The sequence below is a fragment of the Pinus tabuliformis genome, chromosome 4_2, assembly GCF_031772625.1.
Source record: "Pinus tabuliformis cultivar Carrire ecotype Pingquan chromosome 4_2, CPIR1, whole genome shotgun sequence".
Taxonomy (NCBI): domain Eukaryota; kingdom Viridiplantae; phylum Streptophyta; class Pinopsida; order Pinales; family Pinaceae; genus Pinus; species Pinus tabuliformis.
This window is the reverse complement of record NC_142304.1, coordinates 919,156,366-919,228,454: the sequence shown is the minus strand read 5'-3', so window position 1 is coordinate 919,228,454 and position 72,089 is coordinate 919,156,366.

Genomic DNA, 72,089 nt, shown 5'->3' with positions numbered 1-72,089 from the left:
TGTTGGAATGGTTAACATTTCAAATTATGGATATGCAGCATAAGGAATGGTTTAATGTAAGATCGTTGCCTCATATATGCATCCCACTAACACAAAAAAGGATCACGTCGCAATCTGAGGCCTTAGAAATTTACATGAAGTTGGAAGCATCTCCTGTAGGAAGTGAAAAAAATGTAGGGATGGCACCAATCCAGTCATAGTTATCCTCCTTGAAAATATAATTGCATGATTTAGCAAAAGGTGAGTAAAAGCACAAAGAATTTTTGTGCACCATATGTAGGAAAGTAGGACATCATTGGAACACATTCCCAACCATGACATAATACATGGCCACAGGGGCTGCAAATCCTTTGATAAGGGACAAGGGCTATAGTGTGATGTGTGTAGAGTATGGGGGTATATATCGACAACCTATCATATGATGCAAAAGTAACAAAAATTAGTTATAACTCTATTATGCAACTTTTGCAAGTCCGTAGGACACAATATCCAAATATGTAACACATTCAATCTAATGAGATAACACACTATTGATGCATACCAAGTATATGAGGTAGAGGGATACGAATTAGGAACATTGACCTACAACAAACCTAGAGCTTATAATCAAGGTAGAGGAGAAGAGATGCAAGAAATAGGACAAGGATTCTACGGAAAAGGTACAGGGGGATTTGGAAGAGGGATAGGATTGACAATATGTTATAACTATGGAAATCCATGACACATTGTGTGAGACTAACCTAACCCCTACATGATATGCACATACTATAGCCAATTGGATCATGCTATAGAAGGTTGTCCTCAACTTATTGCAAAATGACAGGAAAAGAGAGCTCAAAATATATAAATGATAGTTTTTGAAGTGTGCACAAATTGTCGCTAAATAGAAGCAGTTACATATATAGGGATTATGACGAGAGTAGATGCAACCAAATAAGGTCCCAATCACACTAGTCGGTAAGAAAAGTAGTAGAGCCAACACCCAAGTTTGATCTAGTGAAAGAAAAAGAAACACACAAGGATGCTAAGAGATAATTGGTTGCAAGAGAATGGGATCTATCAAGCTCTGCCAAGTAGCAAGAACATCCTATATTTGACATGCCATGGCTCTATGACAAGTCCGTACATGGAGAAACTATTGAGGAGGTAAGACCCCCTAAAATTTTCTTGAAGAATTATTTAGAATTAATCAAGGATGAAGTGTCCCTTTATCAGCTACATGGAATGATCAATATATGCACATGTGAGTGGGAATTTACTATTGTGTAGACCCGTTGATGCATAATTAAGCAAGTTATGAACATGAAAATGATGAATTGAGAATCCAGGTTTAGCAGACAAATTGGAATTTATGATCTGGACAACATTATTTTGGATTTAGGGTCAAATGTAAATATTCTTCTAAACAAACTTGGGAAATGATTGGGAGGCCAAAGTTGAATTTTTCACCTATCCAAATGATGACCCTCAGTATTACAACATAATGTTGAAACTCCTAAGGTCTCAACTTTAACTATAAACTTGGGGTTTGTACAAACTTAAGAGGGGCTGACACTGTATGTGCAACAAACACCTTCCTCTTCGTAGTCTAACTCCCTTTGGTGTAGGTGAAAGATGACAAGGAAACAACTTAAAAAGATAAAATATATAGATAAGCCACCAGTACTAAGTTGTAGAAGGTAAATAACAATAAGAAAACCTATTCTACTTTTGCTACAAAGTAAATGACAAAAAGGAAATCTATTCTACTTGCAAAAAATGCAAAGCACACATAAGAAAATGACAATAAAGAAAATTTAATCTATATTTATAGAAAGGAAATGATAGTAAAGGAAATTTATTCTACTTTGCAATAAAGGAAAGTCTTAGATTACTCTTGCACGAAAGAAATCACACTTTGCTTAAAGTAAATTGTAGGAAAGGAAATCTAGACTAGTTACAAAAATAAACATTCAAGAAGCAAGTAATGCATAAGCTAAATGGACACCTAACCAAGCTTCATCTCAACAAAGGTGGTCTTAGAGCATCCATATGATATTCTAATACAAAAATATACTTCTTCCATGCATTTGGAGTGAATTTGGGCAAGGGAGAAGCTCGAAAATAGATTGCTACAACAAACTCTGTTCTGCTACATGAAACTTTCAACAAGTTTGTCTGTTGAGCTAACCTGCGAAATGCCTAAGATAATCAAGTAAAAATGTTGTGGCATAAATTTTGTTATTACTTTAAAAATTTTATACTTCAATAAAAGTGTAATAAACTCAAAAGAGCTTCATTAACATGTGCTCAAATTCAACAGAAAATTACTACTAAAGCCAGAAATTATAGAAAAGTGAACTTGTAAGCTAATATAAGCAACTGCATGCCTAAGCTAATCAAGTAAAATATTTGTGGGGTGAATATTGTTATTAATTTGAATATTTTTAGGCTTAGATCCAAGTGAAATCAAATCAAAAGATCTTCATTAACATGTGCTAAAATTCAAAAGAAATTTACTACTAAAACTAGAAATTTTAGAATAGTGAACTAAAAAACTATTCTAAGTAATCCAATGATGAAAATGACATTAGTAAGCTTTGTTAGTGATGCGTCACACTGTTTATATCTAAATAACCTGAAAAAACTCATTTCAACCATTTAATCAATCTAATATACAACAAATGAAGCATGAACACTATGTGCAAAAATGACAAATGTAACCAAGCAAAGAAATGTTGGAAATAAGAGAAAGAAAATACACAGCAGGGATCTGAGGCTCCTGGGATGGCCAAGCCAAATGATACTTAGATACCTATGAAAGAAGCCAAGCCTTAGAAGATGAAAATAAAACCAAACTTCATTATTATAATCAAGTTAAGTACAACCCTGCTGGAAATGAAAATAGAGTGTCTAAATAACAAGTTTTCTTCACAAAAGCACCAAAAATTCCTCTCCCCTAGAGGATAATTCGAATTAGTACTTATACAAATTGATGGGCGAAGAAACCTCCTTGAATGGAGGGCTTATTTCCCATCCAAAATCTCTTGAAAGGCAGATCTGGTCCCCAACAACATGAGTCTTCTTTAAATGTTGAGTTATGGCTTCTCCTGTAGCAGGGAATACATCCCTAGATTTTCTCAATCAATGGATTTTCAAATATGTTCAATAATTTCATAATATTTTATTTATTTATTATCTAATCCTGGTCCATCCTGTAGCAGGGAGCAAGTCCCTAAATTCCCTCATTTTGCAAATCTTCAGAATCTATCCAATATTCTCACAATATTCTGCAAAATAAATAATATTAGGCATATAATAAGAAAATCATCTCTAAACCTTCCTAAGAACATATTAAAGTTGAAAAATACATTATTAAGTGTAGAAGGAAAGGTTTAATGTTCTTATGAAAGGTTATATGGGCCTTAATTCGTATCTAATTTCGAGGCCCATCATAACCTCGTACTGAAATTGTTGCTCATCCTCTAAGAAACCTACTCATCTTCTTTCCTTGCTATTCTTTATGTAAGCCTCTGATGACTTTTCTGGCATCCCATAATAATGTGGATGTAGCTTCCCCTATTGGATGGAAGCATGCATGCTCTTTAATTTCTTCCTTTGTCTTTGGCTAGGCCTATATTTCTACTTTTTTTTTTGCCTTTTCTTTAGATTCCTCTTCTTCAATCTCAACTTCTTCTTCTACTAAATCCTCCTCCCATGGCTTAATATATTTCTAATCAAAGTGGAACAAAAGTTTTTTCTTCTACTGCTATAGAATCCTAGTGTTCCCTGTGCAGTGGAAGTTGTTGAAATATAGGCAAATTGGATATTTTGTTATACAAGGATGGGGGGAAGGAAAAATTCAAAATGCAATTCTTCTTACTCAATACACCTTATTCTTTCAATAAACCATACCTCTTAAGTAAATGATCGGTTAATTCACTATTTTCCTTATTGAAATTTAAATTTGTGGGAATTATAGAGTCCTTTTTATGAGAATTGAAGTGGTTCCTTAAGTTCCCATATCAAATGTCAGTGAGGATAATTTGTACTCACACTTTTCCTGATGATTTTCCTATATTCTTCAGGGTTTGATAGCAATTTTGGTTAGAGATGAGCTTCTTGTAGAAATTTGTGTTCTTCCTCTAGCACTATATTTTCTTCTTATAATACTATGTGATCTTCCTACAACACTGGTCTACAAAACCTTGTAGCTTCTTATAGTAACTTGCGTAGGATTTGTATTGGCTGAGTTGACCCCCTATAGTACTAGACGCCCTCCTTGGTGCTTAAAATAAACTTTTCATGCATAATTAGATTCGGGGGGCCTAACTTAAGTGGTTAGACATTAAGGTGATGGAAAAGTGTACTAAGTGAGCTGGTCCCCACCTAACACGTCAAACACCACATTTCATAATAACGAGGCATGTTGGCCCACCTCCTCGAGTTATCATCCCCTTTTTCTCTATTTTCTTTTACACGTGTTGAACATGACTAGATTTGATTTCTAAATATGACCAATACTGATCTAACTAATTTTGTCCTATAAAACCTTTCTCTTCACATAATTGGAATTTTTTTTAAAAGCTAAAATAAGTTCTAGGGAAGGTTTAGAGGATTGTGTACCTGAGCCTTACCCTTGATGTATTTTTGCAGGTGATGTTGAGGTTGTTGAAATTATTGTTGAAGTTTCCTTTGGTGGTCCTGAAGTTGTTGGTGATGATTTTTGGAGGATCCAATATCTCTCTTGTTTCCTTTGGAGGTGATTTGGTTTTCTAGTATTGTTGCTACCTTCTCTGGTTCATATTATCAAAATATTGTTGTTTAAGTTGACTTGGTGTTTTTGATTGTTGGTCATTGAGGATCCAGTAGCAGTCTGCAGGAGACCCTGTAGCTAATCATTCTTGTTGTTATATGAAATCTACGACTGCAGATAGAAGTGTCTTCCCTAGGTCTGGTGGATTGACCTAGAACAACATAAAGCAAGGACTATAATGTCTTCCTTAAATTAAATGGACAATGGGATGAAGCCTACTTGGAATCTGTCACAAGATTTGTTCCTCTCTTAGCTTGTATGCTCCAATCCTAGCTTTGATCACTATAATTAGAACCTGCACAATCAGACAACACAAGCCAAAGATCTATGACATCTATGTAGCATAATCCAATCACTTCATTCAATATATCAACATGGTATTGAAATACATGAAATCATAACATCACATATAGGAAAACAATGTACTCCTTGTATTAATAGAAATGGAGAGAGTTACAACCAAATATAGAGTTGATCTTGTAGAAGAGCTCCTCCAAGTTGACTTGTCCTTCCTTGTCACAAAGTGTATCTCTATGTCACCCTAATGCATGGAATAATGACTCTCACAACAACAACATGAGGGTAGAATCTATCTCCAAAATCCAACCCCTAGCTTGTGGATGGCAATAAATATATAGAAGAGGATGGTAGGTTAGGAATTCTTATCCATTTACCAATCTAGGCTTGAGATCCACTCTTGATGGGAGGATGAGCTCAAGGGATAAGGGGTGAAATCTCCAAGGTAGGATAGGATAGGATTCGATACTTTCATCTAAGTTAAATGATTATAACAACTCTTGGAAGCTTCTATAATAGGAAGCTTTGGGATTATTTATATTTTTCCCGAATTTCTATAATCCACACATCCCCAGCAAGGGGAAACTTGTTGGTGATTAGAGAAAGTCCAGAGAAGGTCAACCTGTTGGTGAACGTAGTCTCCTAAAGGGACAAGGTACATTGGTCCTTAAAATCACTAAATGAAGCAGCTAAAGGAATAAAATATGGGATTAGGGAAATTCATGCTTAAGGCTTTGTGCAATGATGATTACAAGGGATAAAAGGATGTTTATTGATCCAGTTAACATGCTTATTGACTAGACGTGAAAAAATGGCCTATAATAGATTACCCCCTAAAGCGCAAAGTTAGAAATAGCACCTGATGCCTCAAGTGATTTACCTTGTGACAAGTCGGTATCAAGAAAACTAACAAGATCATTATTTGTTACAATACATTACATCATGATGACTCTGTTGAGGGAGGCATACCCATGCTCAACATATAAGCTAACATTACATGTACAATAATTAAATACATGTCCACTGACGGAAAAAGGTGGACCAATGACTAAATGACTATTTGTATGATCATAGCCATCATATAGTGTGATCTTGTATTAATCCTTAAATTGGAGCTTGGATGGATGGAACTAGATACAGGGTCTTCTATCTCATTCACACGATCGTCCATTGTATGAGTCTAACAATGGACATCAATGAGTTGGAGTCGAACATGGTAAGCACCATTTGATTACTGACCAATGATGTAAGTCGTTAAGAAACACGAGAGAAACCATTGATGATGTTAATGGCTCTCAAGGTACTGTAGTACAATTTGTATGGTGTGAATGAATGAGTTGAAGTCGAAGACCACACAAAATATTTCGGTTGAAGGCCAATGATGTAAACTTATCACCGAGAGCGAGGAAACTTGTCATTGATGTATGCAATCACCAAGGTACATGTTGACCACTGGAGTGACACGTGATGATTATATGAAGACTCCATGCCCATGGATGATCTACAAGACACTTGTACCATCAGATATCATCAGTCAACAAAGTTTTTTAACTCTACTTTTATCTTCTCATCATCTTTCTTGTACCCATATTCCACACCCTCCGAGGAATTGTAATAAGTGATACTAGTAATGATGAGTTTTTGAGTTTGTAACAGGCCTAGAATGTTGGGATTCGAACAAAAAACGAGTACACCTCATCTTTCTTGTACCCATATTCCACACCCTGCAGGGAATTGTAATAAGTGATACTAGTAATGATGAGTTTTTGAGTCTGTAATAGGCCTATAATGTTGGGATTCGAACAAAAAATGAGTACACCTTGGAGTTTTTTTTTTTTTCTTTGGTTAGTTATCCCTTCTTTTTCAGAGACGGATAATTTTCTGGGTTTTTTCACTCACGTTTTACCCCAAAGCCAGGGTGATGGTTTGAAGGTTGAGTCCCTAACACATCTTAGTGTCTAGAGTCAATGTATATTACCATACTAGATCACACAAAAAAATTCTTGGAATTTGGTTAGGTCTAGGTAGTCATTTTATAATTTTTTAGATTTTCCGCACTACGGAAATTGCTAATAAAATTGTACTTGTAATGTAATAATGACGTTTAGAGAATTTGTATGGGGTATGAGTAATGAAATTTACTGCTATCACTCTCACATTTCTACTATGACACACTTTGAGGGGTTAAAAATGTGTTTTGAACCCTCAAAACCCACTTTTTCTAAGTTTAGTGGGAAATCTAGCAATTAATTAAGCCATAAATTAAATAAATGGAGAAAAATAAATATCCACACATGCTAAATGTTGTGGAAATGAGGTCGAAAATTATGGGGGAGTTAAAGTGAAGTCCCAAGGTGATGTGGATTCCTAAAATCAAGGAAAGGACATGTGCTCAAATAAAATCGAATTTCTGGCATTAAAGGAGAAGGTTGCTTACTTGGAAGTTCAAATTTGTGAAGTCAATGCACATTTGGGAGGATTTGAGAGAATATTTGGTGGAGATTTTTGTGGGAAGTTGTCCCCACATGGGTTATCACTCATATACACTTGTCATTCTATCATAAAATTCGAATTCGGCACATAAGGGAAGAAAAAAATGATGTTCACTTGCGAGAATTTGATTTTACACTTGGCATTGGACCTTTATTCAACAAATTTGAATTTCTCTTTGGGATTGTCACCTCATGCCACTTGTTTAATCACTTCTACATTGGGATTGGCTCCAATGCCATTTTTCATTGTCATTCTTCATTGGGATTGCTCTCAACTCTCTATATAATAGACTCATGGGCTCTCATATTGTATCATGTAATAAGTTATTGGGCTTGAGGAAACTCTGACATTTTGTACTTGCATACTTTCTTAATATAATCAAGATTTTAGGGCTATCTGGCTAGTGTTCTCTTGGCGTTATGAGGTTATGTCCTTTCATACCACTTCTATTGTGTTTAATTTCTTTCACATGTTGAATTAATATTAGTTTATGCTTTCCATCTTGCTTGGATTGATGCATGCAAGCTATCTTGCACATATAATTGATTTAGAGTAGTATTCTAGGGATAAGTTTTCTAATTCCTTTTAGGAAGAATGCTTGGTTTATCTTATTCATTATATTTCTCTATTCTTGTGAAAACTAATACGTGTTCAAGTGTGTAGGAAAGATCTTTTGTATTGTGTGTAGGAATCCATCTGGAAGTGGGAGAAATCTCAATTAGATCAACTCACTCCTAGAGTCACAGCGATCCAAGACTCAACCATTTTTTCGCTCCAAGTTTTCCATCTAAGGAAGAGCAAAAGGGATTTTTCTTAGTCTGTAGCTACTTGATCATCCATTTAAAAGTCAAAGGCTTATTTGGTTCTAGTTATTTCAAAGTTATATCTCTTATTCAAGAGTCATTTCTAAAGCTAGGTAAGTATGGGGGTTCATTCTCATTACTTGAGCTAGTACTTTGTAAATTAAATTCTAAGTTTAGTTTTGGTTTCTTTTTCCTAATTTTACACTAACAATTGGTATTTTTTTGTGTTTTGTAGCCCATAGGCTTGAGCATTAGACAACAAGGAGCTTGAGGAGAAGCTTTGGAAAACTATTCACTTGTGTGTATGCAGGACCCCCTCATGCTATCCAAAGATTGATTTCTAGGGAGGCCATAAGCACTTGGGAGAGACTTGCAAAATCATCTAGGTCGTGGGCCTTTAGAGCCTTTTGAATCTCTTTTGGAGAGTTTTTTCCATCTTCAAGTTTGTTTTTGTTTTTTGGGGAGAGAGTCTAGCTTTGTTAGGGTCCCATCTTTGTAAACATCTCTCTTGTATTGTGGGCTTCCCTCTTAGAGGAATTTTTACCCACTTTAAGCATTAATAAAAGATAAAAATATTTTGTTGGAGGGAGCTTGGGATTTTCCCATGGCACCCCCCTTCCTCATTTAGATGAGGGATTCTTGTGGGTGGCCTAATTTTGCTTTTAGTTTTTTCTTAGCTTTCTAGATTTTAAATTTCATACTATGCATGCTTAAAATCAATACATTTCACTCCACATGCAAATTTTTACTAATCTTGTATTTAAATTCCCACATTCATATGCTCTCAAGTTTTGCAAACAATTCTCTTTAAATCATTTTCATTTGCATTAGTTTAAACTGGGGAATTAACACAATTTGCACTTCATCTAGGCATTTTAGTATAGGAAGGCCCCAAGCCTCATTAAAACTTACCTCCAACTTAAGTTGGTTGAATAGACTTTTAGGGACGCTCTATCTCTATTGACTCCTCATTGTGAGATCCAAACATTTGGGTGAGGATGAGGTATGAGGACTAGAGTTGAATTGTAACTTTTCCTTAGCGCTAATTAATAAATAAACCAAGAACTCATTCCATAATATTTGCTTTGTTTGCAAAGTTCTTAAATTTCTTGCTATCTTGATGGTTTAAAGTCTCACGTGCAAATCTTATTTCAAGAGACACTTTGGATGCAAGCATTGTAATTCCTTTTAATTTTGCAACAAGTTTAATTTTTCTTGTACTTGGAAATTGACTCATCTTGTGGTTCAATTATTGTCATAAATGGTTGATTTCAATTTCAAGTACTATTATTTTGGGTTGCAAAATTAATTGCATGTTGCAATCTTGGTCTAACATTTGAGTTATTTTTGTATCCTTTTGAGAAAGGTAGTTTCCATGCTTTGATTTGTAGACTTATTCATCTTGAGAGCATTTATAATATCTTGTGCTAACAATTTATTGTTTCACTTTTCAAGATTATTTTGGCTTTCTATTTGAAAGCATTTCACTTCATTCTAAGCAAACACAATTGCATTTCTTAAAGAGTAATACTTTGAAGGCACTGGTTGTTTATGTATTTCATGCTTATCTTATGTATTTATGGTTATTTCTCATATCAGTTTTTCTTATAAATCTTAAAGAAATAATTTATTTAACTCTAACAATTCTCCTAGAAACTCACATCTTTTTAACTTAACTTTTCATTAGGGACCACTCCCCTTAACTAACCTAGCAGAAAGCTTAGACGGAGAGAGTTGGGATTAGTGTGACAACCGCTTCTTTGAGTTCCCTACCACCAACCACACCTTGTGGGGTTGAAGTCTTTTCTCACTAACTTGTAGGTAGGTGTAGGCGGCAGGGTCAACAGTACCGAAAGGTTGTTTCTAAGTCAAATTCCTAGATAATGAGTTGATGTCGATAGGAAGTGACCCATTACAAGAGGGCCTTGATGTATCCCCCATCAACAACACAAAACGGGTATCATGATTTGAGATAGAATGATGATGATATGGATCTGGATCATGAACGACAGACATGGAATGAAGGCTTAAGAGTATCATAGCATATATTAACTGAATGAATTCTCCTAAGCACACTGACGACACTGAATAGAGTTAGCAACATTGACCCAAAACTGAAAATGAAGGATTTGAAAAGATATGATGAAATGAAAGACAAGCATATTTCCCAACCCAACAACCACAGAGATGAAGTGGAAGAGTGTCATGTTCAATAGTGACTCGTTGCCATTAACAAGTGGAGTACCTTATTTTCCCAATTTCCCCAACCAATTTTGGTCATTACATCTTTATTTTTAACAATCTTGAGGAGGATAACATATGCTTGATCTGTAAGTTCATCCTTTAGATGAATCCCTCCGAGTATGTTTAACGAACCCAGAGAAGGAGTGGTTCGGTCTTGTCATGTTCAATGAATCCATCATTGTTTGATGTTTTTATGAGTCCACCAAAGGTGAAAACTCAACATCTTTTTCATGTTTAGAGAGTTTGAAAAAGAGGCGAAAAAGAAAACTTCAAAGGTTCATTTTCGTAAATAGTCCCTTGAGTCTGAAAAGGTAGAAAACAATACCCAAGAGAACCGCTTAGCCATGGTTGGCTAAGGTATTTCCTTTTTTGTAAATAGTCTATCTCAGTCTGTAAAAGGGTTAAACTTATAATGAGTAGACGTCTTTTCATTTTTGTTAATGAGTTCGAAAAGACAAGTGCTCGACAACTTTTTCATGTTTAGGGAGTTTGAAAAAAGCTGAAAGAGAACTCCTCTTGGAGTAACGAGTGGCATAAAGGATAGCATTTGGTTCTGGTAATGATGGAACTTCTCAAAACACACAAAGGTCGAGAGCCTGGCTAATAAGATCACTCATCACAACAGTTCCTCAGGAAAGGGTGAAACAACCAAGTGAAAGCGTATGATCGTCCAAGAAGACGGTGACGATGGAATGAGAAAACCAATGCTCGTTTGGAAGAAACAGTCAGATAAAAATGGAAATCACGAGAGATCAGATGAGAATGGTTTCATTTTTACACAAGCTTGAAACATGGGAAACTATGTTTGAAATTGGTTTCATTTTTACACAAGCTTGAAACATGGGAAACTATGCTTGAGATTGGTTTCATTTTTACACAAGTGTGAAACAAAGAAAAACTATGATTTAAATAAGTTTGCATGCCCCCGACATAAAGACTCAATTCGAGGTACATGCCCCCAAGCTTCATTTCATTCATCGAAGTATGAAGAAAATCTTGTAGATTCACAAGCTCATGCAATGTAATAAAGCATGGGAAAAGAATCTACTTCTACTTTCAACGATCGGAAGCCAATAGATCGATGAAAACAATATGAACAAGAAGAAAATAAATCAATGTCATATAAAACAAGATGTATCTAGGGAAAGTCATTGCTCAAAACCTCGTAATATGTATTGCATATATTAGAAATATGAGTGAAGATACAAAGCTTGTTCTCACTAGAACAATTCTGCACAAGTATGCTAAACTCTCTGAGCTCACAAGCTATCTCAAGCCAAATCCTTAGCCTATTCTCCAGCTCTCCAAGCCCCTAATCTCTTGTGTAATTCCTAGGATGAATAGCCCGTATTTAAATGGAATTAATGCTTCAAAAACTGCACAATCCAAACATAGGATCAACCTCTAATGCATGCATGATATTTACACTCCAGTAAATAATACCACTAATAGTACATTGTCCCTGCACTCTAGTCTCAACTGGGTCTTTCTCTGAAGTGACATGCATGAGTTTCTCATGAGGGAATCTTCAGTTAACTGGAGGAGCACTAGTGGATGCATTAGTGCACCAACTGATTGTTAGTCCTCTATTAGTTCCAAAAACAATTTAGAATGAATTTAACTGAACTTTGTGAAAATATTCACCAACAATGAAGGCTTGAATTCGTGGAAATCACCCTCCTTTCTTTGCAGTGATGTGCTGCTCGATTTCTCCTTTGGGAAATGAGGAATGTGGAGTGAGTTTGAGAAAGCAAATGAGGGGGGGGAGAGTATGTAAGAGGAGTGATTGATGGACAATAATGAGGGGAGATGGAATAAGTGAATAGGATGAGTGAAGTGAAAGGGGAGGGAAAGCTTTGATGAGGAGATAGTACATATGATTAGGTGTCAATTTTGGTATTAGTACGTTGAGTTGAAACACTAATGATGAATAGACAAGATATTTAGGATCCAAATGTTATGATCAACCTTTTCATGGAAATAATTTCATAAATGAATCATTATTTACATCTCTCAAATCAAGAAATCATCAAGTGAAGATACACTTTCTCATATGAAATATGGGACCCTAACATTGGCTCCAATGGGGATGGAATCCTCCCAGTGAGGTGCCAAAAACACCTTATACTAGTAGCCTGATCCATTTGGATGATCCCAAATTTGCAACCTATTCTGCCATAAAATCTCTATGACTAAAAAACTCTCAAACTGAAACCAAAACCATTATGCAAACTGAAATATGAAATACACACTGAACTGAAATTTGTACTACTATCTAAAACTGAAATTGACAATAATGCTTGAAAAATATGCTTAGAGTACTAAGCTTATTTGCACACAACTACCTATCCTACACTGCTGAAAATCATGTTGAATCAAATAATACAAAAATGCCAATGAAGCTAGTCAAGTAGCTGCTGAAATAAGTGGACTTCTTGACTGCTTGTTAGAAAAATCAAAAGGACAACTTGACTATTGGTCCAAAAAATCAAAGTTGTAATGTGTAATGGAAACTGCTGATGGATTTGGTCCTTATAGTGAAAAAATGGTTGAACACTTAAGCTGAAAAGAACCTCCATGTAGTTTTCCACAGGATCAATAAAGGCATGATTAATTAGTTTACCTTTCATGCCTTCAATGACTAGTTGAGCATGAATGATTTTTCCAGTTGTATCCTCAAGGTTAAACCCCGATTCCTCTGTAGTTTCAGCCTTGTGCTCGAAAACAAAACTCTCATCAATCTGCAAATCAAAAGGCAATACAATCTCCTCTTGTTTTGGAGAAATAAGATTTTCTAAGAACTATTTAGGATCTTGGAAACTATATGACTGAATCTGAAAATCCAAAAGTTCAATACCCTTCTCAAATCTTTTAGCAATTAACTCAAGAAAACAAATTTTACCTTCAGGAGAAAATTTTCTCATTTTCAAACAATGAAACACGGTCGTTGAAAAAACTTCATCAATTTGAAAATATGCTAACCTGCCACTGAAGTCTTTTAAAACTTCACCATATATAGGGTTTTCCACAAACTCTGTCATATTCCTTAGCAACAAATCTAATTAATGTGTAGTAGAGTCACCATGAGTTTTTTGCAGAGCTAGATTATTTAACAGTGGAGTCACCTTGAAAAATTTGAAGCTCTGGATACTTGAAACATGGAGTCACTAGGTGAAAAAAATTCAGCCTTCTTGTGTTTGATCACTGTTCACCATCATTAATCAGATTTGGAACTTGATACTATTTTCTGAGGAACATAAAATGTCTGGTCCCGAGTATGGTCACCAGGATGTTATCATTGTAATTTAATAAGGCTGGGAAATAATTATAGATGTAACCACAAAACCACTTTGGGAGTTGGGAATCTAGCCCTTCCAACCCCAGAGAGGGATCTCTCTGTATAATTTAGCTATGTTCTTCTGAATAATATTAGGCTAGCTATTAGGTTCAGGTTTTGGATTTTAAAATTGAGTTGGGTTGAAAAAAGGAAGATAAGCCATTGGGAAATGGAGTCATAGGTTGAGTTCAATCAAGACAAGTTCTACAAGCAATCTTACAGGGCAGGGTAGGCATCTTTGCTGGATTCTTAAGGTTGAGGTGATTTGGAAGAAAAGATGAGGGAATCAAATTATACCAGAGCATTTAAGAATTCTGATACTAATCATCAAGTAGAAAATATATTAATTATCACTAAGCTAGTAACAGTGTGTTTTCAAACAAATTTTGTTCTTCTCCTTCTTAGAATAATTATGATTTATGAGAAAACATATGAATAACAGAGATTACAAAATAATGAAGATAGACGCACTTCACCAACATAAGTGTCACAAAATTCCTATAATTGCTGCAACTGTATTACTGGAATTTGACCGAATATGGTATTGTGAACTTCTTTACATCAATGAGTCCTTCTCAAACAAGTTCCAACCCATAATATTTCAAAGTTTTAAGTATTAATAGGTGAATGCTTACAACATATCTTGAGCAATAGAAATATCTAATGACTAACCCCATTTGTTTTTCATTATTACACATTATAGGAATTTGAAATCATCACTAAGTAACTGAATCCCTCTTTAAAAAGTCAAAAGAACTGGTTCAATGCACCTAAAACCCGAATGCATAAAAACATGGGCTACGTTTACTAAACCATAACTGATTTGAAACACCTAGATAGATGCCAATTAATGCTAATCCATCCTTCTACTTCATCCTATTACATGTCTCCATCTCTCAACTACTTCAGATCTAATCATATCTTTCAAAAATTCGAAATCTTGACAATGACTGTGTTGACTATTAATGAGCACCATTATTGGAGCAAGAATGCTGCAACTCCTGGGGCTACCAGCTTTACTTTATCAACCTGGGGTTCGTACAAACTTGGAGGTGACAGTGTTGTATACACAAGTAAAAGTGATGGTTCTACCCTTTTGTCACTGTTCAGCTGGCGAGAGACCACTAGGGTTTTTCAAGCCAAACTTCTATGGATTCAGAAGAAGATTGATTACTGATGAGGGAAAGAGAATTCTACTTTAAGAGAAATCTTGTCTACTGCAGTAAGGAAAAAGACTGAAATCCAATGCTAAAACACACCATTTCCTACCTAACTGCTAAGAAACTATGCTTCAACAAGAATGTTAAGTTAACATGTATGAAATTCTATTGTCCTAAGCATGTAAGTTCAAAACATCAAACATGACTACTATGCATGTAAATGACTAGAATAAATATGTTTTTCTTTTTATCTTTTTTTATGGAAGAGTGTGAAAGCTAATTTTTTTTGGCGATGTGGCAGGTGGCTTAGGAATGTTGGTGGTTGGTTGGAAGGTTTGGGAGACCCTTAGGTGACCTTTTCTAGCTTCCTAGAGGCTTTTCCCTCAATTCAGCCTCAAAACTGGCCACTACAGGAAAACCTACAGGATTCCCCGTATTTCTACAGGATACAACCTAGAGAAAAATCATGGGTGCTGAAGGTGATGGAAGGCTTAGGGAAGTGTTGGCATTATGATGTATGTATTGTACTTGATGGCAACCTACTTATAGCAGAACAACTCTCTTGTATATGATAGAGATATCAAATGTGACAGAATGCATGACAGGAGTGTTTACAAATGTGATGAACTGCAGGGTAGCTTCAAGGAATCAGTCCAGAAAGCAACTCACTCAGATGACAGATCAAATTACTGCGGGTGAACAACACATAGTTACAGATCAGACTACACAAAATGAAGAAAGAGAGGTATACACAGGTTCACCATTGACCAAGCCACGTATACACGCGGGTTCACTGTATACAAGTCGTGTATAAGTACACATGCACTTTCACAAAAGGAAAAACGCATATACCTTGGAAAACTAAATGTTTGGTCCAAAGTATTTGGTCCATGGTATTGGTCCAAGGCATCAAGTCCGAGGTATTGACCCCAGGTATTTGGTCCAAGGTATTGGTCCTAAGTGGTTTTGGTCCATGGTATTGAGAAAGGCCTAAAACTATAAAAGGGGGAGAAGATCATTAGGACAAGTGTGCAAGTATCAAATATCTGATATAGTGTGAGATCTGATATGCAGGTTATTGGCTTATGGTGTCATGCTTGATCTGAACTGAGGAAGAACATTAGCGCTTGATGAAGGATAAGATCTAATGATGCATCAACATCTTAAGGCTTGAAGTGAATTATCATTATGTGGTTTGATCATGTATCTGAATAACTGGCACATGTTGTAGTCTGTAAATATGATGATCTGGGTATGATTGAAGTCTGGAATAGTTGTTATGTTTAAATCATCTTTTACAGATCTGTACGCAGGTTCATTTTAGAAAAGAAGCGTATACACGCTGGTTCTACACATCAAAACAACGTATACATCATAAATTTGATTTGCAGATATGTATGCTTGTTCGCCTTGAGGAAAGCGCGTATGCACGCTAGTTCAACACATGGAAGTAGCGTATACCTTATAAAATATGTTTTAGTTGCTTCTGTTTTCTGTTGTACTGTTCTGGGTTATTGCTTGGGTTCTGGTTATTGTATTCTGGTGACAGCATTCTGAATGATCAGATTGATGGAGTGATTGATTGATTCGGTTGTGCTTGGCTCAAAAGGAGATTGGTTGATGCAAATATATTTGATGATTGAATGATGTTGTTGATGGATCCTATTTGAAAATTTATGAAACGTGGTCCCTGGAAGAAAAGAGAAGGTTGTAGCCTTTTGTAGGCCGGCACCTACGTACTAGTAAACATATCAGCTAGTACAAGAGCTAGGGGGTTGTAGCTCCCTTCCAGTAGAAGCTGGAGAACGAGAGAAGGTTGTAGCCTTCTGCAGGTAGAAGCCTGCATACTGGTATAAGACTGCACCAATACAAAATTGTAAACATAATTCTCTTATTATTAAAAGAAGACAGAGATGATTGCAGTAGGTGGTTTTCACCCACATTGGGTTTCCACCTTATATCTTGGTGTTCATGTGTGTTTCTTATGTGTGATGATCTGTTATGTTTTTACTGCACTTGGTTACTGTTTATATGGTTTTGATGCACTGATTAAAGATCAATATATGATGAATTAACTGAATCATAAGTTTGCTGGATATACGCTAGTTGCACTAAACACAGTTGCGTGTACATGCGAGTTCCCTTAACTGAAGTAGCGTATATGAATCTGATTATGGAAATGAAAAATTATTAGTTTGATAATATTGATTCACCCCCCCTCTTAGTATTATTTCCAACAATTGGTATCAGAGCAGGTCCAGAAGAAGCTTGATCGCTTGAAGGAAAATCCATCATCATGAGTAATCAAGAAAGTGGGGGATCCATCAGACCGCCAATCTTTGATGGGAGAAACTTTGTTTATTGGAAGGTAAGAACCACAACCTATCTTCAATCTCTTGGAATAGATGTCTGGGAAATTGTGGAAGGAGGATATACATTTCCATCAGCAATTCCTATAGATGCAGCAGGTAAAAAGTAATATGAAACCAATGCCAAGGCTGTCAATACATTATTGGGAAGATTGTCACAATCAGAGTTTGTCAAAGTTATGCAGCTCAAATCAGCCAAATAAATATGGGACAAAAGTGTTCTAAGCTACGAAGGAGACTCTCAGGGAAAACGTGCTAAACTACAAACTCTCAGAATTCAATATGAAACTCTCAAGATGCACAATGATGAAAGTGTAGCTAGTTACTTCTTATGAATAGATGAGATTTTTAATTTCATGAAGAATTTGGGTGAAGAGATAAAGGAAGTTACCTTAGTTGAAAAAGTTTTAAGATACTTATTTGCTAAATTTGAATCAAAAGTATCTACCATAGAAGAAAAGTAGGATCTACAAACTATTACTATGACACAGCTTCACGGAATCTTAACTACCTTTGAGATGAGAAAAGGAGATTCATCAGATATGAGAGAAGCTGCATTTAAAGCTTCAGCAAAAGGAAAAGAAGAACTCAATGAATCAGGACATATTTCAGAAGAAGAAGAGGAAGCGAACTTTGTCAAGAATCTTCAACGGGGTTCCGGTAGATTCAGAGGTAAACTACCTTTCAAATGTTTTTCTTGTGGTAGAGTCGGTCATTATGCTGCCAAATGTCCTCATAAAGATAAATATGATAAAGGGAAAGAAATTGCAAAATGGAATAGAAAACAAAGTGTAAGTAAAAAGAGCTACTATACTCATGAAGATAGTGATGGTTTATAAAATAGTGATGAAGATGAAACTAGTAATGATTATAGACTTCTGATGGCTTATGAAGATGATGATTTTTTGGATGCTTTAGATGAAGATGACCTTTATGAAGAAATCTCTAAACTCAAAATCTGTTTAGAAGAAAAGAATATGAGTATAGATACCTTGACATACCAACTTGCTGAAAGAGAAAAACACAATGAAAAGCTAGAATATGAAATTGTGGGTCTAAGAAAGGATCCTGAGAAAACAAAAGCTCTCAATCTTAGATTTGATAAAGGATCAGAAACCTTAAATGAAATTATCAAAGTGCAGCACTCTCCTCTGATAAAGACAGGACTTAGATATACTGAAGAAACATCTCAATCACAGAAGTTGTCAACCTCCACTAAAAGCTATCTTGATGCAGCAAAAAGCAGCGAACAGTTCTACAATCGTCAGCAAAGGCATAAAGAAGATCACCAGGTGAATCAAGCTCAATTTACTTCAAGGATGAACAGAAGCCACAATCAACCTCAGGTAAATCGTACTCAATCTGCTTCAAAGAATATCAATAGAAACTACAATCAACAGGTCAGTAGATTCGATAATCGCAGGAACTTCTTTAATGGTAAATGTTTCTCATGTCATAATTTTGGACACAAAGCTGCTCAATGTGTTGCTTACAAAACTATCATGACTAGAGAAGCACAAAATCAAAGGAATGTGACAGGGATCAAGAAAAGTTCCTATAATAACTTTTCTCTTCTTGAAAATGAAATAAAATGCTCAATCTGTAACAACTTTGGCCATGAAGAATCTGAATGCAGGGGTAAATTTCGACAAATAGTTCAAAAGGAGCAAACTCCATTAAATCCCAAAATATGGAGAAAGAAAGAACCGCAAACAAAAAGATGTGGTATAGCCTTGTATGCAGAAGGACAAGAAAACTAGTGGTACATTGACAGTGGATGCTCAAAACACATGACAGGTGACAGAGAAAAACTACACTCATATAATGCCTTAGAAAAGGAAAAGAGTGTCTCATTTGGAAACGACACTCCTGTTGTCACAAAAGGTAAAGGCTCTATTTTATTGAAAGAAAAAGTTAAAGCTAGGAATGCTATGTATGTTGATGGCTTAAAGCATAATCTTTTGAGTGTAAGTCAAATGTGTGATCAAGGAAATGAAGTAATGTTGCAATCAAATGGATGTGTTGTTCGTGAGCTTGATATAGGAGAAACCATGATCAAAGGGACAAGAACTCCAAACAACCTATACATACTCAAGGGAGGACAACAACAGTGCTATCTAAGCAAAAATGATGAAAACTGGCTATGGCATAGAAGATTGGGACATCTAAGATTTTCTCAAATAAGAAAAGCATGCAGATTCCAGGTTGTTCGTGATCTTCCAAATATTAGCATTCTTGAAAATACTATATGCAAATCATGTCAGTTCGGTAAGCAAACCAGATCTCAATTCATTGAAAAGGAAGGGTCAGCTAGTAAGCCTCTTGAACTTGTTCATACTGATTTATGTGGTCCATCAAGGAAAAAGTCACCTCGTGGAGAAGAATACTTTATATTGTTCATTGATGATTTTTCCAGAATGTGTTGGATAGGTCTTCTAAAGCATAAAGATGAATCAGATCACAAAATCAAATGCCTCAGATCTGATTGAGGTGGGGAATTTACCTCAGACGAATTCTTTGACTTTTGTGAATAAAATGGGATAAAAAGGTAGTTCTCCACCACAAGGACTCCTCAACAAAATGGAGTGTTATAAAGGATGAACATAATTGTTCAACAAATGGCTCATGCTATGCTATATGAATCTGGAACTCCTGCAACCTTTTGGGGTGAAGCTACATTCGCCACCATTGCTATTCTCAACCAAGAAAATGTTTGGGTAAACAACACTCAAACTCCACATGAACTTTGGTATGGTAAGACTCCTACTGCAAAATACTTCAAAGTTTTTGGAAGCAAATGCTACATCAAAAGGACTGATGAAAAACTTGGAAAGTTTGAACCTAGAGCAGATGAAGGTATTCTACTTGGCTACTCTTCCTCAAGTAAAGGATATAAATGTTACAATAAAAGACTTGGGAAAATTATTGAAAGTATTGATGTTGTGGTTGATGAAGCGTGCAAAAATCCAAAACAGATAAAAACCGAAGATTATGACAATGAAGAAGATGAGGATCATTTTCCCACATCAAATCACACTACTTTGGAAGAAGAAACCAATGAAGCACCAGAAGAAGAGATAACGATAGAAGAAAAGACTCCATCCAGGTATGTTCAGAAAAATCATCCAGAAGCTCAAATTTTAGGAGAAAAAGGAGTAGGTGTGCAGACTAGAAGAACCATTGCCGAAGCTTCAAGCTATCTAGCATTACTATCTTCCACTAAACCTAAAAATGTAAATGAAGCATGCAGAGATGAATGTTGGGTCAAGGCCATGAATGAAGAACTTGAGAAAATTGAAAAGAATAATACTTGGGAATTACTTCCTAGACCTCATGATAAGAATATCATAGGAACTAAATGGATATTCAAAAATAAGCTGAACGAAACTGGAGAAGTTATTAGAAACAAGGCCAAACTTGTTTGTAAAGGATATGCTCAACAAGAAGGTATAGATTTTGAAAAAAAATTTGCACCTGTTGCTAGACTTGAAGCCATCAAAATGTTTCTTGCTCTTTATAGTTTTTAGAAATTCAAAGTATACCAAATGGATGTAAAATCTGCCTTTCTTAATGGAGACTTAGAAGAAGAAGTCTATATTGAAAAACCAGAAGGATTCATTTTGGAAATGATGCAAAACTTGTATGCAAACTCAGAAAAGCTCTCTATGGTCTAAAACAGGCTCCAAGGGCATGGTATTACGTCTTGATAAATATCTCTCTCAACAAGGTTTTTCAAAGGGGTCAGCATTTAGCAATCTATATACAAAGATGGACACTGATAAATTGCTAATAATTGTTGTGTATGTTGATGATATCATTTTTGGTAGCAATGAAGAATCCATGAGTCAGAATTTTGCTTCAATAATGCAGTAAGAATTTGAAATGTCCTTGCTTGGTGAGCTTACCTAATTTCTTGGTCTACAAGTGTAGCAAAATAAAGATGGTATTTTTCTCTCACAAACCAAATATCTCAAACGGATCTAGAAAAGTACGGCATGGAAGATTCTAAGTCAGTATGTACTCCAATGGTAATAGGATGTAGTCTCAGCTCAAATGAAAAATCACAGCGGTACATCAACCAACTTACAGGTCCATGATTGGCAGTTTGCTTTATCTAACAGGTACCCGACCGGACATCGTGCATGTAGTGGGAATAGCTGGAAGATTCCAAGCAAATCCAAAGGAATCACATCTTTAGGCAGTCAAAAGAATTTTCAAATATCTTCAAGGAACACAAAACTTTGGCTTATGGTATCCTAGAGATACAGATCTTACACTTCATGCATATACAGATGCAGATTGGGCAGGAAGTGTTGATGACATAAAAAGCATTAGTGGTGGTGCATTCTATATGGGTTCCAGGTTAATGTCTTGGTTTAGCAAGAAACAAATCTCAATTGCATTATCTACAGCTAAAGCAGAATACGTGGCTGCTGCATCTTGCTGCACATAATTACTTTGGATGATGCAAACTTTGCAAGATATTCAGATCACATGTACTCCACCCATCTCCATTCTATGTGATAATACAAGTGCCATCATTATTTCAAAGAATCCATTCATGCACTCCAAGACCAAGCAGATATCCATCAAATATCATTTCCTACGTGAACAAGTGCTTGAAAAAAAAGTCAAATTGGAGTATGTTCCCTCCAAAGAACAGGTTGCTGATATATTCACTAAACCACTACCCAGAGAGACATTTGAATATCTCAGACAAAAGTTGGGAGAAGTTTCTACATCGTCCTACTGTTAAATCCTATTTTTTAGAGAAAGGTTGTTATACGCGAGTTTCATGAAGTGTAGTCATGTACATACGCGAGTTTCTGTGGACATAGTCGCGTATATGTTGGTTTGAAGAAAAATAGTGGGCCAGACTTAGGAAAAAGGGGGTCTGCTATGGTTCTGTCAATTATCTGCTCTATTTGATGATGATTTCAATCTGCTAATATATTGGTCCTCATAGTGTTGTTGATCACTTGATGTATATCTAATTGATGATGATGCTTTGATATCTCTTACTGACATATGCAATGATAAGATCTGACAGTGAACAGGTGGCACAGGTTCAGGGGGAGAACATGGTTGATGATATTTTGGGAAATATTATGGACATATACAGGTTGTTGGCCTGGATGTTGTTGACAAATGCTGTTGATGATAGTTGTTGATGACTATTATGATCTTGTTTAAGACATTTGGTCTCTGTTATATATGTCATGTATATATTTTAACATAACGGTCATGAAAATACCTAATTTGTAACCCCACTATGCATGGGATGAATGATGTAATGTTTCTTGTTTTTTACTTGTATAAACAATTGATATATCCAGACTTGGTTGGGTGGATGAGTCAAATTTGGTATATCCCCACTTGGTTAGGAGATGGATGCATGTATGAGTCATTGATGATAGGAAGGTCATTTGTGATGTATGTATAGAGTCATGTTCTTCTTTTAGATCATCTTTTTGTAGACTTTGCTTATGCTCAGGGGGAGCATAGACTCGATCATGGGAGCTCAATCAAGCACTACAGCATATTAGAGAATTCAACTTGAGCTTAGGGGGGGGCATGACCCTTTGCCCTTGATGTCAAAGGGGGAGAGTGACTTGGTGTGGTTGTTGCCATCAAGTCCAAAGAAGGAGATTGTTGGCATTATGATGTATGTATTATACTTGACGGCAACCCACTTATAGTAGAACAACTCTCTTGTATATGATAGAGATATCAGATGTGATGGAATGCATGACAAGAGTGTTTACAAATGTGATGAAATTCAGGGCAGCTTCAAGGAATTAGTTCAGAAAGCAACTCACTTAGATGACAGATCACAATATTGCAGGTTAACAACACAGAGTTACAGATCAGACTACACACAATGAAGAAAGAGAGGTATATGCAGGTTCACCATTGACCAAGCCACATATACACACGAGTTCACTGTATACTAGTCGCGTATATGTAAACACACACTTTCACAAAAGGAAAAGTGCATATACCTTAGAAAACTAAATTTTTGGTCCGAAGTATTTGGTCCATGGTATTTTAATCCATGGTATTGGTCCAAGGTATCAAGTCCGAGATATTGACCCCAGGTATTTGGTCCAAGGTATTGGTCCTAAGTGGTTTTGGTCCATGATATTGAGAAAGGCCTAAAACTATAAAAGGAGGAGAAGATCATTAGGACAAGTGTGCAAGTATCGAATATCTGATATAGTTTGAGATCTTATATGCAGGTTATTGGCTTATGGTGTTATGCTTGATCTGAACCAAGGAAGAACCTGAACAATTGATGAAGGATAAGATCTAATGATGTATCAAGATCTTAAGGCTTGAAGTGAATTATCTTTATGTGGTTTGATCATGTATCTGAATAATTGGCGCATGTTGTAGTCTATAAATATGATGATATGGGTATGTTAGGTCCCTATAATACTAGTGATTACCCCATTACTATTGTAGTTGTATCCCTTATTAATATTGTTGCACCCCTATTGTTCCCATATTTTTATTACTATGCCCCATAGAATCCCTCTATTGTTATTTTTGTGGCTTTATATTATTATTGTTAGGTCCGCTGGGTTATATTGTGACTCCTTAGACTCCTATATATAGAAAGAAGGTTTTTTCATTTGAATCATCTAGGAATTGTTCATTTACGTAATGTAAAGGAGGTTTCCCCCTCGAAGAGGCTAAATTCTAAGGCGTTGATCTATCTTTTCTATCTTTGTGTGAGTTGGTTTCATAAGATTTGCGATCAGAGCTTTGGATTCTAGGGTTTCGCTGCTCCAAATAGGTCATCATGGCATTTTCGGTATAAATTTTTTTCTGCGACATTTCAGAAGCGAAAAAAAAGACCCATTTGAGAAGAAATCGTACTGAACCTCGGGTCTGAATTTCAGAGCTTTTCACGCTATAATTGCGGAGATATGATCTGAGGAAGTTGGTCTTTTTGCAGACTCCTGAATTACATTCCAAACAGGTGACCTAGGGAAAATCATCATAACTTTCTCTCTGAGCATCGGATTGAAATTTTGTAAGAAGGCACAGAAAGAGGACAAACTTTAGTTTCTTGTATATATTTTTCAGAGCCAAAGGTCGAAACAGGGACACGTGGCATGTCGTACAAGTTCGCTATACTAAAGTAGTCTATAATCATGTCACTGTGGGATATTTGGCATAACTCTTCCTTGGAGAATCCAATTTGGATCAGACTGGTGGCATTGGAAAGAGGACACAGAGGGCTACTGCAGATCACAATTTCAGAACTGGATGATCCGAAATTACAGAGATACATCAGAGGAAATATCAAGCTCCTTCAAAGTGAAAAAAGGTGTGTAGATTTTTTTAAATTTTTTCTTAAGCTTGGTTTGAAAAATTATTTTGAAGAATTCAAAAGGCATAGTAGAGCATTATTATCAGTAACTGATGCCCCGAGGAAAGAAAATGCAAACACCTAGTAAGCAACCTGAAAGCGCTAGCATGACTCATGAAGAAGAGGAAGAAATGCTACATGATATATCAAAATTACAAGACCAAGTGCAACAAATGTCACTCTCACAAAAGCTAACAGAAGCTAAGATAAATGGCGTGGAATCTAAGATAAAGGGCGTGGAAGCTAAGATGAATGGCATGGAAGCTAAGATGGATGATTTGAAGACAGACATGGAAGAATTGAAGATAAATATGAATAAGTTGCTACAAGAAATGGTCACTAATGGTGAAAGGGTAGTAAAGGAAACTCATGATGAGAAAAAAAGAAATGTTAATCATGATTCCATAGACTCTAATGTTGGATCGAAGACCCACCATATTCCAAAAATCGATATGAGGAAGTTTGATGGCAAGGACCCCACAGCATGGATATTACAGATGGAGCAATTTTTCGATCTCAATAATGTGCAAAACACACAAAAGGTACGTATTGCAACTTTATATTTGGAACCAAATAATTTTGTCTGGTATCAATGGCTTTTCTCTCGTAAACAAATTATCACTTGGGCAATTTTTATGGAAGAATTGACAGCACATTATGAGGACACAAAAAGCAACTTTTTTTTTTAGCCAATTGATAAGTCTCAAACAAAAGGGTTCAATAATGGAGCACATTGAGGAGTTCCAAAAATTGAACATAAGAGTAAAAAATATTCCAGATGAGCATAGGATTGATGTGTTCATAGGGATGTTAAAGGATAATATCCAACATAATGTTCGCCTTTGGGAACCTGATTCATTAGAGAAGGCATTCAATTTAGCAAGAAAAATGGAAAGCAAAATTATGGCAACCAGGAAGCATACCAGTCACAACTATAAAGATGGAAGTGTTGTTACCCCTAGCTTTCCACAACCTATAAGGTTGAAACCACAACAATTGGAAGAAAAAAGAGAAAAAGGGCTTTGTTACAGTTGTGATAGAAAATACACTAAAGGTCATAAGTGTGCTGAGAAGAAATTATTCTACATAGATTGTGAAGAGGAAGAAGAAAAGGAGCAAGAAAGGTCAAAAGAAGAGGACATACTCCAGGAACAAAGCCTAGCTAAAGAAGAAATGAATTCGACCATGTCTGTAATGCATTGGCTGGAATTACCACTCCTCAAGCCATCAAGATAGAAGGACAAATCAAGAAGAAAAAGGTAATAGTGTTGATTGATTCAGGAAGTACCCACAATTTTATTCATTGTAAGGTAGCAAAAGAATTGAATTGCTTCCTATATCCAGCACCAGAGTGTCAAGTGATGGTTGCAAATGGAGGAATGATAAATTGTTCTGGAAAGTGCCATAATATCAAGCTATCCATGGGAGAATATGTATTGACGAGCCCAATGCTTTCCATTCCAATGGGAGGTGCTAATGTTGTACTAGGAGTCCAATGGCTACAGTCCTTGGGTACAATAGCTTTTAATTTTCAAGAACTTTTCATGAAATTTTTTGCAGAAGGAAAGGAAGTTGAATTAAGGGGTATTGCAGGGAAACCGGGAAAGATAATGAGCTCTAATGGTATGACAAAGCTTCTAAAAAAGGAATAAATAGGTGTAATTGCACAATTATGTTCGCTAGATGTTTCCACATTAGAATCATCTATTTCTCCAGATCTCCAAAAAGTCTTGGACAATCATTCCAAGATATTTGAGACTCCCAAAGGTCTCCCACCTATTCGTGATCATGATCATGCTATTCATCTGATTCCAGGAAGTGTTCCTCCAAACATTAGGCCGTACAGATATCCCTATGCCCAAAAGAGTGAAATTGAACGTATGGTTGCAGAAATGCTAGAGGCTAGTATAATTCAACCTAGTCAAAGTTCTTTCTCTACTCTAGTAGTATTGGTGCACAAGAAGGATGGATCATGGCGCATGTGTCCGGATTATAGGGAGCTCAACAAGCTCACTATTAAAGATAAGTTTCCCATTCCTGTCATTGATGAATTACTGGATGAATTGCATGGATCAATTTACTTCACCAAGTTGGATCTTTGTTCAGGATATCATCAAATCAGAATGAAGACTGAAGACACTCCGAAAATAGCATTTAGAACTCATGAGGGTCATTATGAATTTTTGGTCATGCCTTTGGCCTTACCAATGCACCTTCTACATTTCAAGGTTTGATGAATTCCATTTTCAAACCCTTCCTTAGAAAATTTGTGTTAGTATTTTTTGATGATATACTAATCTACATCAAGTCTTGGAAGGATCATGTTGAACATCTTGACAGGGTGCTACAACTATTGGAGGAGAAACAATTATATGCAAAAAGATCCAAATGTTTCTTTGGAGTACAAGAGGTGGAATATCTGGGTCATATTGTATCTCATGAAGGAGTTAAGGTAGACCCTAGCAAAATTAAAGCCATTAAGGAATGGAAAATCCCCACATCCATAAAGAATCTGCGAGGATTTCTCGGGTTGACAGGGTATTATCGCAAGTGTGTTAAGAATTATGGGAGAATAGCAGCACCTCTAACAACATTATTGAAGAAAGATGCATTTTCATGGACTCCAGAAGCAACAAAGGCCTTCGAACATCTTAAAGAGGCAATGTGCCAAGCACCGGTCTTAGCTACACCGGACTTCACAAAAACCTTTATTGTGGAATGTGATGCTTCAGGAAATGGAATTGGTGCTGTTTTAATGCAAGATGAAAGACCCATTGCTTTTGAAAGTCGTCCAATCAAGGGAAAGTTTTTACACAAAGCTATTTATGAGAAGGAAATGTTGGCAATACTACATGCACTTAAGAAATGGCGACCCTACCTAATGGGAAGACACTTCAAGGTAAAAACGGATCATGATAGCCTTAAATACTTTTTAGAACAAAGATTATCCTCTGAAGAGCAACAAAAGTGGGTCACATAGATGTTGGGTTATGACTTTGAAATCATCTACAAAAAAGGGAAGCAAAATGTGGTGGCAGATGCACTCTCAAGAAAGGATGAGGATGTGGAAGCATTGTTGTGCGCCATTTCTATTATCCAACCAGATTGGATAAACGAAGCAAGGGAGGAATGGAAGAATGATGAAGAAGTGTGGGCACTTATTCGAAAGTTACAACAAGATTCTAGTACATCTGATACATTTAGCTGGCAAAATGATTCGTTATGGTACAAATATCACTTATACCTTTGTAATAATTCGCAACTCAAACAAAAGATTCTTATGGAATTGCACACTTCCCCCTTAGGAGGGCACTCAGGATTTTTAAAAACTTACCACAGGGTTAAGAAGGAATTTTTTTGGGATGGACTTAAATTGGATATTCAAAAGTTTGTGGCGGAATGTTTGGTTTGCCAACAAAATAAAGTTGAAACAATTAAGACCCTGGGTCTATTACAACCTTTATCCATTCCAAGCCAACGTTGGGAGGAGGTTTCAATGGATTTTATCACAGGTTTACCCAAGTTTGAGGGAAAGAGTGTCATCATGGTGGTAGTTGACAGACTTACCAAGTATGCACACTTTTGTGCATTATCACATCCATTTAAAGCCAGTACAGTTTCTACTGCATTTATGGAAACAATTCAAAAGCTGCATGGAAACCCAAAGATTATTTTAAGTGACAGAGATCCCATTTTCACTGGAAATTTTTGGACAGGATTATTTTCCTGTCTTGGTACTCAGTTAGCTCATAGCTCATCTTATCAGCCTCAATTTGATGGGCAAACTGAGATAGTAAACAAATGTTTGGAAGGATATCTTCGTTGCTTTGTATCTGATAAACAGACACAATGGGTCAAATGGTTGCCTCTGGCTGAATGGTGGTATAACACTTCCTTCCATACAGCAACAAAAATGACCCCATTTATGGCACTTTATGGATATCAGCCACCATCCATCACATCATATTTAAGAGAAAATTCTAAGGTTCAAGCAGTGGAACATCACATCGAACATCAACAACAAGTCCTCCAATTCTTAAAGGATAACCTCATGTTGGCACAGAATAGAATGAAACAATAGGCAGATCAAGATCATAGCGAAAGAAGTTCTGATGTAGGTGATTGGGTATTCCTACGGCTACAACCATATAAACAAATGTCCCTCAAGCAAGCTAAGAAGGATAACAAATTATCACCAAAGTATTATGGTCCATACAAGGTGTTGCAAAATATTGGTACTATGGCATACAAATTGGAGCTTCCTGCAGCATCTCGAGTGCACCCAGTTTTCCATGTTTCATGTTTAAAGAAGTTTATAGGCGACAAGCTCCCAGTTCAAACAATATTGCTAGAACTTGACAAGGAAGGAAAAATTATATTGGAACTAGAAGCAGTCAAAGAAACAAGAACTCGACATATCCGCGGAGTATTCCATCAAGTGGAAGAACTTATCTGCTTAAGTTTCCACATGGGAGGATGAGAATTTTATACAGAAGCATCCAGAACTAAAGCGTTGAGGACAACACTTTTTTGAAGGAGAGGGGCATGTTAGGTCCCTATAATACTAGTGATTACCCCATTACTGTTGTAGTTGTATCCCTTATTAATATTGTTGCGCCCCTATTGTCCCCATATTTTTATTACTGTGCCCCATAGAATCCCTCTATTGTTATTTTTGTGGCTTTATATTATTATTGTTAGGTCCGCTGGGTTATATTGTGACTCCTTAGACTCCTATATATAGAAAGGAGGTTTTGTCATTTGAATCATCCAAGAATTGTTCATTTATGTAATGTAAAGGAGGTTGCCCCCTCGAAGAAGCTGAATTCTAAGGCGTTGATCTATCTTTTCTATCTTTTTGTGAGCTGGTTTCATAACAAGGTATGATTGAAGTCTGGAATAGTTGTTATGTTTAAATCATATTTTATAGAGCTGTATGTAGGTTCATTTTAGAAAAGAAGTGTATACACGCTGGTTCTACATATCAAAACAATGTATACATCATAAATTTGATTTGCAGATCTGTACGCTGGTTTGCCTTGAGGAAAATGTGTATGCACACAAGTTCGACACATGGAAGTAGCGTATACCTTATAAAATATGTTTTAGTTGCTTTTGTTTGCTGTTGCAGTGTTCTGGGTTATTGCTTGGGTTTTGGTTACTATATTCTGGTGACAACATTTTGAATGATCAGATTGATGGAGTGATTGATTGATTCGGTTGTGGTTGGTTCAAAAGGAGATTGGTTGATGTAGATATATTTGATGATTGAATGATGTTGTTGATGGATCCAGTTTGAAAATTTATGAAACATGGTCCCTGGAAGAAAAGAGAAGGTTGTAGCCTTCTGTAGGCCAGCACCTACGTACTAGTAAACATATCAGCTAGTACAAGAGCTAGGGGGTTGTAGCTCCCTTCTAGTAGAAGCTAGAGAATGAGAGAAGGTTGTAGCCTTCTGTAGGTAGAAGCCTACATACTAGTATAAGAATGCACCAGTACAAAAATTGTAAACAAAATTCTCTTATTATTAAAAGAAGACAGAGATGATTGCAGCAGGTGGTTTTCACCCACATTGGGTTTCCACCTTATATCTTGGTGTTCATGTGTGTTTCTTATGTGTGATGATCTGTTCCATTTTCACTGCAACTGGTTACTGTTTATATGGTTTTGATGCACTGATTAAAGATCAATATATGATGAATTAACTGAATCATAAGTTTGCTGGATATATGCTAGTTTCACTAAACACAGTTGCGTGTACACGCGAGTTCCCTTAACTGAAGTAGCGTATATGAATCTGATTATGGAAATGAAAAATTATTAGTTTGATAACACTGATTCCCCCCCCCCCCCCTTCTCAATATTATTTCCAACAGGAAGGTGGTTGGCGGATGGAATGAGGTGATAAAATGCCTAGGATCACTCAGAACTCAAAACCAAGTTTGGGAGATGGTTGGATTTTCTCAACATGCTTGGAGAAGTTTCCTCGTAAAATGATGAAATTGGTGAGGATCTTAGTGAAAGCAAGGAACAGTCATTGATGGATTAAGTTTGAAAGAGGTTGTTGGCTATGAGATCTCTCTTTACTTCTGAAACACCTACACTACATCAAACATTGAGATTTTCCCAAAAATCATGTAAACAAGGAGAATTTCAATAAGCTAGGAAAACAAAGTTTAATGAGCTAGATGTCTACTTCATGCATGAGGAAAACTTGCAACATAATATGGAATAATTGATGATATCTACTGTAAGGATGAATATGGAAGAAGTGATGACTAGGTCTTACTCTTGCAAATTGATCAAATGCTAAATCTAAATTCTATGAGAAAGTAGAATTCTGTCTTTTTGGGGCTGCATAGGAGTCCTTTCCTCAAATCATGATCCCTAAAGGAAGAAGTGAGGCCAAAACACCTATTGAAAGCTTTTTGATGGTCCTTTATCTCTTCTAAACTACTGCTAAAGTAAAGCACAAATGGAAGCAAACTAATAAACAAACTAATCAAATCTACACTACTTGCAATGAAATACTTCTAAGGACAATTTAACCATGAATCTATGAAATCAATCTAAGCATATAGATACAAGAAGAGGAGCCTTTGCTACTAGGGTTGGGCCCTAACCCAGGAGCTTCAACCCTTTGAGTTAACTCAATACTGGATCAAAAAAAAGCTCATTCTCATTATCAAAACAGAAAATTACATAGAAATGTCTTCCACAAGTCTAGAGCTAAAAAATAACTAGTGTTTTTGCAACAAAAATTTGAATCCTAAGGAGGCTCGAGGCCTCTTTATTTATACAACTGAAGTCTCCAACGACTTCATTAAATATAGGGAGGCTCGGCTCCCAAACTCAAGATAAACTAACTATTTGTCTGACACTTGCTTGGCTGCCTTTTGATCTTCATGACCTGGTTGCTTGTACTCTGAGCTAGTGTGATTGATGGAGGAATATTCGAATGAGGGAGGAGTAAATGAGGAGGATTTACCTCCTACAATCTCTCTTCCTTGTCCCATTCGAGTTTCAACCCTTAATATTGCCAAAATTCCCTGATTTTCTCTCACAAACCTGCATTCAATGCACATTAGTCCACTAGGCATAATATCTCACTTTGACTCATCTCATTAAACAAAATATAATCAAAATATGTAATAAATTGTGAGAAGAGTTGATTTGACTAAGCTAGGAGGTGAATTAAGGTCCATATAGTTACCCAATGATGAGGCTCATCATCACCCCCCTACTGAAAGTGTTGCTCATCCTCTGAGCAACTCAATCAATATCCATATCTTTCATAGCCCTAGTGGCCTCCCTGACATCCCATGCTTCTGTTGTGGTTTCCTCTTCTTGAGCATAGAATCCTGCCTTCCTTTCTATCTCCTCCCACTGCTTTCTTTCTTCCTCTTCCTTCCTTCCTTCTAACATCCCCAGGAGCATTGGTGGACTAAGTCTCAAGCCAATCCAATTGAATTTGAGCCTTTGGATGGTTTTCTTGTACATGGGTGTCCTATTCAGGGTTTCTCTCATTCTTTGAGGAGAATGCTACTCTCTGATTTTCAAACTGTATGGCAAAGTATTCCATCTCCTTTGGCAAGCTTGCATGCTGTCATCCCCTAACAGCCTGAACATATCCCCAAAATGTGTAATTGCTTTCTCTTGTGCAGCAAGATACCTGGGTGAAAGTTGAGGATCATTTGCAATTAAATCATGTGTGCTGATGATAGCCATTAGACTTGACTTCTCAACTCTCATCATGAGAGGCTCTGTTTTTTCCCTTCCCAATATCTTCTTCATTTTTGCAGCCCTTGATTCCTCATGGTTCATCCATGATGCCAAAGCCATCAACTGTGAATCCCCTAGTTTTGTATTAGGGTCCCATACATTTAGATCTGTCAAGGCCATGTTATGCAAGTAGAACTCAGACATCTTAATCCTATCCTCCAATTTGCTTTTATCACAAATATCAATGAACTGTCTATAATCCTAGAGTGGCATAGTGCCTCTCTGTGCTAGGGTCTTGATTTGGAACTAAAGCCACTATTCCTTAAGGTATAATGCATAGGACTTAGCTAGCATCTTGCACTGGATTGCCTCTAGGGATAGACTGTCCATGGTTGCCAATTAATTCTCTCTTTCTTGCAGCTGCCCTTTCAACCATGCATTTTCTGCCTCCAACTGAGCTTTCATTATGGCCTCTCTATCCCTTAGGTTACTTAGTTTTATGCCCATCTCTTTGAGATTTTCCTCCATGTGACCTATTTACTCCACTCCCTTGGACTTGGAAATCTGCATCCATCTATGTGTTCTTTCTCTTTCTTTCTCAAGCTCAAAGAATAATGGGATGGAAAATTTTTGTGGAATGACCCTACCCCCTTCAATAAATCTGTAGTAGGAGTCAAGGTTAGGTTGAGGACTAGGTTCCCTTAGCTCTGGGTCCTCCTTCTTTGTTTCTTGCTGCATACTCCCTTCCTTATCCAATTTTTGAGTTTCCTGTAGGTTTAGCAGAGTTTCTTGTAGGATTACCTTTGATTCATGTAGGTCTTGCTATGTATCTTATAGGATGCCTTTTACCTTGGATGAGACAGATCTAGTCATAGGCCTTCTCACATAAGTGATAGGAGACTTAGGGGAGGTTTTTCCTGAGGATTCTTCTCCTTGAGTTTTTATAAGAGGAGCCATCTTTGTCAGCTATTTAGGCGAGTCTTAAATAACAATGGGAACCTGGTGGTATTTTGAGGTTTTCCCTGCCTTATTCTTGTACATTTTCTTGTTCTAAAGTATAAAGGAGTTTGTCTCTGTCTTTTTCCTTTTTGTTTGATAGGGGTGCTAAGGGCAGTGAGGGTAGTTGCTACCTCTTTCTCAGTGGGTTCTGGAGACACCTTGGGTGACTCCTCCTTGTCTTTTGCCTCCTATTTTCCATTTCCCTTTTCATCTTTTTCTTTCTCCTCTTCTTCTCCCTCTAGTTCATCACCTTGTTCATCAGTTTCCTCCTTGGCATCTTCTTCTGTTTCTTCACCACTTTCCTTCTCTTTCTCTTCCTCTTCTTCCTCATCTATTTCCTCTTCATCCCTCTTTGATTCTCCTTCATCTATTTCAGTTTCTTCTTCATCCCTCTCACTGGTAGTAGGGCTCTTGTCATATTCGAGGGCTTTTATATCCTCCTTTGTTTGCATGTCTCTGAAAATTTCCCATGTGATAGGAATTCTAAGGTTTTGGAGGGCATATTCTATGATGAGTCTAATTAACCCATGATGGGCTAGTTGTTGGTAGTTTCCTTCTTGCACCTTCATGCTCATATCTATCAGTGATTGAAGAAGGAAGTAGGGTATGTTGAGTCTGTGGTGAGGTGGTGTATCTGCTCCAAACCTCAATTCTTCAAGAAGCCTAAAGTGGTATCCATATACCACACTATACCTACCTTCACATGATATATATTTTATAAGGTGGTAGCTTATTTCATTCCAGGGGTATGGTAGGATTTCTCTTCTTACTCCATTTTTGTCTTCCATGGCCTCCTCTCCCTCTAAAAATAATTTCTTCTTTGCAATTTGGTTATTTCCCTTGTCTTCCTTTCTCCAAGGCACTCCTAAGGGGAGTGTGGTAATTCTTCTTATGAGTTCAGGGGTGAGCTCTATGGAGAGGCCTCTCACCACAACAGTGGCATGGGTCCTAGTTAGTGGAATGAGGGAGAGAGCAAAATCTCTGGCTACTTTATCATCATACCACCTCAATTTCTCAAAAAAACCCATCCAATTATGCCTTGTGAATATTTCTAGCACAGTAGGGTGTTGGTGAATCCTCACGGTGTTGATGGAATCCCTTCTATTAAACCCCCCTATCATTTTGTCTAATGGATGGAGGAGTATATATGTCTGATACAAAATTTTAATGAAGGAGGAAATTGAACTGAAATTTATGTGGATACAATTCCCTTTTACTGCAATCAATTTCAACAAACTAGAGGATTTTTTGTTCCTTTCACTTGGAAAAATAGGAGGAAATGTAGAGCCTACCTCCTTACAATGCTTGATGTAGCCAACCCCTATTTTTCTCCCTCTGAAATTGCTCACTGCCAATCCTGTAGACTGCCTAACTGTATCCTATAGGATTCCCTGTAGGATCCTATAGGTGGTCCTGCACAGGAAAGAAATGAAATTTACCTCTCCTGTAGATTTTTGGAGGTTCGAGAGAAACTTTGCTAGTGTGAGCCTCAAGAATGTGAATGCATATATGCATGGGGATCAACATTTATTTCCTCTTATGGTTGATTTGAGTGAGGTGTTGTGATGGCATCCAAGGTACACATATCTATTTTGGAATGTTGGTCCCACTACCACATCATCATTCTCCTCACCTCGTAATCAACTCCCACTTTGGGCATCCGTAGCTTAACTGCTTTTGACCTCATCCTCCTTTTCTTTGACTTGACTACTGCCACATGTGTGAGGACTAACTATTTTGTCCTCACCGACTAAATGAAGGTGGCCAAGTTAATTGGCCACCTTTCACTTATAAACCAACTCGTTCACAATCTTTACATCTTTTGATCACATTATGCAAATGAGAGAGTGGAAGTGAGATACTTACCTATGGTAACAATACCTTGCTGCAGTTTGTTGAAGAAATGAGGTTTTTGTTGTGTGTTGGCTACATGTGATTTCTCCTCTCTTTTTTTATATTGTCCTTTGATGATTTTCCTTGATGTGCAGGTACCTGGTGTTGATGATGATGATGATGTTGCTGCTACTAGGCTCTGGAGGAGATTCTCCTACCTTTGGATCTCCATGCTTGAAACTTTCTACAACCTATGATTTATGTTCTGTGGGATAGGTTGCTACAAGATTTCCTACAGGATGTCCTATAGCTGCTTCTCCCTCAAAAATTTTAATCATATTCTATTGCTGGGATCTGAGGATGATTAGCATGGGCAGAGAGGAGGTCTAGGGGTTTGTGAATGATGAAAAATAACCTTCAGGTGTTGTCCCCTTGCTCTCTGTCTTCATATTTTTTCTCTGTATTTTTTGTTTTTTTGAAAACTGTAAGTTTTTTGGAAACTGATTTTTTTTTATGAATGCAGGGGGCGATCATGGTGGAGAGAGGTATGGTAATGAGATGGTGATGTAGGAATTTATTTCTTTGACATGGGTAGGCCATTTCCTTGCTCTAGGGTCACTTCCTTTAGGATTCCCAAGCCACTGTAATTCCTACAAGATCATCTTATAGGTTTTCAGGGAATCCTGTAGGTTTACAAGGAATCTTGTAGAAAACACAAAACACTTGCAAACTAAGGCAAATGAGTGAAAAAAATGAAAGGAATGGTGGAATGATGAATGATAATGAATGGAAAAATAAAAATATGAGCTGAATAGGTCCCTTTTGATTCTCCATTGTTTCTCTGATCGTCCTCCTGCTGACCTGCAAACAATATTTTCATAATTTTTCTTTTCTCCTTTTTATTTATATTTTTTTGAAAAACAACTAGTCTGCCTCCAAGAGGTTTTCATCCTAACTGCTTGCCCTGGGTGCCTCAAGAGAGGTTTTCACCCAGAGATCTTTTTATTTATCTCTTTTTTTGTGTGTTTTGACACCATTGGGCCGCCTCAAGAGGTTTTCAACCCAACAGTGGGACTCAGGCACCTCATGGAGGTTTTCACCTGAGTCTCCTTATTTTTTTTTCTCAGTGACTTGATGAGGTAGGAGCTGAGACTTGCTCCACCACCATCATTGTTTTGTTGATACCATCAATGAACTCTTGCTTTGATAATGACCTTTTGTAAACTTTCAATCTGTGCCCATTAACAAGTAAAGGAATGGCCTTTTCATCTATTGTTCTGATCTGCACTAAACCATTATCATGACATTTCTCTATGACATAAGGCCCTAACCATCTAGTCCTTAACTTGCCCTTGAAGTATTTATATTTGGAATCATATAAAAAATTCCAATCACTTTTCTTGAAATTTCTTGTCCTTGACGTTATTTTCATGCCAGATCTTCCTCTGAATTTGAGTTACCTCTGTGTGTAGGAGGGCCTGCATTTTGAACTCATCTAACCCATTCAACTAGAGAAATCTCTCTTTTTGTGCACTGCTGAGATCTAGATCTAGTTGAGCTGCCATCCTCAATGTATTGTACTCAAATTCAATGGACAACAGGGCCTTTTTCCCATAGACCAACTCATATGGTGTGAATCCAGTGGTGGTCTTCCAGGTGGTATTGTAGGCCTAGGTGGCCTCAACTAGTCTATCTGCCCAATCTTTTCTGTTGCTGCTAACCACTTTGGTTAGGATGCCCTCCAGCACTCTGTTGGTCACCTCCACTTGCCCATTAGATTGTGGGTGATAGGGAGTGGAGGTCATATGCTTGATCTTGTGTTGGTTTAACAAGTCTTCAATCATGTTGGATGTAAATTGGCTACCTTGATCAGTGACCAGTTCTCTAGGGTACCCAAACTTGTAAAAGACATTTTCCTTTAAGAACTCAGCTACCTTCTCCTCTGTCGCTGCCTTGATTGCCTTGGTTTCATCCCACTTAGTCAGATAGTCAGTGCACACAATGATGTACTTCTTTTTCTTGGGAGGGTCAATAGGTCCAATGAAATCCATGCCCCACTTGTCAAATGGCTGCAATGTCACTTGAGGTTGCAGAGGCATTTCATCTTTTGGAGTAGGCTTTCCCATCCTTTGGCACTGATCACACTGATAGTATATATTTTCACATCCTGATGAAGAGTGGGCCAATAATAACTAGCTTGTAACACCTTGAATGTTGTTCTCTTTGTTGAAAAGTGACCTCCACAAGGCCCATCATGATAGGTTAGAAGGATGTCAAAGAATTCCTCCTCCCTGACACATCTTATCAGAATTTGATCCGGGCCTAGTTTGAAGAGATTGCCCCTAATCCAAGTGAATGGGGCGCTCTTCCTCACAATCTTGATTTTCTCTTTGGAGGACGAATTCATTGGGAAATGTACAGATACCAAATAGTTTTCTATGTCAGCAAACCATGGAGAGAGAACTGAAATGGTGAATAAGTTTTCATCTGGTAATTGATCATCAACCATTGCTTCCTCACTTGCAGGCAAAGTTAATTTGGACAAAAAATATGCAACAACATTTTCCTTGCCACGCTTATCAACAATGGTTAGATCAAACTGCTGTAATAAAAGTAACCATCTAATAATTTGAACATTCACATCATGTTTATTCATTAAATATTTGATTGAAGCATGGTCATTATGTACAAATGTTTGATAACCTGTAATGTAATGCCTAAATTTGTTCAATGAATGTGCAACAGCTAGGAGCTCCTTTTCAATCACTATGTAGTTCATTTTGGCCTTTGACAGATTCTTACTGATAAAGTAAATGGCATAAGGCAATTTTTCATCTATCTGGCCTAGAGCTGCTCCTATGGATTTGTGTGAGGCATCAACATGTATATGAAAAGGAAGGGCCCAATTTGGGCCTCAGAGAATCGGTGCAGTGGTTAACTTGTCCTTCAGGGTGTCCAAGGCCTCTTGACAACTTTTTGACCATACAAACTTAGAGTCTTTGGCCAACAACCCAAATAAAGGAGAAGCTAACTTGTTGAAGTCTTTTATAAACCTTTGATAGTATCCAGCTAACCCTAGGAAACTTCTGACATCTCTCTGCTTTTGCGAAGGTGGGACCCTTTGGATGATAGCTATTTTGTTTGGGTCCACCTGCAGTCCTTGCTGGGATATTGAATGACCTAGCACAATCCTTGCAGTCATCAAGAATTCACATTTTTCGGGACTAAGAGACAGGTTCATTTCAATGCATTTGTTCAACACCTTACCTAAGTTGGACAGAGCCTCCTGGAAATCACATCCATAAGGTGTAAAATCATCCATATAAATCTCTACTACATCATGGACTAACTTGGAAAAGATACTCAGGACTTCTCTCTGGAAAGTGGCAGGAGCATTGCATAGGCCAAAAGGAAGGACCCTATAGGCGAAAGTACCCCAAGGACAAGTGAAGGTGGTTTTATCCTGGTCTTCCAGGCTGATCTGGATTTGATTGTACCCGTTGAATCCATCTAGGAAAGAGAAAAACTTTTTCCCTGCCAGGCCATCTAACACTTGGTCAATGAAAGGTAGAGGGAATGGTCCTTATTTATGGATTTGTTTAACTCTCTATAATCGACACAAATCCTCCACTTACCATTTTTCTTTGGAACCAACACCAAAGGAGAGACCCACTCACTGTTAGAGATAGGGTAAATGAATCCTGCATCTAGTAGCTTTTGCAATTCTTCTTTGACTATATCTTTGAGAGTTGGATTCATCCTCCTTTGGGGTTGTTGGACTAGTTTGCAACCTTATTTGATATAAATGTGGTGAGTACACACCGAGGGGTGCACTCCCTTCATTTCTTTATAACTCCAAGCAAAGGCATCCAGGTTTTTCTTTAGCATGTTGCACAAATTTTCTTCTTGGTGAACAGAAAGAGATGGGTTGATTTTCAAAGTTCTCTCAGGGCCAAATTCTATGGTTTTGACACAGATAGGGTTGGAATCGGCTAAGCATAGATCAATTTGATGGTTGTTTTGGGTTTCCTTTACTACTTCTTCTAAGGACAATGTACTGGGAGTTGGACTTTGGAGTATGTGTTCAATCAAATCATCTTCATCCGGTTGTCCCCCTCCCATGGTTGTTTCTAAGGTATAGAGTTGGGCGGAATAAAATTCATCTTCTTCCTCCTCTTCCAGCCATAAAGGTAAGTCATGTTCTAGAGATGGCTGAGCAAGAGGATATAGGACTAACTACTTGGACATATGCCCATTCTTGATTGTCATATTTCTAGCCCTATAGCTAATGTAGGCATCGACAGTGGCTAGCCAGGGCCTCCTAAGGATGAGAGGGTAGCCAGTAAGCTTGGCCTTAGGCTGGAGAACTAAGAAATCTGCAGGGTATTCCCAAGAGTCAATGGAGACCATCACATCCTCCACAATCCCCGCAGGGGTCACTGTGGAGCGGTTTGCAAGTTGCAAGACTGTTGTGGTCTTTCTCAAGGAACCCTGGAGGTTGAGATTAAGCATGGTGTCCTTGGTCATAAAAATAATGGAAGCCCCAAGATCAATCAAATTGTGTGGGACAATGGTGCCATTGATGTGCATATCTACTACAGGGCTTCCAGGGTCCAAATAATTTAGACAGATTACCAGCCCCAACGTTAAGTTGGACAGTTGTCCAATGACATTAATGGTAGGGGAATCTCTTCTTCGCCTCCCTGGATGCTTGAAGCACTTCTCCTTGATCAACTTGTTGTAAATAGGCACATCTTTTATAGCTTGGAGAAGTGAAATTTTGACACAGATTTTTCAATTCTCTGAGAAGGTCAGTCTCTTCTTGGGTAGGCTGGAGTGGTTGGGTTAATCTCTTAGGAAAGGGTGGTGGATTTACTTTAGGCATGCTTTCCTCTCTTTTTTCCTCAACCTCCCTAGGTGGAGGTAGAGGTTGTTTGTCCGGGAGCACTCTCCTAGATCTCAGGTTGATTTCTTGAATTTCCACAACATAATATGGATAAGATGTCTCTCCACTATATACTAGTTGTGCCTGTTTGTTGTTTGGGTTCAGATTTGGCTGGGTAGGCATCTGGGGTTGTTTAGGTGGAGTAGAGTGTAAAAGTTGTGGTGAAGGCAATAAATCTAGAGCATTGTTGTATGGGGGCCTCCACCCTGGGGCAGTGCATTCCACTGAGGCTGTGGTGGAGCATATGGTTGAAATGACTAGTTGGTTGGCTGGGAATGATACTAAGGTGAAAAGGACCAAGGAGGAGGTGTAGACCAGGAAGGATGAGTAAGGGGTCCCTAAGAGGGAATGGATGTGGTTGTAATATGCATGGGATGACCCTTGCATGCCCTGCTGGTATGGCCTAAGCTTATGGGGTCTCCTTTGGTTTATGTAGCAGAGTTGTTTAGTTACCCCTCCAACTCCTTGATATACAACTTTTAGTCCAGGTAGAGAAGGGAACTTTTCTGTGGAGTGGTTTTCTTCACAGACTAACCAAATTTCAATCGAATTCAATGGACATTCATTCCTAGGGTGCCTCCTAGTGCATCTAGGGAAGAAAATGGCTAAGGCTCTCTCTACTTCCTCCTGTTTTCTCTTAATGTGCATAGTGTCCATCTATAGGGTGAGGGTTTGCAACATATCACTCTTGAAATCCTCCAACATGTTTCCAATTTCACCCTTGATGGATGAATTGGAAGAGGATGGATTGACCATAGGTTGACTAACCCTACCCTTTTTCCTAGTTGCCCTAGAATGGTTTCTAAAGATAGTCTTCATATCCTCATAGGGTAACTAGTAGATATTCCCTCCTACTAACAAGTTTAGGGTATCCAGAAGATCTTCCCTTACTCCTCTAAGCAGGACTAGCTTCAGTGACTCAGGGTCAAGTGTGCACCTGGCCCTTTTGTAGCTAAGCTAGAATATTTCTTCATAATCCTCTAGGGATTCATCATGCCCTAAGGTCATCCTAAAAATTTCCTCTTTAGTGTCTTTAGACCTACAATAGTCTCGATACTTGTTGTTGAAGGCTTGCTACATCTGAGCCCAAGTGGTGATGCTATCCCTAGGTAAACCCATGAACTAGCGCAAAGCTGCATCCTTGAGAGTGGATGGGAATAGTTTCAACTTCTGCTCATCATTGGTGTAGTCATAGGTTCGGCATATGACAACAAATTCAAATAAGAAAGTGTCTGGATCTTCTATGGTCAGGCCATGGAAATGAGGAAGGGTAGAGGGGCTTATATTCTTCATCTTAGTATCCCCATTGGTTTCCCTGATGGGGAAGGCACCCTCAACTCTTTCTCTATTTCCTCTGTCATTTCTATTTTTAGCCATTGGATCAGTAGGAATGGGTTCTTATTCTTCTTCTTCCCTTGTAGGTTCTTCAAATATTTCAGGTTGCTCACCTAAGGGTTCCTCCAATTCACAGCCACCGAAGAAGAGGGAAGGTTGGCTGTTTGAAGCAGTGGGGGTATTTGGAAAAAATTTCCCTAAGTTATCCCTATTCCTACGAGGCATGAAAAAAATGTTTTTGTTTTGTTTTGAGTTTTTTTCAAACTTTGAAAGTGATTGCAGAATTGAAATTGCAGACTGAATGAAAACTAACTATTTGAATGGAATCTTACTTGTAGAATGGAAAGGAAAGCAAAGAATGTAGAATGGAAAAGAAAGCAACTAAATTACTCTTGCATAAATGAAACTAATAACAGAATATCAGAAACAAGAAATGGAAGAAAGAAAGCAGTAATCACATATTACTCAGACACCTTCCCAGAAATGGTGCCAAAAAGTGATGAGCACCAGTATTGCAGCAAGAATTCTGCAACTCCTGGGGCTACCAGCTTTACTTTATCAACCCGGGGTTCGTAAAAACTTGGAGGTGACAGTGTTGTATACATAAGTAAAAGTGATGGTTCTACCCTTTTGTCACTGTTCTACTGGTGAGAGACCACTAGGGTTTTTCAAGCTAGACTTCTATGGATTTAGAAGAAGATTGATTACTGATGAGGGAAAGAGAAATCTACTCTAAGAGAAAGCTTGTCTACTACAGTAAGGAAAAAGATTGAAATATAATGCTAAAACACAAAATTTCTTAACTAACTGCTAAGAGATTATGCTTCAACAAGAATGCTAAGTTAACATGTATGAAATTCTACTGTCCTAAGCATATAAGTTCAAAACATCAAACATTACTACTGTGCATGTAAATGACTAGAATAAATCTATTTTTCTTTTTCTCTCTTTTTATGGAAGAGTGTGAAAGCTAATTTCTTTTGGTGATGTGGAAGGTAGCTTAGGAATGCTGGTGGATGGGCGGAAGGTTTGGGAGACCCTTAGGGGACCTTTTCTGTCTTCCTAGAGGTTTTTCCCTCAATTTGGCCTCAAAACAAGCCACTACAAGAAAACCTACAGGATGTCCTAAAAACCTACAGGATTCCCTGTATTTCTATAAGATACAACCGAGAGAAAAATTATGGGTGCTGAAGGTGATGGAAGGCTTAAAGAAGGCGGTTGGTGGATGGAATGAGGTGAGAAAATGCTTAGGATCACTCAGAACTCAAAACCAAGGTTGGGAGATGGTTGGATTTGCTCAACATGCTTGGAGAAGTTTCCTTGTAAAATGATGAAATTGGTGAGTATCTTAGTAAAAGAAAGGAATGATCATGGATGGATGAAGTTTGAAAGAGGTTGTTGGCTATGAGATCTCTCTTTAATTATGAAACACCTACACTACATCAAACATTGACATTTTCCCAAAAATCATGCAAACAAGGAGAATTTCAATAAGATAGGAAAACATAGTTTAATGAGCTAGATGTCTACTTCATGCATGAGGAAAACTTGCAGAATGAGATGGAATCATTGATGAGATCTACTGTAAGGCTGAATATGGAAGAAGTGATGACTAGGTCATACTCTTGCAAACTGATCAAATGTTGGCTTAAGTACAGAAAAATCTAAATTCTATGAGAAAGTAGAATTTTGTCTTTTTGGGGCTGCATAGGAGTCCTTTCCTCAAATCATGATCCTTGAAGGAAGAAATGAGGCCAAAAAACCTATTGACAGCTTTTTGATGCTCCTTTCTCTCTTCTAAACTACTATTGAAGTAAAGCACAAATGGAAGAAAACTAATAAACAAACTAATCAAATCTACACTACTTGCAATGAAATACTTCTAATGACAATTTAACCATGAATCTATGAAATCAATCTAAGCATACATATACAAGAAGAGGAGCCCATGCTTCTAGGGTTGGGCCCTAACCCAAGAGCTTCAGCCCTCTGAGTTAACTTAGTATTGGATCAAGAAAAAGCTCATTCTCATTATCAAAACAAAAAATTACATAGCAATGTCTTCCACAAGTTCAGAGCTCAAAAATAACTAGCGTTTTTACAGCAAAAATTTGAATCCTAATGAGGCTCGAGGTCTCTTTATTTATACAACTGAAGTCTCTAACGACTTCCTTAAATCTAGGGAGGCTCGACTCCCAAACTCGAGATAAACTAACTCTTTGACTGTCACTTTGTCGGCCACCTTTTCATCTTCATGACTTGGCTGCTTGTACTCCGAGCTAGTGTGATTGGTGGAGGAATATGAAAATGAGGGAGGAGTAAATGAGGAGGATTTACCTCCTAAAATATCTCTTCCTTGTTGATTCAATATGGATACTAAATCAAGAATAAAAGGCATTGCAGACTCATGTGTAGGAAAATGCCTATATTACTTAGTGCAACGGATTAAAGAGATTGCGAATAATATAGACAATGAGTAGTTATAAAACATAATAAACACACATCAACATAGTCAAAATAATAAAGGAGTTCACCAGACCCCCTGGCTACGTCTCCTAGTCCAGCTTTCAATGTCGACCTCTATATTATGTCTTCAAGAACAGATTATTACAAGAGTGAGCTCAAAAACAGAGTCTCAACCAACAGTGACATCAAAGAGGGATCTGCTTGAAAACCTCAAGTCTTAAAGAGTGCACAGACTCTCCCTCTGTCCTGTTCCTATATTCAATCTGCCTCGCTCTGACTGACTAACTGTCTTTCTGTGACTATCTTCAACTGACCTCCTCTGTTCTGTTATGGGATGGCATTTTAAGCCTATCGGCCTTGTTTGTTTGCCTTCCCTCTTCGGGCTCTCCGTCTTCCTCTTCTGTTAGTTCACCTTCCTTTCGGCGTTGGACACGTCTTGTTAAGACAAAATTCTTAAAGCACAAGAACTCCTTTGTATTTTGATTTTATAACGTAAATACACCAAAACACAGAAAAACCTGACAAAACACCATATATCAGATTTCAAATTTTATAGTTCCGCATCTATAATCCTCTCGGGTCCGCCTTTTATCGCTGTCACAAGCCCTTTGTATTCCACACCGTTGATCTACCTTCAATCCGATGGTTCGCATCCAACCCGAAACATCAAGTAGCCTGCTCAATCTCCACCGTTGATCCACGATCTCCAATCCAACAACTAATAGCCATTTCTAGTGGCCTACTTGCACGGAGATTACCCACCCAAAAAAGCGGTTTTCTCTCTCCTTCGGCATGCTACGTGGCGGTTAATGTATGGAATCAGGCGGAGCCTCTCCAATACTGATTACTGCCTGAAGCTCGCACGAATTACCGCTTACCACGAAACTCAAATACTTCGTTGCTTTATTTCATAACTCCTTCGGGTCTGCTGAAAGTCTTCTACATGTGTTAAGTCCTCCCCTTTGTCATCTACAATGTGATATACGTGGTCTCCGATGTTGATCTGCATGCCGATTCGACGGTCCACGTTACATCATTGGATCACAGTTGCAACTCACTCAGGGTTGGCGCTGATATGCCCGGCTGAACTTCACTGATGCGATATCACCGATTTAATCTGAACTGTTGATCTGGCTGATCCGATGGCTCCGGTGCAACATTACTTCAACCTTTGATTTACTTGGGTTTCCGCCATTCTTTGCTATTTTTCTTCTGTGATAGTGTTTTCCAATAGTTAATATATATGAAGACTTAGAATTAGAGGTTTGATACAAGATCCATTTTGGATCATGCCTTCCCATTGAAAAGCTTTTGGACCACCAAAAGTTGGTTTTTAGGCATCAATCAAGTGAGGATACTGCTTCTTCACCTGTCTAACTTCTATCCATTGTGCTTTGCTTGGATTTGAACCTTTGAGTCCCACTCTCAGGTACTCAACATCCCCTTGATGTGTAGTTCTTACCTTCCTGTCTAGAACTATGTCCTCCTGTAACTCATTGAGATAATCAGGCAACAAATCCCCAATAGAAAGCAACTGACTTTGCTCTTCAGGATCTTCAATCAATGAAGGTTCATACAATCTCAATTTTTCTGCATTAACGACTGAATAGATCTGCATATAAGCTGGAAAATCAAGGTGAAAATCATTTTCACCAATTTTATCAAGTATCTTGAAAGGTCCATACCTTATTGGTTTTAGCTTCTTACCTTCACCCTGCATTTTGTCTTTGCTAATGTATAGCCAGACTTGATCACCAACTTGAAAACTAGGCTCAACTCGATGCTTGTCATGTCTTGCCTTGTACTTGGCTTGACTTCTTTCTAGCTGTTCATGTACTGCCTAGTGAATTTCTTGGATTTGTTCAATGAACTTGGTTGCTTTGTCCACATCACTGTGTCCATCAACTACTACATCTTTACCAAATAAAAAATCCAAGGGAGACTTTGGTATAAAACCAAAACAAGTCTCAAAAGGAGATCTTTGAGTAGAAGAGTGCTTGGCATGGTTGTAAGCATGTTGCACATAACACAAATGCTCATCCCAAAGCTTGGGATGCTTGCTGCAATAGCCTCTGAGCAATTGGGTCACTGTCCTGTTGACCACTTCTGTTTGACCATCTATTTGTGGATGAAATGTGGTGCTCTTCTTCAACTTGGTGTCAATTAACTCCCATAAACTTGACCAAAACTTCCCAACAAATCGAGAATCTAGACTAGATACAATAGAAGTGGGTAACCCAAAATGAACCCATACATTCTGAAAGAACAACTTTGCTGTTTGTTTAGTTGTAACCTGCTTGTTACATGGTATTATGATACACATTTTACTAAACCTATCCACAACAACATACAAATAATCATGACCTTTCCTAGACTTTGGCAATCCCCCAACAAAATCCATGGAAACACTTTCCCAAGGACGAGAAGGAATTGGAAGTGGAGAGTACAAGACTAATTTCCTATTATTGGGCTTGCTTGTAGCACACATAGTACACCCTTTGATATATCTAGAAACTATCTCATGCATTCTCGGCTAATAACAAAATCTTTGCAATTGTGCAAACTATTTTACTTACACCAAAATGACCTGATATGAGAGAAGTATGTGCTTCTCGAATTATGTTAACTCTTTCAGTTTGTGGAATGCATAACTTTCCCAAATGATATAAGAGTTGGTCCTTTACATAATAATCCAATTCATCTACTTGCTTGCATTACTTAAAGTTGCATATACATCTTTAAAATCTACATCTTGAGCATATTGTTCAGTGTAACTTTCATGCATTACTGAGTTATGCTTAAGTATAGTAGATGCATTTATGACTGGTCTTGATAACATGTCTTCAACCTTATTGTGTATGCCCTTCTTATATCTAATGACAAGATGAAATTGTTGTAGAAAACTCATCCACCTATAGTGTCTTGATTTCGTCAATTTAGTTTGTGAGTGCAAATATTGAAGTGGTTGATGATCTGTATGTATGATTGTTTCTTTACCCATTATGTAATGTTTCCACTTTTTCACACTTTGTGCTAATGCATACAATTCTTTATCATATGTAGGATAATTAACTACTGCAGAGGTAAATGTCTCAGAATGATAGCATATGGGTTTTCCGTGTTGCATCAACACTACTCCCATGGCATAGTCACTGGCATCTATCTTAATCTCAAATGGATGTTGAAGATCTGGCAGTGCTAGTATTGGTGCTATACTGATTCTCTTTTAAGGTGTCGAAGGCTTTCTGTTGTTTTCCTCCCCACTTAAACACCTGTTTCAATCTTGTTAAAGCATGCAATGGAGCTACAATCAATGAGAAGTTAGCAATAAACTTTCTCCAATATTGTGCTGCCCCTAGGAAACTCCTAACCTCTATAGCAGATTTGGGTTTAGGCCAGTTCACAATGACTTCAACCTTAGAGGGATCTATCTTCAATTCACCACCCCTACAATATAACCCAAATAATTTAAAGATGTTCTACCAAATTCACATTTTGACGGTTTTACATAGATTTTTTCTCTTTTTAAAACATCTAAAGTCTGTTTTACATGCTTTACATGGTCTTCCCATGTCTTACTAAAAACAAGAATGTCATCTAAATAAACAATTACAAAATCATCAATAAATGGTCTGAGTACATCATTCATGACTCTCATAAATGTAGCAGGAGCATTAGTTAAGCCAAAAGGCATAACCAACCATTCATACAGTCCTTGCTTTGTCTTGAAAGCAATCTTCCATGCATCCTATTCTGCAACTCTGACCTAATGATAACCACTTTGCAAGTCTAACTTAGAAAAGTAAACTGCTTCTTTCAATTGATCTAATAAATCATTAATACGAGGAAGAGGATAACGATTCTTGATTGTTATTTTATTTAGTGCTCTATAATCAATGCACATTCTCCACGAAACATCTTTCTTTCTCACCAGCACAATTGGAGATCCACATGGTGATGTGCTGGGTCATATAAACCCTTTATTGAGTAACTACTGTACCTGCTTCTTTATCTCTGCATTCTCTAAAGCTAACAACCTGTACATTCCAATGTTAGGTAATGGGGCATATTGTTGCAAATAAATATCATGTACTATTTCTCCCTTGGGTGGCAGACCTTTTGGTTCTTGAAATAGAACATCATACTTTGAAACAACTTTAACTAAATCAGCTTTTTGTTTAGAATCACAACCTTCAAATGCATTGGATTTTTCAGGATCCTTTGCCTATACAACCATTAGTAAAAATTTCTTACTTTAAATCACAATTCTTTTCATCTGTCCCGAATTTATGAGAGAATAATTACCTTTGAGTTTATGAGCTCTTACAATGTATTCTATTCCATATTTAGTGAGTTGATACTTATTCTAAGCTTTATAGAAAATAGCTTTTCTATCATACAAGTATGGACTTCCCAAAACAATACCACATATATCCATTGGAACTATATCTAGCTCAACCTCATCTACAAATGTTGATCCAATAGCAAACCTAAGTTTACATTGTCTCGTTACTTGTAGCTTTGTTTTATCACACGCCCAACCTAATGGATATGGCTTCACATGAGGTTTTTTTTGTAATCCCAACTTCTTTACAATTGTTTTAGAAATCAAATTTACTTGTGATCCACTATCAAATAAAGTATCAATCTTATTATTCTTGGAAATTACTCTAATACGGAAAAGCTCATTTCTTTCCCTCTCATTATTTTCATTATCAACAGATTGTGCAGAATTACTTGTGGATGCTTCAGAATCTTTACCTTTAATACCTGTGGCTGTAACTATTGTTTCATCGCCTGAATTTGATCCCAAGTCCTGCTGAATAGCAGCAACATTCTTCTTCTCCTTTCCACCGAACTTCTTAGGTTTCAGTTTTGGATGCAAAAACCAGCAGTGTGCCTCATCATGTCCTTCTTTCTCACAGTAATGAGTGCATGAAGGTTTATCCTTCTTTACAGTGTTTTCTTTCCTCTCCTTCCATTTCAGTTTCTTCTTTTCCTTGCTCTTGCTTACAGAATATTTAGATGATCCCCCAACCTCTAGGTTTACATTCTTACCTCTAGCTTCTAGATGTGTGGCTTGAACTGATACATCATCTAAGCTAGTGGGATTAAACATGAGAATAGTATGCTTTAAATAGCTATGAAGACCACCTATATACTTCAATAAAGTCTCAAGTGAATCTAATGATATACCTAGAGTTAAAGCTCTCTTTCTGAATTTCTGAGTATAAATTTGTACACTTTGACCCTTCAATTGACGAAGAGTTTGCCAACTCATCATTGCCTGCTGCATGTAAGCTAAAGGATAGAATTGTTTTCTGATAGCAGAAAAAAATTCATTCCAGGTAGAAATGATTTTACCATGTTTTTGAAGATCAGCTTGTGTCTTGCCTTCCCACCATACTAGTGCAGTTCCTCCAAGTCGAAGGCTAGCCAGCTAAATCTTCTTCCTTTTGAATCAATGTTTTGTACCCTGCAATATACATCAATTTGTCTTATCCAATTATCTAGCTTTTCTGCATTGAGTTCTCCATCATAAATTGGCAAATCAAACTTCACATCTAATTTGATTAAGGAAGTTTTCTTCTTCTTCTTAGAAGAGCTAGAAGATGATGATGGAGGAGATGGTGGAGGAGTCATTCCTCCTTTTCCTTTGCCTTCTGGAGGGGCAACTAGAAAAGGTTCCTATGCTCCTTTGTCTGGTTTGGGTGTTGCAATGCTTTCACCTCAACCCTTCTTAAATTCCAGATACATCTCTTCCACCATGGCTTGGAGTGTCTTAAAACTTTCTATAAATTGAGATTCTGATCCCAATGGAGCTTCTTCTGCCATTCTCCTCTAAGAATAGACTCTTACAATCTCTGGATTAGCCTCAACAAGTTCTCCTTCTCCTAGTCTGAGCTTTAATATAGTTAGCGTTCAAAATCCAGCACAATCTTGTCTAACCTTAATAAAACCAAAACCAAATGCTCTGATACCACTTGATTCGATATGGATACTAAATCAAGAAGAAAAGGTATTATAGACTCATGTGTAGGAAAATGCCTATATTACTTAGTGCAACGGATTGAAAAGATTGCGAATAATATAGATAATGAGTAGTTATAAAACATAATAAACACACATCAACACAGTCAAAATAATAAAGGAGTTCACCAGACCCCTTGGCTACGTCTCCTGGTCTAGCTTTCAGTGTCAACCTCTATATTATGTCTTCAAGAACAGATTATTACAAGAGTGAGCTCAAAAACAAAGTCTCAACCAACAATGACATCAAAGAGGGATCTGCTCGAAAACCTCGAGTCTAAAAGAGTGCACAGACTCTCCCTCTGTCCTGTTCCTCTATTCAATCTACCTCGATCTGACTGACTGACTGTCTTTCTGTGACTGTCTTCAACTGACCTCCTCTGTTCTGTTATGGGATGGCTTTTTAAGCCTATTGGCCCTGTCTGTTCGCCTTCCCTCTTCGGGCTCTCTGTCTTCCTCTTCTGTCCGTTCACCTTCCTTTCAGCGTTGGACACGTCTTGTTAAGACAAAACGCTTAAAGCACAAGAACTCCTTTGTATTTTGATTTTATAACGGAAATACACCAAAACACAGAAAAACCCAACAAAATGCCGCATATCGGATTTCAAATTTTATAGTGCCGCATCTATAATCCTCTCGAGTCCGCCTTTTATCGCTGTCGCAAGCCCTTTGTATTCCACACCGTTGATCTGCCTTCAATCCGACAGTTCGCATCCAACCTGAAACATCAAGTAGCCTGCTCAATCTCCACCGTTGATCCACGATCTCCAATCCAATGGCTGACAGCCATTTCAGGTGGCCTACTTGCACAGAGATTACCCGCCCAAAAAAATTGTTTTCTCTCTCCTGCGGCATGCTACATGTCATCCAGTGTATGGATTCAGGCGGAGCCTCTCCAATACTGCTTACCGCCTGAAGCCCGCTCGAATTACCACTTACCACGAAACTCAAATCCTTCATTGTTTTATTTCATAACTCCTTCGGGTCTACTGAAAGTCTTCTGCCTGTGTTAGGTCCTCCCCTTTGTCATCTACGATGCAATATACGTGGTCTCTATCGTTGATCTATGCACCGATCTGATGGTCCACGTTACATCGTTGGATCACAGTTGCAAATCACTCAGGGTTGGCACGAATATGCCCTTCTGACCTCCGCTGATGCGATATCGCTGATTTAATCTAAACTGTTGATCTGGTCGATCCGACGGCTCCAGTGAAACGTTACTTCAACCTTTGCTTTACTTGGGTTTCCGCCATTCTTCGTTGTTTTTCTTCTACGTAATTTTTTTCTGATAGTTAATATATATGAAGACTTGGACTTAGAGGTTTTATACAATATCCATTTTGGATCACTTGTCCCATTCGAGTTTCAGCCCTTAATCTTGCCAAAATTCCCTGATTTTCTCTCACAAACCTACATTTGATGCACGTTAGTCCACTAGGCATAATATCTCACTTTGACTCATCTCATTAAACAAAATATAATAAAAATATGTAATAATTGTGGGAATAGTTGGAGGTGAATTAAGGTCCATATAGTTACCCAATGATGAGGCTCATCAACTGTCATGTCATTTTTTCCTATAAAACTATAAAAATGGGTCTCCAAGTTGATATCATAACTTTCAAACTGTATGACCTGTGTAAAACATGAAGGATTTTATTGTAGATGAAGATGTTTTTGAAATAAACCTCCCTCCATTTCCAAAAATTATGTTACCGTTCTTCATAATATGCTCTGCAAAAAGATGACTAAAACAAGACCTTGCGCAGTCAAAAGAATAGGCTGTGAATATGTGAATGGATCTATTCCACTATAATACATGCGTAAAATATGAAGTAGGTTATTTTACTTTGGTATTTTATGAACAAAAACCTCCTCAAGTTTCCCAAGATTCATCTCTAGTTGATCATAAAACCATTTTCAAAATGATGACTAAAACAAGAAAAACTCTGATATTTTTGCGCATTCAAAGTGCATTTAGGTGCCAAATTTTGTTTTTGAAAGAGTCTATTGATCATTGCTATAGATGAATGGATGCATAGGAGTATGAAACATGCTAATGTAGCCCTTATACTCTTTTTCAAACTGATACCGTTTTTCATAACACCCTTTTAGAAATACTCTATCTTTGTGCAGTCATTGCACAGTCAGCTTAGGTATTTTTGATGGTTTTCGTACTTGAAGGGAGATATAACATAAACAAAGACATGAGTTTGGAAGGGAATAACCTGTGGATGGTGAGATGTTCAAAAACCTACAGAAAATATTGCCGAGGCGACATGGAGATGAGGGGAATCTTTATGCAGTCACTTTGCGCAGTCTTTGCTCAGTCAGCAACGATGAAGGCCTGAATTCATGGAAATCACCCTCCTTTCTTTGTTGTGATATGCTACTTGATTTCTCCTCTGGGAAATGAGGGATGTGGAGTGAGTTTGGGAAAGGACATGAGTGGGGAAGAGTATGTAAGAGGAGTGATTGATGGGAAATAATGAGGGGAGATGGAATAAGTGAATAGGATGAGTGAAGTGAAAGGGGAGGGAAAGCTTTGATGAGGGGATATTACAAATTATTAGGTGTCAATTTTAGTACTAGTACCTTGAGTTGAAACACTAATGATGAATAGCCAAGATATTTAGGATCCAAATGTTATGATCAACCTTTTCATGGAAATAATTTCATAAATGAATCATTATTTAATCTAGCAATCATAAGGTGAAGATACACTTCCTCATATGAAATATGGGACCCTAACATTGGCTCCAATGGGGATGGTATCCTCCCATTGAGGTGCCAAAAACATCGTAGACTAGTAGCCTGATCTATTTGGCTTATCATAAATCTGTAACCTATTCTGCCATAAAATCTCTGCGACTAAAAAACTCTCAAAATGAAATCAAAACCATTTTGCAAACTAATCTCTGAAATACACAGTGAATTGAAAGTTGTACTACTATCTGAAACTGAAACTGACAATAATGCTTAAAAAATATGCTTAGAGTACTGAGCTTATTTGTACACATCTACCTATCCTACACTGCTGAAAATCATGTTGAATAAAATAATACAAAAATGCCAATGAAGCCAGTCAAGTAGCTGCTGAAATAAGTGGACTTCTTGACTGCTTGTTAGCAAAATAAAAAGGAGAACTTGACTATTGGTCCACAAAATCAAAGCTGTAATATGTAATGGAAACTGCTGATGGATCTAGTCCTTATAGTGAAAAAATGGTTGAACACTTAAGCTGAAAAGAACCTCCATGTAGTTTGCCACAAGATCAATAAAGGCATGATTAATTAGTTTACCTTTCAGGCCTTCAATGACCAGTTGAGCATGAATGATTTTTCCAGTTGTATCCTCAAGGTTAAACCCCTATTCCAACTTTGTAGTTTCAGTCTTGTTGTCGAAAACAAACTCTCATCAATCTACAAATCAAAAGGCAATATAATCTCCTCTTGTTTTGGAGAAGGAATACTTTCTAAGAACTGTTTAGGATCTTGGAAACTATAGGAATGAATCTGAAAATCCAAAAGTTCAATACCCTTCTCAAATCTTTCAGTAATTAACTCAAGAAAACAACTTTTACATTCAGGAGAAAATTTGCTCGTTTTCAAACATTGAAACACGGTCGTTGAAAAAACTTCATCAATTTCAAAATCTGCTAACATATCCCTGAATTCTTTTAAAACTTCACCATATATATGGTTTTCCGCATACCCTGTCATGTTGCTTGGCAAGAAACATGATCAATATGCAGTAGAACCACCATGAGTTTTCTGCAAATCTAGATTCTTTAATAGTGGAGTCACCTTGAAAACTTTGAAGCTCTAGATACTTGAAACATGGAGTCGTCAGGTGAAAAAAATTCAGCCTTGTTGTGTCTAATCACTGTCCGCCATCAGTAATCAGATCTAGAGCTTGATACTCTTTTCTGAGAAACATGAAATGTTTGGTCCCCAGTATGGTCGCTAGGATGTTATCACTCTGTAATTTAATAAGGCTAGGAAATAATTGAAGAAGTAACCACAAAATCACTTTGGGAGTTGGGAATCTAGCCCTTCCAACCCTAGAGAGGGATCTCTCTGTATAATTTAGCTATGTTCTTCTGAATAATATTAGGCTAGCTATTAGGTTTAGGTTTTAGATTTTAGAATTGATTTGGGTTGAAATAAGGAAGATAAACCATTGGGCAATGGAGTCACAGGTGGAGTTCAATCAAGACAGGTTCTACAAGAAAACTTACAGGGCAGGGTAGGCACTTTTGCTGGATTCTTAAGGTTGAGGTGATTTGGAAGAAAATATGAGGGAATCAGATTATACCACAGAAGTTAAGAATTATGATACTAATCATCAAGTAGAAAACATATTAATTATCACTAAGCCAGAAACATAGTATATTTTCCAACAAATTTTGTTTTCTCCTTCTTAGAATAATTATGATTTATGAAAAAACATATGAATAACATAGATCACAAAATAATGAAGATAGACGCACTTCACCAACATAAGTGTCATAAATATCCTGTAATTGCTACAACTGTATTACTGGAATTTGACCAAATATGGCACTGTGAGCTTCTTTACAGTAATGAGTCCTTCTTCTCATACAAGTTCCAACCCATAATACTTCAAAGTTTTAATAATTAATAGGTGAATACTTAAAAATATCTTGAGAAATATAAATATATAATAACTAACCCCGTTTTTGTTTCATTATTACATGTTATAGGAATTCAAAATCGTCACTAAGTGACCGAATCCCTCTTTAAAAAGTCAAAAGAACAAGTTCAATGCACCTAAAAATCGAATGTAGAAAAACAGGGGCTTCATTTACTAAACCAAAACTGATTTGAAACAACTAGATAGATTCCAATTAATGCTAATAAATCCTCATACTTCATCATATTACATGTATCCATCTCTAAACAACTTCATATCTAATCATATATTTCAAAAATTCGAAATTTTGACAATTATTGTGCTAACTGTCATGTCATTTTTTCCTGTAAAACTGTAAAATTGGGTGTCAAAGATACCCTCATAACTTTCAAAATATATGACATGTGTAAAACATGAAGGAGGTTATTGTAGATGAATATGTTTTTGAAATAAACCTACTAAGGTTATAGAAATTTTTCTCCCGTTTGTCATAATCTTCTCTAAAAATAGATGACTAAAACAAGACCTTGCACAGTCAGAAGAATAGGTTCTAAATATGTGAATGGATCTATTACTCTATAATACTTGTGTAAAATATGAAGTAGGTTATTGTAATTTATAATTTTAGGAACAAAAAAATCCTCCAGTTTCCCAAGATTAATCTCTGGTTGATCATAAAACCATTTTCAAAACGATGATTAAAACAGGGAAAATTTTGATATTTTTGCGCATTCAAAGTGCATTTAGGTGCCAAATTTTGTTTTTGGAGTCTATTGATCATTTCTATAGGCGAATGGATGCATAGGAGTATGAAACATGCTAAAGTAACCCTGATACTCTTTCTAAAACTGATACCCTTTGTCAAAGCACCCTTTTAGAAATACTTTGTCTTTGCACAATCACCAAAGGGATTTTTGATGGGTTCATACTTTGAGGGCGATCTAACAAAAATCAAGACATGGTTTTGGAAGGGGCTAACATGTGGATGGTGAGGTGTTAAAAAAACTAAATGAAATCTTACTGAGGTGACGTCAAGATGAGGGGGGATCTTTGGCAGTCAGGGTTTGCGCAATCAACAACGATGAAGCCATGAATTCATGGAAACTGCCCTCCTTTCTTTGTTGTGATGTGCTGCTCGATTTATCCTTTGGGAAATGAGGGATGTAGAGTAATTTTGGGAAAGGAAAAGAGGGGGGAAGATTATGTAAGAGGAGTGATTGATGGGTAATAATGAGGGGAGATGGAATAAGTGAATAGGATGAGTGAAGTGAAAGGGGACGGAAAGCTTTGATGAGGGGATAATAGAGATAATTAGGTGTCAATTTCAATACTATTACCCTGAGTTGAAACACTAATGATTAATAACCAAGATATTTAGGATCCAAATGTTATGATCAACCTTTTCATGGAATTAATTTCAGAAATGAATCATTATTTACATCTCTCAAATATAGAAATCATCAGGTGAAGATACACTTCCTCATATGAAATATGGGACCCTAACATTGACTATAATGGGAATGGAATCCTCCTAGTAAGTTACCAAAAACAACGTAGACTAGTAGCCTAATCCATTTGGTTGATCCCAAATCTGCAACATGTTCTGCCATAAAATATCTGCGACTAAAAAACTCTGAAACTGAAATCAAAACCATTCTGCAAATTGAAATTTGAAATACACATTGAACTAAAAGTTGTACTGGTATCTAAATTTGAAACTGACAATAATGCTTGAAAAATATGCTCAGAGTACTGAGCTTATTTGCACACAGCTACCTATCCTACACTGCTGAAAATCATGTTGAATCAAATAATACAAAAATGCCAATGAAGCCAGTCAAGTAGCTGCTGAAATAAGTGGACTTCTTGACTGCTTGTTAGCAAAATCAAAAGGATAGCTTGACTATTGGTCCACAAAATCAAAGTTGTAATGTGTAATGGCAACTGCTGATGGATCCGGTCCTTATAGTGAAAAAATGGTTGAACACTTAAGTTGAAAAGAACCTCCATGTAGTTTGCCACAAGATCAATAAAGGCATGACTAATTAGTTTACCTTTCATGCCTTCAATGACCAATTGAGCATGAATGATTTTTCCAGTTGTATCCTCAAGGTTAAACCCTGATTCCAACTCTGTAGTTTTAGTCTTGTGCTCGAAAAAAAACTCTCATCAATCTGCAAATCAAAAGGAAATACAATCTCCTCTTGTTTTGGAGAAGGAAGATTTTCTAAGAACTGTTTAGGATCTTGGAAACTATATGACTCAATCTGAAAATCCAAAAGTTCAATACCCTTCTCAAATCTTTTAGCAATTAACTCAAGAAATTTTTTTTTACCTTCATGAGAAAATTTGCTCGTTTTCAAACAATGAAACACGAGCGTTGAAAAAACTTCATCAATTTGAAAATATGCTAATGTATCCCTGAATTCTTTTAAAAGTTCACCATATATAGGGTTTGCCACATACCCTGTCATGTTGCTCAGGAAGAAATTTGTTCAATATGCAGTAGAGTCATGATGAGTTTTTTGCAAATCTGGATTCTTTAACAGTGGAGTCACCCTAAAAAATTTGAAGCTCTAGATACTTGAAACATGGAGTCACCCAGTGAAAAAAAATCAGCCTTCTTATGTATGATCTTTGTCCATCATCAGTAATCAGATATGGAATTTGATACACTTTTCTGAAGAGCATGAAATGTTTGGTCCCCGGTATGTTTGCCAGGATGTTATCACTCTAATTTATTAAGGCTAGGAAATAATTGTAGAGGTAACCAAAAAATCACTTTGGGAGTTGGGAATCTAGCCCTTCCAACCCCAGAGAGGGATCTCTCTATATAATTTAGCTATGTTCTTCTGAATAATATTAGGCTAGCTATTAGGTTCAGAATTTGGATTTTAGAATTGAGTTGGTTTGAAACAAGATAAGCCATTGGGAAATGGAGTCACAGGTTGAGTTCAATCAAGAAAGGTTCTACTGGCAACCTTACAGGGTAGGGTAGGAACCTTTGCTGGATTCTTAAGGTTGAGGTGATTTGGAAGAAAAGATGAGGGAATCAGATTATACCAGAGCATTTAAGAATTCTGATACTAATCATCCAGTAGAAAATATATTAATTATCACTAAGCCATAAACATTGTGTATTTTCCAACAAAATTTGTTCTTCTCCTTCTTAGAATAATTATGATTTATGAGAAAACATATGAATAACAAAGATTAAAAAATAACGAAGATAGACGCACTTCACCAACATAAGTGTCACAAAAATCCTGTAATCACTACAACTGTATTACTAGAATTTGACTGAATATGGAACTATGAGCTTCTTTACATCAATGAGTCCTTCTTCTCAAACAAGTTCCAACCCATAATACTTCAAAGTTTTAAGTATTAATAGGTGAATACTTACAAAATATATTAAGCAATAGAAATATCTAATAACTAACCCCATATTTTTTTCAGTATTACACATTATAGGAATTCGAAATCATCACTAAGTGATTGAATCCCTCTTTAAAAAGTCAAAAGAACAAGTTCAATGCACCTAAAAATTGAATGCAGAAAAACATGGGCTGCATATACTAAACCAAAACTGATTTGAAACAACTAGATAGATGCCAATTAATGCTAATCCATCCTTCTAATTCTTCCTATTACATATCTCCATCTCTCAACTACTTCATATCTAATCATATCTTTCAAAAATTCGAAATATTGACAATGGCTATGTTGACTGTCATGTCATTTTTTAATGTAAAACTGTAAAAATCGGTCTACATGTTACCCTGGTAACATTCAAACTAAATTCCATGTGTAAAAAATGAAGGAGGTTATTGTATATGAAGAGGTTTTTGAAATAAACCTCCCTTGGTTTCCATAAATTCTACTCCATTTCTTCATAATCGGCTTTGCAAAAATATGGCTAAAACAAGACCTTGGTAGTCATAAAAATAGGTTGTGAAGATGTGAATGGGTCACTCACTCTCTAATACCTATGTAAGATTGGAAGTAGGTTATTGTAATTTAGAATTTTAGGAACAAAAACGTCCATTTTCCCAATATTCATCTATGGTTGATCATAAAATCATTTTCAAAAAGATGGCTAAAACATTTGCGCATTGAAAGTGCATTTAGGTGCCAAATTTTGTTTTTGAAGGAGTCTATTAATCATTTCTGTAGATGAATGGATGAATAGGAGTATGAAACATGTTGTTGTAGCCCTAATACTCTTTCTCAAACTGATACCCTTTGTCAAAACACCCTTTTAGAAATACTTTGTCTTTGCGCAGTCATTGCACAGTCACCTTAGGGATTTTTCATGGTTTTCATACTTAGAGGGTGATCTAAAAAAAAAAAAGACATTGGTTTGGAAGGGGCTAAACTGTGGATGGTGAGGTGTTCAAAAAACCCAAGAAAATATTGCTGAGGTGACGTCAAGATGAGGGGAAATCTTTGCGCAGTTAGGGTTTGTGCAGTCTTTGTGCACTTAGCAACGATGAAGGCCTGAATTCGTGGAAATCACCCTCCTTTATTTGCTGTGATGTGATTCTCGATCTATCCTTTGGGAAATCATAGATGTGGAGTGATTTTGGGAAAGGAAATGAGGGGGGAATAGTATGTAGGAGGAGTGATTGATGGGAAATAATGAGGGGAGATGGAATAAGTGAATAGGATGAGTGAAGTGAAAGGGGAGGGAGAGCTTTGATGAGGGGATAGTATAGATGATTAGGTGCCAATTTCAGTACTATTACCTTGAGTTTAAACACTAATGATGAATAGCCAATATATTTAGGATCCAAATGTTATGATCAACCTTTTCATGTAAATAATTTCATAAATGAATCATTATTTACATCTCTCAAATCTAGAAATCATCAGGTGAAGAGACACTTCCTCATATGAAATATGGGACCCTAACACCTTGAGACACAAACAACTCCCCATCTCCCTACCATACCTCCATGCCAAGAAAGTAATGCATGAGCCCCAAGTCCTTCATATCAAACTCTATTGGAAGGTCCTCTTTGCAAGACTTGATCAACTGATCATCACTTGTTAGTATAAGTACATCAAGATAAAGTACAATGATAAAAAACTTACCTTCCACCACTATGTATTACAAGTTCGCATCTACTTCACTCTTTGTGAAGCCCAATCTAGTGAAGTGGCTATCTATCCTGGTGTACCAAGCACGGGGTGCTTGATTCCACCCATACAACGCTCTCTTGAGCCGACACACATTTGACTTACGGTCAAAGGTATCAAAACCTTTAGGCTTCTCTATGTACACTTCTTCCTCAATCATGCCATTAAGGAAGGTTATCTTCACATCCATCTGATGTATCTTCCAACCCATCTGTGTTGATAGTGCCAATATAGATCTAATCGATGAGTGCCTTGCAATAGAAGAAAGGTATCATCATAGTCAATCCTCTCTACCTATGAAAAGCCATGGGCCACAAATATATCCTTATGCTTCTCCACACTACCATCTGTAGCTTTCTTTACCTTGTAAATCCAATGGGAGCTCACCACAGAGTTGTCCTCTGGTCTTAGGACCACATCCTAAAAATTGTTGCAAACTCTAGAATCATACTCCTCCACCATAGCATCAACCCAGGCCTGATTCTGCACTACTTCCTTAAAGGAAGATGTCTCTGTCACAACACATTCACCCATAAGAGCCATGTATCTAGTGTACCTCTTAGGCGACCTCCTCTACTTGTGCTGAGAAGTGGCTACTCCCACATTCTCCTGTGCATTATCCAACAATATGTCAACCTCTTTGGAAGACTCTACCTGAGTGGATGTCTCCACTCCTAGATGCTCTGCATGTGGCTTCTCCACATCAATCTGAGGCTCCTCAACCTCAGTAGCAAAAATATCCTCATCTTCATGTAGCTCAAGCTCCCTCCCAAGGGAAAATTGCATGGCCTTCTCCTCTTCAAATCTAACATCCCTGTGAACCACTTTCATCCTGCTATTCAGCAAGTACACCCGATAGTTGTGAGGTGTATCAATGTACCCCACAAATATCCCCAACTCTATTGTCGTCTCAAGCTTCTTCTGTGTGTCTTTGGTCAATGGAAATATACCGATGACCTAAAAATCCTGAAGTGACCAACATCTAGCTTCTTACCAGAATAAGCTTCCTTTGGTGTCTTCATCTCAAGTATCTGATGTGGGTTATGGTTATGAACATAAACCATTGTGTTGCATGCCTCAACCCACAAGTGTAGTGGTAGGCCTTGATCATGAAACATTGACCTCGCTGCCCCTACTATGCTTTTGTTCTTCCTCTTGGCCACCCCATTCTGCTGAGGGTTATGGGGTGTCATCAACTCTCGTTTAATCCCTTCCGCTGCACAGAAGTTCTTAAACTCATTTGATACATACTCACCACTGCTATCACTCTGTAGAGCTTTAACCTTCTTGCCTGACTCTTTCTCCACCAATGCTTTAAACTCACAAAACTTGGTGAAATTTTGATCATTTTTCTGCATGAAAAATATCCAGCATTTACGAGAATAGTCATCAACAAATATAACATAATACCTATATTTGGTCGCGGATGCTGTCGAGAATGGTCCACACACATCTAAATGGACTCATTCTAGAATAACCTCTGATTAGTTGTCTCTGTCATGAAAGGAAGACGGTGTATTTTCCCAAAGCACATCCCTTGCATGTATCAACTTGCTCAAGCGTACCTTTGGGAAGATCGATAGAGATCTGCTGCAATATCTTCAAAGCCCCATGATGCAAGTGGCTCAATCACCTGTGCCACAACTTGCTAATGTCTCGGCTCTGCACCATTTCTTCTTTTGTGCTCATATAAGCACACTCCTCTACCTCCATATTATATAGATTCTTCACCTGAATCCCTATCTTCTCTACTTGACCCGTGGCTATGTGTCGAAGGAACACCTTTCCTTTCAAGCATATCACACCATAACCTCTATCCTCAAGCCTGGAAATGGATACCAAGTGATTCTTCAGCTCGGGAAAATACATAACATTATTCAAGGTGAGTGGAGCCCCATGATCCCTCTGAAAATTAATCGTGCCCAATCCAATAACACTATACTTCCCATCATCACCCATCTCGATATGCATCTAGAGATCTTTCTCCTCCAGGTCACTGAATAACTGCTTGTTGCCAGTCATGTTGAATGAAGCTCCACTATATAAGTACCATAAACTTCCCATCATTGATGACACCATGCATGCAATGAGGGAAAAGTCCAATTCAAATTTTTAGGTCAAATCCTCACCTGCTGCTCCTCTTGACGCCTTCTTCTTGGACTTCTTGAGTGGAAAATTTGTAGCAAAATGGCACAGCTCATGACAATGAAAGCACTTAACTTTCATCATTTATTTCTTCTTACCTCCATGATAAGAATCTAATTTGGAATGGGAAGCTTTCCCTTTCCCCTTATTCACCTTAATCGCTAAGGAAAAATTCTCTTCATCATTAGTATTTGATGAAGATCCACCCCTGGTGTTCCTCTTGATCTCCTCCTACAACAAATCTGACCATAGTTGTTCCCAATCCGGCAGCTTCTCTTGACCATTGATTGATCCAAATTGGATCCATAGAAAGACTGTCGAGAACCATGATTGAATCAGGTCAAACAAATCTCTAAGGAAATCCAAAACAGTATCAAAAACACTCTGAACCAGTGGTAATGGTAGCCAACGTGGAACGACGAGGGCCTCGGTCAAAGCGCGCTGACCAAGGCCCATGGAGACTGCGCAGGAGGCCAAAGTAGCCCTTGGGAGCCCAAGAATGGGAAAAGGACGACGTTTTTGATGTGCAATTAGCGCTTAGCACTAATCGCGCATCGCTAGGCAAACAGGGCCCAATTAGCGCTTAGCACTAATCGCGCATCGCTAGGCAAACAGGGCCCTGAAGGGGAAGCTCGAGCACTCGGTCACATCGGGAGCCAGGAAATCGCGGGTGGAAAAAGCGAAAAACGTTAGCATACGAAGGTGGGACCCGCACACTAGAAAACTAGCAGTATTGATCGGGGCGCCCTTGAATGGTAAGAGGTTTTGGATAGGAGCGGAGCGATTCCATACACCGATCGACGTGTGGCAGGTGGAGGTGAGAGAAAACCGCCATTGATCTCATGCTATCGATCGAGCAAGTCAACTGCGCGAAATGTGCATATGGCTTCAGATCTAGAGGGCCCAGATCAGACGGCTGAGATTCCGCCCGATGGAAAGAAGCAGAATCAACAGGGAATTAAGTCGCGTTCTAAAGAGATTTGGAATCCGTTTAACCACCATGGTGGAGGAAGAATGCATCCATGTTGTAACTGAGAAATGAACCGACGAGGCATGCTAGCGCCATCTAGAGGAGGATAAGTGGCCACTCCCTGAGCATTCTTGATGACGCCGAACGCAGGGAACTCCATGCATAGCTGCAAAAGGTGAATCGGCACAGGCGGAAGAGGAACCGAACAGGCATAGGGATCGGATGGCTAAAAGCCATGAACAAAGACAGTCGAATCAGTCAGATTGGAGTTAGAGTTGAGAAGAGTCCATGTGACCAAGAGAGACAGTGAAAAGTGAACCCTGAGAGGAGGATTGAACACAGAGAACAGAAAAACCAAGCAGAAGAGACAGAGGGCTGAGCTGACCATAGGTAGCGTCGAGCACTAGAGAGCTTGAAGATTCAAGCCTTCCCATAGAGGAATCTGTCCAAACTGAGCATCACCTTTGGCTCTTTCCACTGTAGACCAAGAGGTCATAGAGCTGGTAGGAAGAAGAAGAGTCTGTGCACTCGAAGTGGCTTGGGGAATCCAAGAACCACCCTGCCAAGAAAAATCTGCTTAAGGAGAACTCATATTGAGTCCCTGTATTGTAATTTCTCTGCATAAAGACACAATAAAACAAGGCCACCACTGAAGCTGGACCGGAGACGTAGCCTTGGAGAATAGGGTGAACTCCTTATTAAAATTGTTTGTGTCTTTGTGTTGCTTACTGTATTTCTCTGTTATCTTTCCATTGTATTGTTTGTGTATTGGCAATTTGATCGATCCGTTGTTTCAATAACACAGAACACACACTAGCACATGAGTCTGTAATACCTTTAGTTTAATAAATCTTTAACTGATGTCACTCATAGGGTGAATATCAGATCAAGTGGTATCAGAGCTCAAGGTTGTAAGGTTAGACAAGCTTGTGTTGGTATAGCTGTGAATGCTCACAAGATCAAAGCTCAAATTAGGAGAAGGAGAGTTGGTGGAAACTAATCCTGAAATTGGAAGAGTCTATCCTCGAAAGACCATGTCAGAAGAAGGTTCTATGGGGCCAGACCCTCAATTCATAGAGAGTTTCCTAGCTATAAAGTCTATGGTTGAAGAAATGTACAGAGACTTTAGAAAGCAAAAGGTGGAAGATGCATCAGGCTCTAAGCAAGAGAAAGAAGAAGATGAATCCCACTTCCATGACAAATCCAAAGGAAAGGGGAAAGAGGAACACTTTCTCACACCTCCTAATAGCCCTATGCATAATAAGAAAGCATCTTTGATTAAGTTAGATGTGAAATTTGATTTGCCTATATATGATGGAGAGCTAAATGCTGAAAAATTGGACAACTGGATTAGACAAATTGATGTGTATTGCAGGGTACATAACATAAACTCAGACAAGAGTAAGATTCAGCTGGCAAGCCTATGCCTAGGAGGCACTGCCTTGGTTTGGTGGGAAGGTAGAACCCAAGCTGACATGAAAATACATGGCAAGACCATCTCTGTCTGGAGTGAATTTGTTTCTGCAATCAAAAAGTAGTTCTATCCATTGACCTACATGCAGCAGGCCATGATGAGTTGGCAAACTCTTCGGCAGTTAAAAGGGAAAAGTGTGCAAGGGTATACTCAAGAGTTCAGAAAGAGAGCATTGATGTTGGGTATCTCATTAGACTCACCAGAGACTCTTTTGAAATACATTGGTGGTCTACACAGCTACATGAGGCATACCATCCTCATGTTTAATCCCACTAGTATATATGAGTTATCCGTACAAGCTACTCATCTAGAGGCTAGAGGAAAGAATGGCAATCTAGAAGTTGGGGGACCATCCCAACCCACTGTAAGCAAGAGCAAGGAGGAAAGAAAATAGAAGTGGAAGGCAAGGAAGGCTAACACTGCACTGAAAGCCAAAGCTTCATGCACTCATTGTAAAAAGGATGGGCATGATGATGATCATTGTTGGATTCTACATCCAGAGTTGAGACCTAAGAAGTCCGAGGGCAAGAAGAAGAAGACAGCTGCAACTATTCAGAGAGATTTGGGGTTAGACTCGGGAGATGAAACAACTATAGCAGCCATAGGTATAAAAGGTAAGAATTCTGAAGCATCTACTAGTAATTCTGCTCAATCTGTTATTGATGAAGAAAATGAGAGAAAAAGACATGAGCTTTTCCATATTCGAGTTATTTCCAAAAATCAAAAGATTGATACTTTGTTTGATAGTGGCTCACAAGTAAATTTGATTTCTGAAGCAATTGTAAAGAAATTGGGATTAGCAACTACACCTCACAAGAAACCATACCCATTAGGATGGTTGAATGATAAAGCACAACTACAAGTGACTAGACAGTGAAAACTCAAGTTTTCTTTTGGGTCAGCATTTGTAGATGAGGTTGAGTTAGACATAATTCCTTTGGATATATGTGGAATTCTTTTAGGAAGTCCCTACTTGTATGATAGAAAGGCTATTTTCTATAGAGCTGAGAACAAGTATCTACTGGTTAAAGATGGAATCGAATACTTTGTAAGAGCTCATAAGCTCAAGAATAATTATATTCTCATAAACTCAGGATAGATGAAAAGAATGATTAATTCATGAAAATAATTCTTACTGATGGTTGTAAAGGAAAAGAAACCTGAAAAACCAATGTATTTGAGAGCTGTAATGCTGAACAACAAGCTGATATAGAAAAGGTTGTTTCAGAGTATGATGTCTTGTTTCAAGAACCTAAAGGCTTGCCACCCAAAAAGGGAATAGTACATGATATTATTTTGCAGCAAGATGTTCCGTTGCCTAACATTGGCATGTATAGGTTGTCTGCTTTAGAGGATGCTGAAATCAAGAAGCAGGTGTAGGAGTTGCTTGAAAAGGGCTTCATCAGGCCTAGCACATCACCATGTGGGTCACCAATCGTTTTGGTGAGAAAGAAAGATGGCTCGTGGAGAATGTGCATTGATTATTGAGCACTGAATAAGATAACAATCAAGAATCGTTATCCCCTTCCTTGCATAGATGATCTTTTAGATCAATTAAAAGAAGTTGTTTATTTCACCAAGCTGGATTTTCATAGTGGATACCATTAGGTCAGAGTTGTAGAGCAAGATGCATGGAAGACTTCTTTCAAAACAAAGCAGGGATTGTATGAATGGTTGGTTATGCCTTTTGGCTTAACTAATGCTCCTGCTACTTTCATGGGATTAATGAATGATGTACTTAGACCTTTTCTTGATGATTTTGTTATTTTGTATCTGGATGACATTCTGATTTTTAGTAAAACGTGGGAAGAAAATTTAAAGCATGTTAAGCAGACATTAGATGTTTTGAAAAGAGAAAAACTTTATGTTAAACTCTCAAAATGTGAATTTGGCAAAGCATCTCTAAACTACTTGGGTCATATAGTAGGGGGAGGTGAACTGAAAATAGATCCCTCTAAGGTGGCAGTCATTATGAACTGGCCTAAACCCAGGTCTGCTACAGAAGTGAGAAGCTTCTTAGGAGCAGCACAATATTGGAGGAAGTTCATTTCTAACTTCTCCTCAATTGCAACTCCCTTACATGCTTTAATAGGATTGAATAAGGTGTTTCAGTGGGGAGGCAAACATCAGAAAGCCTTCGACACCTTGAAAGAGAAAATTAGTACAACACCTGTACTAGCACTACCAGATTTACAAAGACCATTTGAGATCCAAACTGATGCTAGTGACTATGCCATGGGAGTAGTGTTGACACAACACAACAAACCCATATGTTATCATTCTGAGACTTTTAATCTTGCAATAGTTAACTATCCTACATATGATAAAGAATTGTATGCATTAGTTCAGAGCGTGAAAAAGTGGAAACGTTATTTAATGGGCAAAGAGACAGTAATACATACTGATCATCAGCAACTTCAATATCTACACTCCCAAACTAAGTTGCAACAATCAAGACACTACAGATGGATGGGTTTTCTACAACAGTTTCACTTAGTCATCAGATATAAAAAGGGCATACATAACAATGTTGCAGAAATGTTATCTAGACCCATTATAAATGTATCTACCATACTTAAGCATAATTTTGTGCTACATGAAAGCTACATAGAACAATATGCTTAGGATATGGATTTTAAAGATGTATATGCAACTTTGAGTCAAGGAAAAAGAGTAGAAGAATTGGACTATCATATAAAGGACCGAATCTTATACCATTGTGGGAAACTCTACTTTCCACAAACTGAGAGGATAAAGATAATTAGGGAAGCACATACTTCTCTAATATCAGGTCACTTTGGAGTAAGCAAAATAGTTGCACAGCTGCAAAGATTCTGTTATTGGCTGAAAATGAATGAGACAGTTTCTAGATATGTAAGAGGGTGTGCCATGTGTGCTAAAAGCAAGCCCAGCAATAGAAAACTAGGCTTGTACACTCCATTGCCAGTTCCTTCTCACCCTTGGGAAAGTGTTTCCATGGATTTTGTTGGAGGACTGCCTAAATCTAGGAAAGGTCATGATTATCTATATGTTGTTGTGGATAGGTTCAGCAAAATGTGTATTTTGATACCTTATAGTAAACATATCACAACTGAACAGACTGCAAAATTGTTCTTTGAAAATGTATGGGTTCATTTTGGATTACCCACTTCCATTCTATCTGATCGAGACACCCGATTTGTGGGGAAGTTTTGGTCTAGTCTGTGGGAACTGATGGACACCAAGTTAAAGAAAAACACATCTTTTCATCCACAAACAGATGGCCAGATAGAAGTAGTAAACAGGACCGTGATCCAGATACTGAGAGGTTATTGCAGTAAACATCCTAAACTTTGGGATGAACACTTGTGTTATGTGCAGTATGCTTACAATAGAGCCAAACACTTTTCTACACATAGATCTCCTTTTGTGACCTGCTTTGGTTTCACACTAAGGTCTCCTTTGGATTTTGTCTTTGGTAAAGATACCATGGTTGATGGACACAGTGATGTGGACAAGGCAACTAGGTTCATTGAACAGATCCAGGAGATCCACCAGGCAGTACAGGAACAGCTGGAAAAGAGCCAGGCCAAGTATAAGGCTAGGCATGATAAGCATCGGATGGAGCATAGTTTTCAAGTTGGAGACCAAGTCTGGCTGTATATCAGCAAGGACAGGATGCAAGGTGAAGGTAAAAAGCTAAAGCCTATCAGGTATGGACCTTTTAGGATACTTGAGAAAATTGGTGAAAATGCTTTTCGCCTTGATCTACTAGCTTACATGCACATCTACTTAGTCGTAAATGTAGATTGTTTGAGATTGTTTGAACCTTCAATGATTGAGGACCCTGAAGAGCAAAGTCAATTGCCTTCTATTGATGACCTACTACCTGAATACCTCAATGAGTTGCAGGAAGACACAGTGCTGGACAAGAAGGTGAGGACAATGCACAAGGGAGAAGTTGAGTACCTCAGGATTGGGCTCAAAGGTTCAAAGCCGAGCAGCGCAAAGTGGATTGAGATTGGACAAGTGAAGAAACAGTATCCTCACTTAGTCGATGCTTGAAAACCAACTTTTGGTGGTCCAAAAGATTTTCAGTAGGGAGGCCGTGATCTGAATTGGATCCATAGAAAGACTATCGAGAACCACGACTGAATCAGGTTGAACAAATCTCTAAAGAAATCTAAAATAGTATCAAAAGCCTCTGAACCAGTGGAAATGGCAGTCAATGTGGAATGACGAGGACCTCGATCAAAGTGCGCTGAACGAGGCCCATGGAGACCACGTAGGAGGCCAAAGTAGCCCCTGGGAGCCCCAGAATGGGAAAAGGACAAGGTTTTTGATGCGATAATCGCACATCACTAGGCGAATAGGGCCCTGAAGGGGAAGCCCGAGCACTCGGTCACATCGGGAGCTAGGAAACCGTGGGTGGAAAAAGTGAAAAACGCTAGCGTACAAAGACGGGACTCGCGCAATGGAAAACCGGCGGTATTGATCGGGGCACCCTTGAACGATAAGAGGTTTCGGACAGGAGTAGAGTGATTCCATACAACGATCGACGCGTGGTAGGCGAAGGTGAGAGAAAACCGCTGTTGATCGCGTGCTATCGGTCGAGCAAGTCAACAGGGAATTAATTCACGTTCTAAAGAGATTTGGAATCCGTTTGACCGCCACGGTGGAGGAAGAACGCATCCACGGTGTAACTGAAGAAACGAACCGACGAGGCATGCTGGCACCATTTAGAGGAGGACAAGTGGCCACTCCCTAAGTGTTCATGATGATGCCGAACGCAAGGAACTCCAAGAGCAGCTGCAGAAGGTGAATCGGGACAGGCAGAAGAGGAACCGAACAGGCATAGGGATCGGATGGCTAAAAGCCATGAACAAAGATAGTCGAATCAGTCAAATTGGAGTCAGAGTTGAGAAGAGTCCAAGCGACCAAGAGAGACAGTGAACAGTGAACCCTGAGAGGAGGATTGAACACAAAGAACAGTAAAACCAAGCAGAAGGGATAGAGGGCCGAGCTGACCACAGGCAGCGTCAAGCACCAGAGAGCTTGAAGATTCAAGCCTTCCCATAGAGGAATCTGTCTAGACTGAGCATCACATTTGGCTCTTTCCATTGTAGACCAAGAGGTCACAGAGCTAGTAGGAAGAAGAAGAGTCTGTGCACTCCAAGTGGCTTGGGGAATCCAAGAACCACCCTTCCAAGCAAAATCTGCTTCAAGAGAACTCATATTGAGTCCCTGTATTGTAATTTCTATGCTTAAAGACACAATAAAACAAGGCCACCACTGAAGCTGGACCAGAGACATAGCCCTAGAGAATAGGGTGAACTCCTTATTAAAATTGTTTGTGTCTTTGTGTTTCTTACTGTATTTCTCTGTTGTCTTTCCATTGTATTGTCTATGTATTGGCAATCTAATCGATTCGTTGTTTCAATAACACAGAACACACACCAGCACATGAGTCTGTAATACCTTTAGTTTACTAAATATTTAACTAATGTCACTCATAGGGTGAATATTAGATCATTGATAGAGTCCTGATAACTATGCAAACTCTTTGGGATTCCTAGAAGAGAAAGAATCACCATATCATCCTTGAAAACCATTATTCCAACACCTCCAAGTTCATCACGACATTGAGTGAACTTGGTCAAGTATTTTGGAATAGTCTCGCCTTTCTCCATTTTGATTTTTTGAAGTTTGTCCTTCAGTGCCAATTTCCTTTAGTCACTGTTGTTCTAATACAAGTCCGTCAATGTTTTCCACATATCATACGAAATTTCCTTGCCATGAAGACTCGATACAATGTGGTCTCGAACTCCCTCAAGGATTATCCACCTCGCCTTCACCACACACTTCTTCCATTCAACCAAATTTTGTGCATCTGATGCTATTGGCTTAGGAATTTCTTGATCAACGAATTCCTTCAAGCCATTATCCTCTAGCACAACCTCCATTCTATCCCTCTAGGCTATAAAATTTGAGCTTCCTTCCAAGGCATACTCGAGCCGCAAATCGTAGAACTCCATCTGCCGATCCTGAAGTATGTATTGCAAATTTAAATTTCACCTGTAACCCAAAACTCAAAACTTCGAAATCTCCTCTAGTATATTATTCTCAACTCTGATACCATGTCAAAAATCATGTAGATTCACAAGCTCATGCAATGTACTAAAGCACAAGACAAGAATCTACTTCTACGTTCAACGAGCGGAAGCCAGTAGATCGATGAAAACAATATGAACAAGAAGAATATAAATCAATGGCACATAACACAAGATGTATCTGGGGAAATCCACTGCTCAAAACCCTGCTATCCATATTGCATATATCATAAATATGAGTGAAGATACAGAGCTTTTTCTCACTAGAACAATTCCACACAAGTATGATCGACTCTCTCATCTCACAAGCTAGCTCAAGCCAAATCCTTAGCCTATTCTAAAACTCTCCAAGCCCCTAATCTCTTGTGTAATTCCTAGGATGAATAGCATGTATTTAAAGGGAATTCATGCTTCCAAAACTGAGCAATCCAAACATAGGATTAATCTCTTATGCATGCATGATATTTATATTCTAGTAAATAATACCACTGATAGTACATTGTCACTGAAATCTAGTCTCAACTGGGTCTTTCTCTAAACTGACATGCATGAGTTTCTCATGAGGGAATCTTCAGTTAACTGGAGTAGCACTAGTGGATGCATTAGTGCACCAACTTACTGTTAGTCCTCTATAGTTCCAAAAACAATTTAGAACTAATTTAACTGAAATTAACTCAGTAAAATGAGTGATCTAATTTCCAACTCAATTTAAACTCATATCGGAACCCTAAAACTTAGGGAGAACATATACATGACTTCAAAAATACTTCCAACTTGAAATTCCTAAGAAAATAAGTTAATTAAACTTAATTAACTATTTACAAGTTTCTATGAGAATAGAATTCGATTTTAATTCTCAGTGTAATTCAAGGACAAATTACACTAGAATTTCTTGTTGCCATTTCTCAACAAAGTAGACTATTGGTTACTAATTGGCAGACGGAATGAAGGTTCATTTACGAGATCAGGTGAAAGACTTGACTAGGAATTTATGAGATCTAATCAAAGACTCTAATTGGAAGGGGATCTGTTTATTTTTTAATGAGATTGACATAGGAGAAGAACTATGCTCAAGGGACCTTGTTTCATTTTTTAACTAACTTGACACAAGAAAAGGAACACTTATATAGGATGTTGTTTCATTTTTTAATGAGCTCAACACAAGAAAAGGAACTATGCTTTGGAAGGTTTCAAAGGATCCAATAGAAATATCATACTCTAATGCCCCCAGTAAATGATGCACTACCTCACCTACTATATCATCAGTAGATGCAGGCATGGAATAGGTTGCCACATTGTTATGGCCTAAATCTACCTCAGGCTAAGAAAGGCAGGATCTAGGGTAACATCGAACCACACTTAACCTGGTAGCTAGCCCTACCAGGTTGGGAGAGAGCTCTCTCC